The sequence below is a fragment of the Microtus pennsylvanicus genome, chromosome 5 (assembly GCF_037038515.1).
Source record: "Microtus pennsylvanicus isolate mMicPen1 chromosome 5, mMicPen1.hap1, whole genome shotgun sequence".
Classification (NCBI taxonomy): Eukaryota; Metazoa; Chordata; class Mammalia; order Rodentia; family Cricetidae; genus Microtus; species Microtus pennsylvanicus.
This window is the reverse complement of record NC_134583.1, coordinates 63,262,725-63,325,106: the sequence shown is the minus strand read 5'-3', so window position 1 is coordinate 63,325,106 and position 62,382 is coordinate 63,262,725. Positions and strand designations below refer to the sequence as shown.

The window sequence follows — 62,382 nt, the reverse complement described above, 5'->3', positions numbered from 1 at the left end:
CCCGCCCTGGCCCTCACGCAGGTGACTCGCTGTGACTTTGCCGGGGCTGCTCAGGGGTCAGGGCCCGGGCCGTCCGGGTTGGGGGAGGGGCCCAGGCTGGCTGCACAGCGGCTGCAGAGATGATTCGGGGTACACTGCTAGCCCTGCTGCCCGACGAGTTTTGGTTGACCCTTGTCGCGAGGGCGAGTGTCTTGTGATTAGAGTACAGCACTTTGACCAAGTCTCGACCGAACAGAATTGGGCACAGATCTTCTTATCCTTGCAGAGTGGCAGTGAAGTTCGGTTGAGAGAGGTCGAGTAGAGCACCTCCTGCAGTCCCCGTTGTTGTGGTGATGGTATACTGTGGTCACTTCCTAGGGAAGGTTAAAGACAGCGTGCACAAGGGGAAACCACTCGCCTGCACAGAGTATTGCCTTCCTAGAGTTCTGTCGTAATTTTTCCCTTGTGACACCTTGTCTGTGAGCCTTCTGGAAGTAGAGATAGGAAACGAGTGTGAGGCTGAAACTTGGGCGTCACTTCCAACCCTAGATGCCCAACAATAGATTTAGCCCTCTTCCCGCACCCCTTCTGACTTATTCCTATGGGATCAGGCCCTGGCATGGCTTCACGTTCCCCGTGTGCATCCCAGATTAGGAACTGCTTACTGTAAGATAGACTGGGCCAAGGTGGAAAACCCTTTTCGGACCCATGAGCTTCCTATGGTCGTGGTTTCGGTTACACCTGCATCCTACAGGAATAAGAATCTACATCCAGGGGGCTGGAGAGCTGGCTCAGAGGTTAAGAGCATTGCCTGCTCTTCCAAAGGTCCTGAGTTCAATTTCCAGCAACCACATGGTGGCTCACAACCATCTGTAATGAGGTCTGGTGCCCTCTTCTGGCCTGCAGGCATACACACAGACAGAATATTGTATACATAATAAATAAATTAAAAAAAAAAAGAATCTACATCTAGTGTTGAGATTCGCTGACAGTGTACCAAAAGCTTGTCATATAAGGTGTTAAAAGGGAAGTAAAGTTGCCTGTGTGTTTGGGTCTAGAGACTAATTTCAATTAGTCTCCCTGTTCTTACAGCATTGCTTCGCAGTCATAGGTGTGCACACAGATCCTCGGGTTATAATAGAAGACTGATTTGTTTTCCTGGGCTTTGCATATGTGGCCCTGAGACCATGTTTACAACAGGCAGTGCTCTCTCTGCTGGGTTTATACTGACAGTAGGGGAACTGCTTTATGCTTACAGAATGGTTTTGAGTTAGCTCATTGATACATGAAGAGAGACAGTTGTTTACAGGCTATTTTAAGGTTTGTTATTGGAATATGAATGTTCTCTGCACAAATCAGAGGAAGCAAACAGTAAGCAATATTTGTTGAAGCAGTAAGAAACCTTTTCACTGAATCACCCACTTGGCTTGGAAGTTTCTGGCTAGACTTCTGGCTAGATGGAGAGGGAGTAGAGTAAGGAAGAGATTTGTAGAGGCGCAGGTTTGTTTCAGACAGCTGCATTTGAGGTGTCTCAGTCCTGAGGTTTGAAGTGGGCAAGTGACAGAGATGGCCTTTAAAGCTTTTTCCATAAACAAAGAAGGGCAGAGGGGAACAAGATGGATTCTAATAGAAACTCTTCAGTATCAGGCTAACTCAGTGTCACTGCAGATAGAGCCACCCTTAATGCTTGGAGATCATTTATGTCACATGTCTGAGTCTGGGGGAAGAACACCCCCCAAGACAACTGTTGACTGCGGGGAAGATGCTTTCCGAACAGTAGACATCTGGCAGAAGGAAGCAATTTAGACCCTCCAAGAGAGCATGCAGGGGCCCTGGGGCAGGGTACTTAACCATCCTGCCTCAGTTTCTTTGTAAAAGGTGTGTTAAGTGCTTAGAGTACTACCATGGTCTGATTTAGTGAGGCAAATCAGTCCTGGCCTGTAATCTCAGCTCCTTTGTAGGCAGCAATAAAATAACATGTTTAAGGCCTGTCTGGGTAAAAGTAAGTTCAAAGCTACCCAGAGTAACTTAATTAAGCCCCATTTCAAAACCAAGGCTGGCGGTATAATGGTGGAGCCCTGCCTGACATAGATGAAACAGGCCCCATTCCAGTACCAAAATAAGTAAGTAACAAATTTTTAAAATGACTTAGGAAAGGAATAAATGGGATATGTATTTTAGGCTACACCACAGCTGAGGGCCACACTGCCAGGCTGCTGTAGTATTGCTAGATAGATGCCAAGCAGTATCCAGTGCTTTCATATCATCTTACCTTGCCACAGTATTATGAATGAGGTGCTGCTGTTTATCCATATTTAACAGCTAAAGAAACTGAGGCATATATAGGTTATATAACTGGATGGGGACAAACAGCTAGTAAGAGCTATACCCTGATGCTAATTAACAGCAGAGTCTGTTTCCTAATCTGATCTGGTTTCTGAGGCTCACCTCTCAGCTCACTACATCTTACTGCCTTGTACTGAGCTCACTGCGACCATCTATTTTAGACTGACATGTAGCCTCAAGACAGAACTCTTAGTTCAATCTCTTGGTACTTACCTGGCCCTGCAAGAACTTGCCAATGATGCCTGGTAGCTGCTGACACCTAGTGACCACATGAGTAACTGCATACGTGCAGACTCTTCCCAGTCACTCGTTTCCCATGGCATGGTGACATGCTGGGCACAGTTCTCCATCTCCACTTCATACCAGTCCTTGATACTATTTGTTTTTTGTCTTTGAGATTTAAGGCTGGCCTTGGAACTGTGTTGGTGAGGGTGTGTTGCTCTTCCTCAGCCTCCCAAGTACGAGGATTGCAAGCCCGAACCACCATGTCTTTCTAAAATCTGCTCAGATTTTTTTTCTTCCAGGCGGAACACTGAACACGAGGCCTAACTCATACTAGGCAAGCACTCAACCAATGAACTACAACCCCAGTCCCTTACTAGTTTCTAATCTCTTTTCTATACCTTCTTGATATGCACACAGGACTTGATAGGTCCTCCTACCTCAGAAGGTCATTCTCATTATTATCATATTTCTTCTCCCTCTTTATTCTTTTCTGCTTCATTTTGTGACCTCTTCAAGTCACTGTGATGAGTAGATCTAATGGTATGTCCCTAATCAAAGGGCTCTGACACACAGTACAAAGGCAACAATGGATTTAGGCGTGAAAAAAAGGTGCTTTGCCATAGTCTTCAGAGACCCTCTAGAATCTCTTTTCAGTTAATGTCTTTAGTTTGCTGCAAATTAAGTCTATCTTGATAAAGCGGTATATACTGGCTCAGTTTTATTTTGAAGTAGGTTCTTGCTCTATAGTCCAGGCAAGCCTGGGCTCTGGATATCAACCTCAACCTCTCAAGTGTTAGGGTTACAAACATTTAACACCACAGCAGCTCTTAGGTCATTTTTCATGGGTATTTTTTCATAGACATACTCAGGGACCTGAGTGCCAGCAAGCAAACCCAGTTCTCCCTCATACATTTGTTTAGTTAGTGTGAATTTACATGAGAAGGTCAGGGGATAACTTGAGGGTCCATGTTTTCTCTTCCCACCATGTAGATTCTAAGGATTGAACTTAGATTATCAAGCTTGGTGGCTAGTGCCTTTAGCCTCTGATCCATATTGCTGTCTTTCTTCCTCCCCCTTCAGTATTCAAGATTGAACCCAGGATTTCACACACTAAGCAAATTGCTCTGCTATTAGCTATATTACATCCCTGCCCCCTCTTTATTTTGAAACAGGTTCTCACTAAATTGCCTAGACTGGCCTTGATCTTGATCCTCCTGCCTCACTTCCCAAGTATCTGGGATTAAAAGCCTAGCTACAAAATCATTTTCTGTGGAAAAGCCTTAGCAACAAATTAAGAACTTAAAAAAAAGGGCTAGAGAGATGACTCAGAGATTAGGAGCACTGCCCTTTTATGTTAGTGACAGTCTTACTGAACAAGATGGTGTCCAAAGTCAGAGGAACGAGTCCTGATTTTGAGGACAAGTGACACCCATTTTGATGCTAGAGCTGCTGAGTTGACCCACATCTATGACTCAGTATATAGCAATGGCCACATTGGAGAATGAGATGGTACGGATTTGTAGAGGCCAGAAGCTTTGTGAAAGTGCTTGGCGTGCATATTGAGGTGGCTCAGCAGGTAAAGACACCTGCCACCAAACTTGGTGACCTCAGCTCAATCCCTAGGACCCAGAAGAAGGAGAGAATTGACTCCCACAGCTTGTTCTCTGACCTCCAATCAGGTGCCATGGCATCCTGCTCCCAAGTAAAAAATTTACGTCTAAGTTTTTTTTTTTTTTTTTTTTTTTGGTTTTTTGAGACAGGGTTTCTCTGTAGCTTTGGAGCCTGTCCTGGAACTCCCTTTGTAGACCAGGCTGGCCTCGAACTCACAGAGATCCACCTGCCTCTGCCTCCCGAGTGCTGGGATTACAGGTGTGCGCCACCACCGCCCGGCCTACGTCTAAGTTTTTAAAAAGATACCTGTAGACATGTGCACTACGTAAAGACACTTGGAACTGAATGACACTCTCCTTCCCGTCTTTGTTCTAGGTGCCTGGAAGGGTCACACACTTGTGCCGCCAGTACAGTGACGCACCCCCTTTGACGTTAGAGGGAATTAAGGACCGAGTGCTGTATGTCTTGAAACTCTATGACAAGATTGACCCAGAAAAGGTAACTGGTTTAGATTTCCTTTCAAAATTTACTAATTTCCCTTTTGCTTTGTTTTTGTGTGTTTGTGTATGTACTTATGCACCTTGTATATGCATGCCGTGCCCCCCTTGAGGAAGTCACAGGACAATTTGCAGCAGTTAGTTCTTTCCTTCCACCATGCCTTACCAGAGATTGAGCTCAGAGGTCATCAGGATCGGTAGCAAGCATCTTCACCTGCTGAGCCATCTCGCCAGCCCCTATTTTTTTCCTTTAGCATATTTAATCACATAGTATAAAATTCAAAGGGTCCAAACAAACATTCAATTGTAAGTCCTCCCAGCAGGGCTGGAGAGATGGCTCAGCGATTAATAGCACTAGCTGCTCTTCCATAGGACTCAGGCTCAATTCCCAGCACCCATAAGGCTGCTCATAACTGTCTGTAACCCCAGTTCCGGGGTACCCAACACCTTCATACAGACATTCTTGCAGGCAGATATACCAATGCACATAAATAATAAAATAAAAAACCTCTTCCCAGCTTCCAGCCAACCAGTTCTTCAACTAGGAGATTGGCATCGTCCCTGTATAGATATAGCTTCTGGTTTATCTTTCCAGAGAGAAATAATCATTATTTCAGTAGCACAGGCACATTATATAGCATAAATATTTGTCTTAGTTACATTTCTATTGCTGTGATAAAACATGACCAAGGCAACTTACAGAAGGAAGGGTTTATTTAGGTTATAGTTCCATCATGGCAGAGAAAATGCAGTAGGCAGGTAAGCATGGCACTGGAGAAGTATCTGAGAGTTTACATCTTGAACCACAAACAGGAAGTAGAGAGTACACCTGGGATGGAGGAGGCTTTCAATGCCTTAAAGCCTGCCTCTGGGACACAACTCCTCCAACAAGGCTATACCTCCTAATGCTTTCCAAATAGTCACCAACTAGGAACCAAATATTCCCATGCCTAAGACTTACGGGGACTTCTCATTCAAACCACTCTTCTGACACAAGTGGTCTGGGAGTGTAGTTCAGGGAGAAACATATTTACCCCATGACAGGGCCTAATCACAATCCTCAGTACAACGAAAGCCTGCAAAAAACCACAGGTGGCCCATATACCAGAATTGCATTCTTTCTGCCTCTTGAGTCTTTTGTTTCCTTGAGACAGGGTTTCTCTGTAGCTTTGGAGCCTGGCCTGGAACTAGCTCTTGTAGACCAGGCTGGCCTCACACTCACAGAGGTCCACCTGCCTCTGCCTCCTGAGTGCTGGGATTAAAGGCATGCACCACCACTGCCTGGCAGCCATTTGCTTTTTTGTTTTAAAAAACAGGGTCTTGCTATGTAGCCCAGGCTGGCCCTAAAGTCACATTCTCCCTCCTCCTGAATGCTGGGAATATAGAGGTACTACCACATGAGGTTTGCTTCTTTGTTTTTTAATTTAACTCTTAGAATTTTTTATGTTGGTTTGAAACAGTTTTTTTTTCTTTAGTAACTGAATCTGTTGTGTAATTTAACGTAGTTTTTAAAAAGATTTTTTAAAAAAGATTTGTGTGTATGTGTGTTTACCTGCCTATGTGTGAATTGAGGGCAGATGAGGTCATCAGGTTCTCTCATCTATTTTGAGGCAAAGTCTCTCTGAACCTGGTGCTTCCACTTTCTCAGCTAGGCTGGAAACCACCAAATCCAGTGTGTCTGCCCACTCGAGCTGTGGGTACAGGCATATACTAGACACACAGCTTGTTAGATGGGTACTGGGATCCGAACTTTGGTCCTTAGGATTGTATAGGGAATTCTTTTAATTGCTGAACCATCTTAGGCCGTTAACATGGATTTTGAAGAATATTTCCTGGTGATCTTAAAAGCCAAATTATAAGCAAGTGAATACAGTATTCTGTCATCTGCCAGGCATCTACAATTTATAATAAATCTTAGGATTTTTAGTTGTTGAGTGTGCATGTGTTGCTGGGGATGGAACCGTGGGCCTCGTGCACACTAGGCAAATGTTCTGTACTGAGCTACAGCCCTATAATAGCTTGGTTCCCCCCCCCCCCACTGTGTAGCGCTGACTGTAATGGAACTTGCTGTGTAGACCAGGCTGGCCTCAAACTCAAGAGATCTTTCAGTGTCTGCCTCCTGAGTGCTAGGATAGTAGCCTATAATTAGGCTTGGAGGAGAAGGGTTTTTATTTGTTAGTAAAATATCAAGAAAACAAATTCTCTCAGATGTCCTTTAGAATAGTTATCAAAGATCCTATTAAAATATGTAGCATGAAATCTTTTATTTAAATTTCTTTCTAAACTTAACCACCTTAAGTAAAATTGAACAGGCTAACAAAATATACTGTGTCCATGGCAGCATATGTTAAATACACCATGTTATTTAAAGGCTTGTGTTTCTTTGCAAATCTTCTATATGATGATAAAGTACCACTCTGTTGTCTTGGGAAGCTGACACTTTCATGGATTCAATTTTGTTTATTTCTTTCTTGCAGCTCTCAGTAAATTCTCATTTTATGAAGGACCTGGGCTTAGACAGTTTGGACCAAGTGGAGATTATTATGGCCATGGAAGACGAATTTGGTAACAAATATATGCTTTGGATCTGTATGCTAGGAGTCCTCATTTTGTTGTTTTTAAGAAAAGGTCTCTCTCTCTCTGCAGCCCAGGCTATATCCCAGTTGACTCTTTGGTGGTTTAGTTTAAACTGAAGAAAATGCTGGAGTCTGGACTAGATTCAGATATTAGTAGATACAATAACAGCAATACTTGCCAGGCTTCTTACTGTCAGGTGAAATAATGTTAGGGACAGTGCAGGCCTGGCAGAATGTAGACTAGCATTAAGGGCTGGCTGGTCCGAAAGGGCTTGGGAACGTGGGACCTTCAGCTAAACAGCAGTAATAAGCGGTGCTAAGGACACACAGGTGAGGTCTGGGTCTCCTGTGATTGTTTGCCATGCCTGCTCCAAGTTGTTTTTATTAAGATCTGTTTGTTATGCAAACAAGACTTTATAAAATCCCTTGGCTCCTTTTTGGGTAGCTGTTTAGGAAGCAAAGGATATGTGTGCCACCTAATAGGGCAAGCCATAGTTAACACTCCTCATAGATGATATAAGCAAGTGCTATGCTGTTGCTACTTAAAAACTTTTTGGTTTTTGGTCTGGACTGAGTTCAGACATATTGGAGCCTGACAAGCAACGGCACCTCTCAGAGTCTTCCTACACTGTGAAGTGAGTGTGCCAGATAGAAGCCTCAAGATGGGGACTGCTGAGAGAGCACATATAACGTGCTCAATCCAGTATCTGAGCCAAAGTAAACCCTACTGAAATTACCACAACCCAGCTGTAACAAGGAACAAAGAAGTACACGCTGCAGCATGAATAACCCCGGAGGACAAAATACAAAGCAGCTCATCACATGCTGCACACTTGCTTCATGGCATGAAATTTCAAGAGGAAAACAGTTGGGGACAGAGTATATTTAAGGCTACCAAGTGTTGGGATGATGGGGAGTGGGCTACTAATGACACAGGGTTTTTTTTTTTTGGTTTGGTTTTTTAGGGGTGATAATGTTCTAGGGCAGTGGTTCTCAACCTTCCTAATGTGAGCCTTTAATACAGTTTCTCATGTTGTGGTGACCACCACCATAAAATTATTTTGTTGCTACTTTATAACTGTAATTTTGCTACTGTTGTGAATCATACTGTAAATATCTGATATGTGATTGTGACCCCAAAGGAGACCCACAGGTTAAGAGCCACTGTTCTAGGGGACTTTGATTAATTGGATTAATTCTTTTTTTTTTAAAGATTTTGTTTATTTATTATGTATTCAGTATTCTCAGTATTCTATCTGAATGTATGCCTGCAGGACAGAAGAGGGCACCAGATCCCATTACAGATGGTTGTGAGCCACCATGTGGTTGCTGGGAATTGAACTCAGGACCTTTGGAAGAGCAGCCAGAGTTCTTAACCACTGAGCCATCTCTCCAGCCCCCAACTGGATTAATTCTTAGGGGATTAAATAATAGCAGTGGTTGTACAACCTTGTGAGCACACTATGAACTACCGACTTGTATATTTAAAAGGAGAAATTTTCTATTGTTTCTAAAAAAACTTAAGCCCAACATGGTGTATTTATTTTCTAAAACTTACCTAGTTCAAAAACGAAATGGGATTCAAGATTGCTGGAGATGTTGAACACAGCTGTAGGTATTAAGAAAGGATCAAATGTAAGCCAAGTCTGGTGGCACAAACTTGTAATCACAGCTACTTGAAATTTCAAGCTCAGCCTGAATTACTGAGACTCTAACCTAAAATTAAAGGGGGAGGGGAGTTATACGCTTTTAGTTCTAAAGAGTTCGCTTTTTCCATATTCACATACTGTTACCATTTTTTTTCATTTTAGGATTTGAAATTCCTGATATAGATGCAGAGAAGTTAATGTGTCCACAAGAAATTGTAGATTACATTGCAGATAAGAAGGATGTATATGAATAAAGTTTCAGGTAAATAACCTGACATTAAACCACATTCTCTCATAGGATTAAACAAGACTCACAGAAGTTGGAAGTATTGATAGAGACTGTCATTAGTTAGAGAACACAGACCCTTTATGGTTATCTGCCATCCAAGCCCTAACCCTTGCTGTGATCTTTAAGAGAGGCTTGGGAGCATCATTCCTGGACAGGATTCAGCTCTCTTTTGGTTCTTTAAGACAGGGTTTCTCTGTAGCTTTGGCGTCTGTCCTGGAACTAGCTCTTGTAGGCCAGGCTGGCCACAAACTCACATAGATCCACCTGTCTCTATCTCCCGAGTGCTGGGATTAAAGGCGTGTGCTGCCACCACCTGGTTCAGCCTTCTTAAAAGCAATCTTACACAAATACTGCGTGTCACAACCCAGAAATGAACCTCCGTCCTTGTTACCCTTCCAGCACAGCCTTACCTGCTCCAAGAAGCAGAGATGGCCTAGGGTTGCTCCCCAACTAAGAGGGTAGGCTTCAGAGACAGAGACCCAAATTGGCTGTAATACCCCTTATGCAGTGAGTCTGATGATCTTGGACAAGTTGCTGGACTATGAATTTAGTCCCATGTAAAGTGGCAGTGAAGCCTGACCCTATCAGGGCTTTGTGAAGGTCAAACTGGGTCATAGATGGGCATCATTGCCTGGTATAAGCCTTAGTTGACAGTCACTGTTGTTTCAGCTTTACTGTTTTGTGCTTAGAATATTTAGTTTCAATGCACTGGGCACCTTAAAGGTGGTACTTAAGAGTCGGTGACTACACACTAAAAAGAAACCCAACTTATCTTGTCATTGCCAGAGCCTTCTTCCACATCCGGAGGACTCCGAGAATGCCCGAATGCATCATGGCTGACTGACAGCGGTTCTGTTGGACTTGTATTTAAATTGTCTGAGTGTTTTACCCTTTAAAAATAAATCTATTATAAAACTAACATTTTTCTCAGTCTTCAGTTTCCTTTTTCTTTTTTGAGACAATCTTGTTCTGGCCTGAACTCATTAGCACAGCTAACCTCCCAAGTGCTAAGATTATAGATTTGAAACACCCTGTTCCACCTAATTTTTAAATCTTATTGATTTTGCTTAATGCTTTTAAAGATCTGTCATCGATAACCATGCATATCAAAAATACAGCCTAGGGTACTGTGCTGGGCAGCTAGGGTGAATAATAAATAATAATGTATTTTGTGTAAAAATGCCACAATGAAACCCATTATTTTGTATGCTGACCAAAATAAAAATAAAAATGAAAACTGTATGACCTATCCAGGCATGGTGGTATATGCCCAAAGCTCTATTGTATAAGAGGTAAAGCCAGCTGGGTAACATAGCAAGATGCTGTGTTCCAGCAATGCACCTGAAGTAAGTTTCTCTTTCCCACCTCAGTACATGTACGTGTGCTCACGATGAAAGAACACTTGCTTCGCTTGTTTTTCCCTCCGTGCCGATGAATTAGATGTGACTGGCTGACAGCATGCAGGGCTAGTTCTTCCCAAAAAACCTCTTTCCAAAATACCAGAATTGAAGTTTGGGGGGAGGATCAGCTCTGTTTTCAACACTGCTCTTCAGTCACGTAGCCATTCTCCGTTCTGCCCCCACCCCTTCTGAGACATGCTTTCTCTAGAGCCCAGGCTGGCCTCAGACAGTCCTAGCTCAGTCTTCCGAGTGCTGGGACAATACGTATATGCCTCCACAGCAGCTACCCTTTCATTCTCAGCACTGTAGTTCTTGGGGTTGATGTAGGTAATGTGTACACATAGCTTACATCCTGTTTGAGAGTTGTGCCATAATTGCTTTTTTACTGCAGTTTATTGTTTGTAGGAGAGAGCAGAAGCAGGAGCTTGTAGGTGATATCAGCAAGGCAAGAAACTGAGGTGAGCCTCAGCCAGCAGAGATACTTCTGGGTGGGATGAGGTGGTGGAAGGGGAGCAGCCAACTCTACATTTGGGCCTACCTTCAAGGCACACCTCTTTCTGAATTCCCCAGTCTCTTAATCTCCTTATTCTAGACATGGTGATGACACATACTTTCTAGTAATAGAAACCACTGTTTGTTTTTATTATTCCCTGTAGTGCTGGAGATAGGTTCAGGGGTTCACATGTTAGACGTGTGTTCTAACACTATGCTACACCCTCTGCTACCCTCCTTTTAAATTAATTTTTTAGCATTACTTTTTCCTCCCTTCAAACTTTACCATATAGTCCTCCTTACTCGCCATCAAATTCTGTTATTATGTATGTACACACACGCCTGAGTGCACATATTCCTAAATATAACTCCTTCGAATCATGGTCTCTTTGTTGTGTGGATATATATATAAAAGATGTGTGTCATCTTTATTCAGTTCATGTTTAGGCAATCTGTTGGTGAGACTTAATGGGTAAACATTTAAGAAAATACCATGTAAAACTGCCATCAAGGAGCATTAAGGAGCCTAGTTTTTACAGATGCCTTTATTCCATGAAGAGCTTGAAACTTGTTACATACTGAAAACCAACAGTGAACCACTCAGGCTACAAGTGACTGACTGCTCTGACCAGAACTACGATATTTTCTTATTAGTCCCCCAAGTTGTTCTGGCTACTTTAAATCCCAGGACAGCTGAAGATCTGACCAAAGACTGCATCTGGATTCTTTTGCCAAAGATCACAAAGTTTAGCAGTACTGCCACCAGGGCAACTTCTCATTAATATCTCACCACATGCCTGGCCTGTTCACGTCACTCTGGAGGTAGCTAAAGTCCACTGGTCACAGATTTAGGGTCCTTGTGCTTAACTATCCCTTGATGCTCTAAAAATTCATCAGAATGGTTTCAGTAAGGATTTTGATAGGTAGGCAGCACCCTGACCACACATAGCATTCCAAATTGCATAGAAATCAGAGGACAGAAGCCATGCAGTTAAGTTTGGTGTGTATGTTGACGTGTGTTCACGTGTGTTGTGGCAAAGACCAAGGTTGATGATATGGGTCTTCCTCCTCCTTACATAATGAGGCTTGCTGCTCATTTAGCTGGCCAGATGGTTTGGGTCATTTCCTGTCTTTTGTGTCCTGAGTGACTCGTGAGCCCTTGTGGCTGGGGATGAAGCTAGATGGTAGAGTAGAACACTTGCCCAGAATGCACAAGACCCTGGAGCCAGCACTGTCTTCAGCCACTTCAGTCCCCTCTGGCCCCCCTCCCCCAGACAGTCCCAACAATGAGCCCACCAGGAGACTCGGGAGATGTTTAAAGTTTATGTGACAGTATTTCCAATAACACGAGCTGTGCTGATGTACCAATGACATATCCCCCTCCAGGTGTTCTTAAAATCCTGTAAGCAAACTGATGGTGAAGGAGTCTGTCCATCCTGAGCTCCTAATTGTCATGGGAAAACGCAGCATGACTGCTCTAACTCAAAGACCAGAGAGATGTATCTTTGGGAAACATGGAGTTGGAAAGCGCTAGGAGGAAACATTTGGGGACAACTGGACTGTATGTATGTGATAAGACAGTGTTAGTGTTAGAGTTCTTAGGTTCAACAGCTAGAGTAACTACTGCCTGGGAATACAAAATATTTAGGAATGAAGCATGACAGTAGCTGACTTGAAATGATTCAGGAAAAAAAATTAAAATGCTAACTGTTGACTAAGCTAGTGACACTAATATTCTTTCAGCTGTCAAATCATCAAAAGTTGGGAGAATGCTTCAATATAAATTTGAAAAGGAATATACTGAGGATTTATAATCGGAAGTCCAGCAAGATCTCATGAACTCTGAGACTAGCCTGAAACAAACTGTCTCAAAAGATAACAAGCGCTGGGTGGGGTTGGTTGACTAGAAACGAATCTGTAGAATATGGAAAAGTTAAGTGAAAATAAACACAGGCCTGTAATTCCAGCACTTGGGAGGAGGTGAGAGGATTAGAGTTCAAGATTACCCTTGGCTGCACGGCACTCCGTCTCAAAACAAGGTGAAGAGGCAGCATGATCCCTTCTATAAATCATACAATTAAAAAAATAAAAGGCACTAAAGTATGAAGAGTGGCCATTACCAAGACACATCAGAGAGAAGAGTAGTTAACAAGTAAATTTTTAATTTTAATTCATTGTTAATAAATGAATGAAAGTATCATGCTGGGTGGTGGTGGTGCACACCTTTAATCCCAGCATTTGGGAGGTAGAAGCCGGTAGATCTCCGTGGTGAGTTCAAGGCCAGTCTGGTCTACAGAGCTAGTTCCGGGACAGCTAGGGCTGTTACACAGAGAAACCTTGTCTTGGGAAAAAAAAAAAAAAAGGAAAAAAGAAAGTATCATAGAGGGTGTGAACACTGACAGAAGTCCAGCCCAGGCTAAGGAGCTGGTGCCGTGTGTAGCACCACATAGGAAGGGCAGCATACAACAGCAGGGGCAGTAATGAATGGAAATCCAAGTGATTGCCCCATGTGTGAACCTCAGCTACCTAAGTTCAAAACCAACCAGGGCTACATGAAGTCCAGTCTCAAAAATAAAATATAGTATTAAAAGTAGGCGAGACATCAGACTCTGGTTTAGGAAACTTGTAGTACAGTGACTAGATGGTCACCTGCAGTTAAAAAGTGACCAGGGTGAGTCCACAAAGGACCTCGTAGTCTAAGGAACGTGTTAGCCACTGTGGGATTTTCTGAGGGCAGACACCTAGGGTGTACTGAAGAGGATGAACCTGATGGTTACCAAAAGATCGGAGACTGGGATAAAGTAACGGACAGAGAAGGTCTCTAACTTGGTATCAATTCTTCACACAGGTGAGCTGCTATTGAAACCAGGAATAAAACGAGGGTCCAAGATTTTTAAGGGGTGTCATAATTCCCATTTGGGACATGTTGAATTTGAGGGGCTCGTGGGATACACAAACAGGCAAACAAGATGAGTAAAAGGGTAAGAAAAATGCCATGCTGGAGCCAGGACTCACAGCTAAGGGCCTATGAGGTGCCTCCTCACTCTAGCAAGTGAGTTAAAGCTGATTGATTGTGTTCCTGGGATGGGTCTTCATGTGCTGAAGCCTGCATGAATTCTGCTCCTTCAGCAATAGTGCAGCTGGGGTTGTAAGTAGACAGGGAAGCAGACATACATCTATCACTTGAAATTCCCTTATCTAGTGCAGTATATATGACTTTGAGTTTTAAAAGTGATAAAGCCAAATGAGCAAATTTCAGACTTTTATTAATAAGTTCAATGAATAAATGCCAAAGTAAAGGTTTAAGCAAGCAATTCCCAACATGCATCAGTGAAATCAGGGAGGGGACAATCAAGCAAAATAGGCAGAACCACTTTTCTTAAGTCCTAAATACTGAGGTGAATGGTTGCAGAATTCAGCATTGGGCAAATCTGGGTTCTGAATCATCTGGTTGGTTACAGATGGGCATGTGATTGGTTGCTGGGCCTAAGTCCTTTAATGGCTAAAATAAGGGAACCGAGAGTGCTCACATTGCAGGAGCTGGATGCAGTATTTAGAAAAGTCCTATGAGAGAGCCCCTCAGGTCTTCCTCTCTGGCCGCCATTCTTCCCTTGAAGGCTGGAGCCCTAGAAAAGGTGTATTCAGGCAGTATTTTGTCACATAGCAAGAGGTCAAAGCCCTGTGAGATGGCCTGTCAGAGTGCTGTTATCTCTATAGAGTAACTGCTGAACAATCAGTCTCACAATGAATGGGGCATCTTCGAAACTGAAGGGACAATGTCTGGTCTGTGGAGGGCAAGAGTAACAGAATAATGCATCAACTGGAACTCTTGCCAGAACTCTGGGGACAAAAAAACCTCCTGAGGCGTTGCTAGAGGACAGGTTCCAGCTCCACAGAGATCACAGCAGAACCAGGCATTACATAGTCACCCCTGACAACCTCACTGGAGTATTTGCATTGGGCTGGGTCTGACACTCTGGGTTTCCATTTTTAGTAAAAGAGCCTAAGTTGTTTGCCTAACTTACGTGAACAGAGTTTGTTATCAAGAACTACACCAGGCCCGGTGGTGGTGGGAGCGTGCGCCTTTAATCCCAGCACTCAAGGCCAGCCTGGTCTACAGAGCAAGTTCCAGGACAGCCAGGACTGTTAGACAGAGAAACCCTGTCTCCAAAACAAAACAAAACCTTTTATCAGTCTGTTTGTTTTGGGATATCTGTTCACACTGACACTCTTCCAATAAAATTTAACCATGAATCAGGGGGCAGAGTTAGCAACTAGCTGACAAGAATTACCCACAGAGGTTTCGGAAGACCCAGGACACATACAGAGAGAAACACGAAGTCGTAGCCATAGATTCTGGAGTGAAACAGAAGAAGTTGTGGCCTTTTTGGCTCTGGGAATCGTGGAGGGGCAGAGTTAGCTGATTGTTACTACATAACTCTTTGGATCTATCAGGTTTTCACCCCAATACCTGACTCCAGAGTTTTAGCTACTAATAGAACAATGTAAATAAATGCTTCATCAGCCCTCAGTAACTGACCAGTGGAGTCTAAGTCTCAGACGTGGATGTGACAGCACAGCCACAGTGATCGCTATACAGATGGACCTGGCCCTGAGGGGTAGAAGGAGAATCCCTGCTAAACACACCCAGACCAGAGGATCCCTAGCCATAGAAACTTGTAACATGAAGTAGAACAAGACTCGTAACCAAGCAGGACAGGGCATGGTGGCACACACCTATAGTCTCAGCACTTGGGAGACAGAAATAGAAGTAGAATGAAGGAGTAAGGCTACCCTCAGCTTCATAGTGAGTTCGAGGCCAGCCTGATCCACATACCAAGTTCCAGGCCAGCCAGAGCTCGAGTGAGTCCCTGTTTTAGAAAAAAGGAAAAGAAAAAAAAATTCATGAGTATTAAGAGGAAAAAAATTTTACAAATTAGATATTATTGATATATTTTAGATGAGATAGTAGCATTCATACTTATTCCTAGGAGATATGTTTATGTAAACACAAGCATATCGATTTGCATGTCTCTCATCAGCACAGTAACGTGGCCTGATTAGAAAGCACATGTGGACAATACCATAGCTAATGGTTAACCAAGTAAAAGGTGTGAGGATGCTGAACAGATTAGGATATTTCAACTTTCCAAACAAAAAGAGGGGCTGAAAGATGGCTCAGCAGGTGAAGACTTTTCCCGCATACACCTGATAACCTGAGTTGGCTTCCTAGAATCCAGTCAATGTGGAAGTAGGAAACCAAGTCCACTAACTTGCCCTTTGACCTCCTCACATGAGCGACTTAGTAAGTGTGCCCACATACATGCAATTAAAAGAAGTTTTAAGGTCAGAAAAATAAAGAATTTAGATAAGGGCAGAAGGCATAAAAATGAGAAGTTTGAAAATTAGTGGAAAGATTGGGTGAACAAGAAAGTTGGAGAAAGCCGGGCGGTGGTGGCGCACGCCTTTAATCCCAGCACTCGGGAGGCAGAGGCAGGCGGATCTCTGTGAGTTCGAGACCAGCCTGGTCTACAAGAGCTAGTTCCAGGACAGGCTCCAAAACCACAGAGAAACTCTGTCTCGAAAAACCAAAAAAATAAATAAATAAATAAATAAATAAATAAATAAAAATAAAAAAAGAAAGTTGGAGAAAAAGCAAGACAGGTTGAAAATAAAAATGGCCCTGGTCAACTATGTCAAATAGACATGGCTAGGGGAGTGAGAGGAAAGAAAAGTAGCCTTGGCAGTTGTGTGGCAGAGGTCTCACAGCAGGAAGCATCTCACACTTCTCAGCTGGCTTTGGCTCAAGTAAAAGTGGGAAGAGACCTGTCTCTAGCTCTGAGGACTGTCTGTTTGTAGGGTCTCTACTGTGGAAACAGCTGTTAGCCAGATCTTGAAGAATCTATAGGTGAGCTGGCAAGATGGCTCTGTGGCTTACCCGGTTGCCAAGCCTTTCCATCCTGGAAACTACATGGCAGGAGGGAAGAACCGACTTCCAAAAGCTGTCCTCTAATCTCCACATGTGATATGTGTGCACACACAAAACTTTAATAAAACTCTTAATAGAAATCTAAGACGGTGAAGCTGGATATTACAGCACATGCCTATAGTCCTTTAGGAGGGTAAGGTGGGAGAATCCTGAGTTCCAGGCAGCCTATACCACCTAGCAAGACCCTATCTTAAGAAAGAAAGAAAAGGAAACTACTTTTCAGTGTTGCTTCAGAAGTAGGAGGTATTAGAAAAATAGAAAATTGGGAGACCAGAACCATCAGGAATACTTGCCCAATGGAGGGAAGGGGAAAATGTCCAACATGAGAGTGACCGAGTGGACTATGCCACATCCTAACAAACTGTCATCCTTAATGCCAAGAATTCTGGTCTTATCCTATTTCTGGAAATAGTTTTCTTCCTCCTCCTCCTCTCTGTATAACATGTGGCTCCTCTCTGTTTCCACTGTTTTTGTTTTGGGTTTGTTTTTTTTTTTAAAAAAAACCTGTCTTTGCAGGCTGGTGGTGATGGTACATGACTTTAATCCCAGCACTTGGGAGGCAAAGGCAGGCAGATCTCTGTTTGTTCGAGGCCAGCCTGGTCTATAGAGCGAGTTCCAGGACAGGCTCCAAATTTACACAGAGAAATCTGTCTTAAAAAAACAAAACAAAACAAAAAAGCAAAAACAAAACAAAAAAAGCCAGAGAGGCAGCTTCCCCTAACTGGAGGCATGCATGGTGGAAGGCTGCCCTAGGCAAAAGAATAGCTGATTAGCAAGCTCATTAGTCTGATATTTCAGACTCAATCACATCTCTTTGCCATCTGTTTCAGAAAATAAACTTGTATATATTACTCAGAATCATACAAGTCAGACCACAGCTGACAGAGGACCCTGTTCTAAATGTTGCTAGTCCCAAGAACAGATTAGGCGCATGAAGAATTGGAAGGAAAGAGACGCAATTAATTATCAAACTTTAATTGATAGACTAATCTTACAGGATAAACAATAAGACAGCTAGTCAAGATTACACATTAAAAAAAATCCAGCAGCGCAAATCTAATAGACTAAATACGTTCATCTCCTCCCAAACAGGCATTTTTGATTTAAAAACAAACAAGAACAGAATGTACACCACAAGGAAACATAGTACTTACATATTGTCAGATATCTCTGCAGAACTCTGTAGGAAAGGTAAAGAAGGTTCTCAGCCACCAAGAAAGCAGAACCACCCAGCCTGGCAGGTAAATCCACCAGCAAACCAGAGGGCTCCTGGCCACTGTGACTTCAAAAAGGTTTCTAGGCCTATGAAGAAGGAAATGGGCCTGATCTGAAGACAAAGGGGCCGTCCTTTTCCAAGAGAACAGGGTTGAACAGTAGCAAGGAGCAAGAGAAAATTGGCTCCCTCAGTAGATGTGTGGAAAGAAAGCCCGACACCGGAATTTATTTATCCATCCCTTCCCTTCTTGGCTCCTGGCAAAAAAAAAAAAAAAAAAAAAAAAAGGGGCTGGCCAACTGCAAGAGCTCACAGTGCTCCTCCAGGCACATTAAAGAGGAAGAATTCCCTTCTGGGTGAGGCATGGCAACTTTTCTGAGATGTGGCAATGGAGCAAAGTTAATCTCTTTGGCCCTCAGAAGAGAAAGCAGCAATAAGGAGCTACTTAGGCCTTACTAGGCCCCTACTATATCCACAAGATGCTATGAAAGTGCATCCTTGCTCAGTCAAACCTAACCAAAGAGCCAAAGCTATCTGCAAGGCCCACTATAGATTAAGTATCTCACAAAGGTCCTGCAAATCTTGAGTCTGAGTGCTCTGAGCTGAGGGACCCAGGCTCAGCTGTGGTTATGTAGTCACATTTTTTCTGCCCAGTAGCCTCAGGGAGGAAAAGGAAGGCATGATGTCTATGAGGACAATCCTGCAGAAGGGCTACCAGTACCACCTATAGATGGGAGAGCAGCCCGTTGAGTGGCTACATTGACAAGCCCAGGGGATGCCTCGTCATGAGTAGGACTCCTCCAGCTAGCTTCATGTAATGCCACCAGAAGCCTTTTGAAGAGCTCCCTGCATGCCCTCTTATCTGACAGTGAAGGAATTGTGCAGAAATAATCCTGAGGAAAAAACACTGTGATGCTACCTAGCGGGAAGAGAATTTCAATTTGCTCACACAGATTTCGTCAGTATACTCCACATGGTAGAAATATATAAAGACTGCTCAAGGGACTGAGTGACAAAATAGCAAATACTGCTGTGACCCAGACAGATCTGAACACTTATTCCCAGGGCTTTTGGCGCTGCCTGCCCCTGCCCTTCTGAGAGCTTCTGGCGCAGCCTTCTGTGTTGACAGGATCAGGAGCCACAGCTCAAGCTCTGGAAAGCAATACTCAAAACAGCTCCATACGAAAAGGTGTCATTTACATTATTTATAGAGAATATCTCCAAGTAAGGAAAAAGCACCATTGTACTAAAAATAAAAAGGCTCACAGAGGCTTTGGTCCTCTTGAAATGACACCAGCCTGCGTGAGAAGCAGTTTGGCTCTTGGGCAGCAGGGGACAACAGCAGGGCACGTGTACTAGGAGGAGAGAAGGCAGAGAGCACTGGGACCCTCACAGAAAATGGGGGGCTGGCAGAAGGGGCCTCAGAGCTAAGGTGGGGACACACAGGTCAGCTCAGAGAGACCAAAACTGGGTGTGTGGCATTGTCAGACAAGTCTCAAGGACAGGGACATTGGCATACAAATGACAGTATTCAAGCCAAGAAGATGTTCTACCTGCCACTTGGTCACTTCCTTGATAGACCTGCCAAGTGCAGGAGGAGGCTGGGACAAGGAGCAAAATGTACTTTCTCCAGGGACTGCAGGCCAACAAGAACAGAAAATCCACAATTACCACTGAGATGCTGAAACACAGGCAGTTTCTTGGACGCTGAATTTTGCATACGTTACTTACACGCCCAAAAAGCAGAGTAGGTTTTCCTGTCCAGATGCATAACTTGGCACTGAATACACCACAAAAAGCAAGAGTCTGTCTATGTGGGCTGGATTCCCAAACTACAGCTTAGAAGGGAAGGGCATAAATATCGTCATTAACTGGCTCACAAGGAATAGTCATCTTAGGCGAATACATGCGAATACATTTCACAGGATGAAGGCGGGTAACAGCTTAGATTCCAAAATGTGAAGCTGGAAAGGTTTCTCACCAAACCTTAGTATGAGAGCCTGCAACCAGTGAGAGGAGAATTGCAAAGACGGCAGCAGAAAAACAGCAAACGGCACAAAGGGAATCATCCACCAAGAGACTGTCCCTCATTTCAGTCAGTCAAGGCTTACAGAGAAGACAGCAGTTCACATGTACAAAGAACATCAGGGCTAAAACCAGGAGAGCAAGCTGGTCCTAAAAGCAATTTATCCCATCTCTGTTGTTGGAATACCACTGGCTGACCCACTGGGTCAGAGGTCTTCCGTGAGAAAGGCAGCATCTCTGAACCTAGGATAAAGGACACTTGAACTGAACGCATGAGCAGAAGACCAAATGGAGAAGCATAATTCAAACAACCACTGGACTGCTTAAGGAGTTCTAGGAAGCTTCCCAAGAAAGAAAGTGTGTGATCTGAGGCCATATGGCGAGCTGGCTCCTCAGAGCTGGGGGCCTTGGAGCAGCAAGTCCCAGGTTGTGGTGATAGGCGGAGTTTCAAACCCAAGCTCAAGAAAGGCTGTCAACAACCAAACCAGCAGTGGAACTCCCCGGAACAGGGGTCCAGAGGGTAAGACGTGTACACAGGACTCAAGTGAGAGATACTCTGCTGCTCAACGAATACCCCAGGAAGGTGGGAGCCCCTACACCGAGACCACCAGTTGTTATTCCCATGTGTATTCCCAAGCAGCAGCAGCAGCACATGGGAGAGAGCCTGGCAAGGAGGTGAAGATGAGGTACCAAAAGAGAAACTGGCATCTTTGGGTTTAAAACAAAATCATAGGAAGTGCGAAACATTAAAAAGAAAATCTCTGAATCAATGAGCACACACACACAAAAAAATATGGCTTACTAAACACCCCCATTTTGCATACGATTTTAATACTAAAGAAAAAAAACCCAACTCATTCAATGCAGTCCAATCCAAATGTCTGCAACCAAAGACATCTGAAGATTTCAGCTGAAATCACTTCTAAAAACAAGACAAAACAAAACAAAACAAGAAAGAAAAAGAACAAAGAAAACAACCACAAAGCTTTTGATTATTCCCTCTCAGCATACTGGCAGATATACTCTCAAACACACTTAAGAGTATTCCACACATGTTCGAAACTTGGATTTATTAATTTCCACCATACTGACTTTAAAAATGGTAAGCTGACTGCAAGAAAGGGAACCGGTGATTTTAAGTTCAAATTAAGCTAATGGTGAAAGTACATCACCTCTGGCTTCAGTCACCACATCACCTCAGATTGAATAGAGATTTTTTTGTGTGTGAACAAAGTCCCAGAACTCTGCAATCCAGGGATGCTGCAGACCTCTCCCGGCAATGTCCTTCACTTTGGGTCAGTCTCCTGGGCCAGAGGTGAAAGTGCTTTCAAAAATACTGCCACTTGCCCAGCACAGTGTCTTTGATTGCATCCACATATTGAGTTGGAACCCAGTACACCCAGTAGTAAGAGGCTTCCGTGGGGCCCAACTGAAACGCCTGCAAGGGAAAAGGAAAAACCAAGCGATGCTTCAGAAGAGGGTGACCAAGCAGGCAGAACAACAGACGCAGGAGGGAAGGGCGCAAACTGATTAAAAAGGGAAGAAAAACAAAAGTAAATTGTGTACATGTTTCTCCTAAACTTAAAAAAAGGGGAGGGTGAAAGGGCAAGTGGGGAGGAGAAAGTTCAGTTCAGCACAGCCAACTCTAAGGCAGTAGTTTGCAAACTTCAGCACACATCAGAACTATCTGAAAGACTTGCAAAAATAGATTGCAGGCTCCAGCCCCTGGATTTTAGTTTGGGAGCCCTGAGGCAAAGCCCAAAAAACTTTTAGCAAGCTCCCAGGTAATTTCAACATTACTGGTCCAGAGGCCATAGTTTGAGGACTGCTGCCCTAGAAAACATGTCACTCACACATAGGAAGCAGGTATGAATGTCTAAAGTGCACTGTTTGAAATGTTAAAATCTTGACAGTAATGTACACACCCACCAGTATGGAAAGGTACCCATAATTCAGAGTGGTGTGGCCTAGTCATACAAACACTGGAGTCTTTTATTAAGATATGAATAGATCCTTTCGATCTAGAGTTATGACAGATCACAATGCCAACATCAAGTTGCAGAAGGGTAGATACCATGATGCTATTTATGAAAACTGAAAAAACAACACAGTACACCATTTTGTTCATGGACATATGTATAAACAAAAGCAATGACAGATGAAGAACATACATGATAGCTTACAATAATGGGGAGGGGAAGACAATGGGGACAACATCACTGTTGGTAAAAAAATTTTATTTAAAAGATTTAAAACAAGTTACAAAATGTTTACAACTATCATATTTTGGTGATGGATATACGGGTTATGGTATAAAATGTAAGATGTATCCTTTTCTGTATCTTTGAAACATAACCCTAAAAATGAAAGAGCACTGTGAACTGTGACACACTACTCTAGTAGACAAATGACATCTAGAAGAAGAGGAAAGCAAATCTTTCATGAGGACAAGGGTAAAAGTGCTATTTAATGGCATAAATAAATATATAAATAAAAAAGACTGAGGGGACTGCTGAATCCACTTTTTGCCTAAAATGACTTCAGAACATTGTAACTAAATTTTAAATAATTATTCATGGAAACAAATTCCTTAGGCAATGTCTAATGTGGTCCATTTACCCTATCTGCTTCCCCATCACCAGGCTGCCTGGAAAACAGAATTTGCAAGGCCACAGTGTCAAACTGTTCAAACAAATGTTTCAAAAGGGAGTGAAAGGGTCAGGCTAAAATTATCAGTATCAACTTTTAAAGTAAAAAAATAATTGAGCAGGCAAAACCAATTTGTCCGCTATCATGTTTTATATATTACAGAGATTACAGGCAGTAGAGGCTGCCTGATGGCCCTAAAGGAAGCCCCAGTATGTTCTCATCACCGCCAAGAAACTCCAAAGAGCCTGTGTCCAGCAACTACAGTTCCATCGCCTTGACTTCGGCACCATCCAGCTGACCCTGAGCAGGCGGGAAAGGACACACCAGCTATGCAGCCCATTGTATCCTAAGTCCCTTTCGCTGACTGCCCTAGAACAAGTAGATTGTCCAACGTATCTCTGTGCCATGGACTTGGTACTCCTACCTATAGTTTAAACACCTAGCTGCTCATGGAGGTGGGGGGCAATACGGCAGCATCACGATAGGCTAGATACTGGAAAAAAACAAAACAAAACAAAAAACTGCCCCCTGGAGAAGAACAGCAGGCAAACCCACCCTCGAACTGTTGCTAGCCCAGGTTAGGTGCCTCTTGTAGCAACTTTGGAGTCTAGGCAGGTAAACTTCACTTATAGAGTTGCCCATTTTATCAGCTCACTAAACTGCCTGCTTTGTTCTAGACAAACTGATGAGCTCCATACAGAGCAAGCGTGCCCTGGGTCCCATATCCCAAAGGGCTCCCGGCCATGTGGGCACATGCTGGGCATGGCAGACCACTACAGGAGAGACTTCTGGTATCTTCACAGCCCCATGGCTAAGGTAATGTTCTCTTTTATAAGCAAGACAAAACTTAAAATGAAAGTCCAAAAGCCATTCCAATTCATTTTCCTGGCCTAAAAACAAAGTTTAACAAATAAGAGGGAGACAGAAGAGATTTCTAAAAAGGAGAGGAGAAAACATAACCTCCTTTGGACTACTGGGAGAGTATAAAAGAAAAACAAACAAACAAACAAACAAACAAAAAACCCATAACTGGGAACTCAACTCTAAGTAGACAAGAAAACATAAGGATCTCCACAGTCTTCTGAAGACTGCTTACTTTTCAGTTGGCAATGCCCTGTTAGAAATCCACTCCCTTCAAGAGGAAGCAGGAGCAGACGGCCAGGCAGGCTGAAGCTACTCACCATCATGTGGTAGTCTTCATGTCCTTCGATAGGTTCACTAACCACATTTTTAATGGAGCCCATGGGCAGTTTCTCAGTCCGCTCTAGGTTTAAAGAAGGACAGCAGTTACTCAAAGGTCTATCTGTCCCAACTCCACCTTGGCCACAGCAATTCCTCCCACACTAGGGCTGGTTGGATATATAGTAACTTAGGTGGCAGGTACCACGCCCTCTAGGGATAAGGGACAGCATCTTCTGACCAATGCACCTACAGCCTGGAAGGGAGCTAGGAAATCTGGAGCATCAAATGGAAAACAGGGTTCAGTGGTGGTGGAGTAAAAATGTAAGGGCACATTTACCCATCTTATTAGTAGTTTTCAAGTCTGATAATTAAAAAACACCTCAAAACACCATTTTGCTTTCATAATCCAAAACTGGAATTGGCTAAGGTTTTTTTTTTTTTGGAGACAGGGTTTCTCTGTGGTTTTGGAGCCTGTCCTGGAACTAGTTCTTGTAGACCAGGCTGGTCTCGAACTCACAGAGATCCGCCTGCCTCTGCCTCCCTTGGCTAAGGTTTTGAACACCTGAAAAAAGGCAAAGTCAAGAAGCCCACGACAAAGCCGGGCGATGGTGGCGCACGCCTTTAATCCCAGCACTCGGGAGGCAGAGACAGGTGGATCTCTGTGAGTTCGAGACCAGCCTGGTCTACAGAGCTAGTTCCAGGATAGGCTCCAAAGCCACAGAGAAAACCTGTCTCGAAAAACCAAAAACCAAAACAAAAAAAAAAAAAAAAGAAAAAAAAGAAGCCCACGACAAAGAAGCAACAGGAGGGAAGACTATCTGCCAAGCTTCCAAGGCTATTTATTGCCTGTGCCAAAACTTCCAAACCCTTCATAAACATAACTGTGGTGGTCTCTCAAAAACATTTATGCCCTCACCTGATTAACACTGGAAACATCAATGATCACTGGGGCAGAGACCATTTTACAAGTTTAAGGATGGCAGGAAAGAGGAGGCAGCCATGAAGCAGGCCTTCAGTGAGATGAGGCACCTGTAGCAGACAAGTGTAATGGTGATGAGGCAGGGAATCTTTGCCACAGGAATAACCCAGGATACCTGAGGTACAGGCAGGCATTGTCATAACACTGTTAAATCAAGGTGGAAAAGACTCCTTAGAGCTTTTACAGAAAGAAAGATCTTAAATACAGATAAATAAACAACTAGGTTATCAAATGGAACTAGAAATTTAAGAGTCCTGGGCTCTGGTTTTACCAGTTACTTTAAGTAGTGTACTTCCATAGGCCTTGACTTCTGAAAACTGGGAATGGGGAGAAGGGGCCTGAATGTCTACTTCATGGCTCTAAAACAGCAGCCACACACAGGCAAGAACAGCGGCATACTTAAGATTGAGACTATTCAAATACTTTCCACCTTTTCTGACTTTTTCTCAAATTCCAAAGGCTGGACAATGCAAACACCACACAGCTGATAATGGAAATCAACTAAGCTTTGACTGTCCTACAAGTATGGCGCAGCAGCTGACTACAAGCCTAGCATGCTGTCCTGTGCAGCTCCATGGTCTCACCCTGCTTTTTCTTACACAGGCAACAGTTTGTTGTGTGTGGCAGTCTTGAGAGTCCCTTACTCACCGAAGTACTCATAGAGAGGCCAGTTAGCTGCTGGGACATTCACTTTACAGCAGCTTCTTGCTGAACTAAAAACAAGCCAATGGCTTTTAGCCAATTCCCAGAGCAAGCTGTGCTTTCCCAAGTCCCTTTGATGCTAGGTGACAAAACTCCTAGGAACCTAAGAAAAACACTTACCCACCCTCTGGGCTACTAAGGAGGTAGCCCATTGATAAGGAAAAGTTTAGCTCAGAATGAACAGCTCAGGTTATCAACCATGAAAGGTACAAGGAGTTCATGGCCATGTTCCTTAAATACAGCAATGGAAGGAGTTCTCAAACAGCTCAAATCTCAGTGCATCAGGAAATTGCTAGAGCTCTGCCCTCACACTAAAGCAGGAAACCAGCTGCTTCCAGAAGCTTAAATAAAATCTCTGAACCAGGCATGATGGTTCATGCCCACCTAAATCTAGTACTCTTGAAGCTGGAGTGGGAGAATCACCAAAAGTCTGAGGCCAGGTTAAGCTATAGTTTCCTCAAAAACATCAAACAACATACACAACTTCATGGGAAAAACTATCCCAAACCACTTGCATGCACCTACCCTCCTGGACATGATGGCCTTCCAAGACCAGCCTGTGCAACTGCTCTCAATGTGGGCTGCCAGCAAGCAGAGACACCCAGCTACAGAGGAGAGCCATATGCATCAGCAAGAAACTCAGTAGTGGAAGATGAGGCAAGATCACAAAGAAAACCCAGGCAGGGCTGCTACTCACTGGCAAAGAAGAGTATGACAGGCTCTCTTGAATAGCATGTTCGAGCAAAGCCTTCAAAAGCCATTGGAAAACTAGAGAAACCTTTTAAAACTTAGAGAATTTGGTCTGACCACGCAGTTAAGAGTTGGCTATAAAATAAACAATTTAGCTAGCTATCAGAAAATGAGAAAACTCACTTTCAACACTTCACAGTCATTTTTAAGACTCCCTAGTGTTCAAACAGTGATCTGTGTTCTAGATTCATGGTTCAGATAATAAAAACCACACCCCCAGCCGGGCGATGGTGGCACACGCCTTTAATCCCAGTACTCGGGAGGCAGAGGCAGGCGGATCTCTGTGAGTTCGAGACCAGCCTGGTCTACAGAGCTAGTTCCAGGACAGGCTCCAAAGCCACAGAGAAACCCTGTCTTGAAAAAATAAAAAAAAAAAAAAAAGAAAGAAAGAAAAAAGAAAACCACACCCCCCATCACCCTGGCCAAGTTTTATTTTTGTAAAACTTGATTCCATTTTCTGCAACCTGCCCTTAGAAACAAGTCTCTGATGATGGGACCACTATTCTCCTCTTTGGCATGTACCTCAAACACTGAACACCTACAGTGCTGGCCACAAACAGGTGAATTAGGCACGTTCAGGTACCTCCAAGAATCTAATGGGGACAGACAGTCAGAGAGCAGTGAGTGCTCTAGGGACATAAACAGGGTGCTCGAGGAGCACAAGCAACTCAAAGGAACAAAAGTTCAGTGGAGGGCTAGGGAGATGTAAGGAAGGCTTCATTAGGAAAGGGCATCTTGGGGGTGGGGGGACTTGGAAGACTATTAATCCCACGGACTGAGAAGACATTCCAGGGTAGGGCCCAGCAAAGACAAGAATTCTGCAAAATATGAGCTGGAGAATTCAAGCATGTGCCTCAAGTACACAAGGCTGACAGAGTGGGCCGAGAACTTAGAATGGGGTATGATGAAACCATCTGAAGCAGGTCTGGAAGAACTAATGGTTTACAGGTATAGGAAACAGATAAAAAGCAGTACAGCAATGAGGACCAGAGTTGACAGAGGGGCCAGGTAGACAGAAACTTGCTCCTAATGCAACTTTTCAAAACAGGCTAGTAGCCTTTAGCAGTACCTAAAGGGACGTAGGGCAATTCTGGAGTGTTACCAGTAAGATTTGGCAACTAGCTGGGAGTGATGATGCATGCATTTAATCCCAGTACTCAGAGACAGAGGCAGGCAGATGTGAGTTTGAGGCTAACCTGGTCTACAGAGCAAGTTCCAGGATAGCCTGAATTATATAAAGAAGTACTACATAAAAGAAGATAACTAAATAAATAAAATTCGGTAGGCCTCAAGGAAAGGTTGAGTAGAAATGGTCAGAAATACTTCCCAGAAACAGCAAGGCTGAACCAGATACTGTGGGCAGGCAGAGTGTTACTGACATGGGATGAGGATGTATATAAAGGGCAATCAGCAAGCAAAGGGGGAAATTCTAGGTGGCAATTAGGGAAATTTCACTTCTAGAATCAAACTGACCAATAGGGAGGGACCACATAGGCACCATGAGCAAAGCTAACTAAAATTAGATGGGGCCATGGGGATTGTGGTGAATACCACTGCTTAGTCACACTACTCAATGCCTCATAAAGAGTGCAGGCTCCAGTGGCCAGATCTTCTCCCCATTAGTTTCAGAGAAATCTGATTTGTACAAACTACGTATATATCCATAAAACCCTTGCTTAAGGACCAGATTTAGGTCATATATTCGGGATCTCTTGGTTTATATATTAACTTAAGGGCCAAATGTGAAGGATTGTTTCTGAGATCAGACTAAAAAGAAAGAAAGGAATGGGGCCAACCAAGAGGCAAGCATGTAAAGACACAATCAAAAGCTATGAAGACACAAAGCATGATGAGAGGGGCTCCAAATGAAAGGCAGAATCACAGTCAGGTGCCACTGCTGTTCTGTTGGGTGCTAGAAGCAGGCAGGATGCCGGAATGCCAAAGAGGCTGAGAACTAGAGTACCTTTAGTGCCGATCCACAGCTGGTCTTGCTCTAGCTTAAAGGTGAGTCTCACTTTCCCTCCAGACTTATTATACATGCCAGACAAGGGTACCGTTGGCAGGCGCTCCTGGAGGCACAAGAGCACAGTGAGAAAGGGAGGGGCAGTAGGACAGAGAGAGGGAAATGAGACAGAACTTGAGGCCATGATTATAGGAATCTTAGACTGTGGAACCAAATTCTTCAAGGGTTCAAAAATCAGGCCAGCTTACCTGGGCACCCTTAACAGATGGCATCACATCTTCAGGCTTTCCTTTGTCCAACACTTTCCTGTGTTGCTACAATGTAAGTCAGAACAAAGAGGAAAATAAGACATAAGATACTCTACTACATTTGAACCAGGTTTCTATCTCTTGAATAGAGAGAATGAAGCAGCCTAAATGTTTGTTGGATAACAGATCCCTTAACACTGCAGAGCAAATGTGTTCAAGGGAGTTTATGTTGATAATGAAATGTTCCTTTACTTGTGCTAGCTAGCCACTGGTCGCTGACTTATAAGCACTTTATATGTGACTAGTAACATAAAGAAGTAACTTCTCATTTTTATTTAAGATTAACTATACACATAGCTACCATATTAGACATAAAAGTTTCACAGACTAAGTAGGAGTTTAGGGTTACTAATTCAATGTTTTACTCCTATCTCACCCATGAAAAACCTAATCATTCATTAAGTTAACAGATAGGAAAAGAGAACAACATCTGCATTTTTCAACTCCAAAGAAACTACACACTGCCTGAATAGGTATAAATGCCAAGCAGGGTCATTTCTCCATTATTATGAAGAGCCAGACTATGGCAGAAGTCTTCCTCTGCCCCACCATCAATCCAGTCACAAAGAATACCCAAGGAATCACATTTTGAAAACAGAAATGCCGACTCCCATGCCTTCCCACGAAGAAGCGTCCAAGCCCACTCCTCCTGCTTTCTATCTCAGAACTCTTGTTCCAAACTCATAGTCCCTAAATGCCTTCGTCTCATCTCTGTTACATCTGTGATTTCACAGGTACAGCAGCTGCTTGCTAAGGCTGGAACTATAGGCCAATAAATGGGCCAAGGGTAAAACTCAGTGAGATGCAGCACCCACAGGCAAGGAGCCGACTCCAGCCTTCACTGGTATAGCAGGACCCCGTGGCAGGGATGGCTAGCAAAGGGCTGCTGCTGACATCAGCCTCAGATTCCGGAACACGCTCATCAAAAGCCTCAGGAGGTTGTGCTATGCCTCGTAACCAGTAGCATCACCAAAGCAAAGCAGTACAGACTGGAAGTATATTTGAGTCATGCCTTATAAGCACCTTTGGGAGAATCGGCCCTGAACGGTGGTAAACAGTTTTAAGCCTGTTAAGCTACCATTAGTAACCCAAAACCTGTATTTACAAGGCAAGTTATGCACTAAGGATGTGACAGGAGAAAATACTCACATTTCCTTATAAATGTGGCAAGGGAAGACAAAAAATACCAATGACCTCAATGGCTTACAGGAAATTAGGACCCCATATTTAGGGATGAAAATGGGTCATATAAATATTTACTTCTAGATGATAATTCAACCTTACAACACTTATCTAAATAGAGGTGATGCTCTGCAGTAGAGCATGTGTTATATGTATAGAAAAGGTCCCAGGTTCAATCCCCAGCACCAAATACAACAGAAAACAAATACCCTATAAAAAGGTGTTTTGAACTTCAGAGTATTGGGGATTTTTATAAAGATAACAGTTTTAAAACACGTTAGATAATATTCTCTATGATATCTAGGGTAGTAACTTATAAACAAACAATACTTCTTTCAAGCATATTAGTATTTCCATCAAAAAATATTAAAAGGAGCTGGAGAGACTGCTCAGAGGTTAAGAGCACTGGTTGCTCTTCCAGAGGTCCTGAGTTCAATTCTTAGCAACCACAGGGTGGCTCACAACCATCAATTATGGAATCCAATGTCCTCCTCTGGCGAGCAGAGGAACATGTAGACAGAGCACTAAATAAATAAATCTTATTTATTTATTTATTTATTTATTTATTTAAATTTTTTAGCAGGGTAGTGGTGGTACAGGCCTTTAATCCCAGCACTTGGGAGGTAGAAGCAGGCAGATCTCTGAGTTCAAGGCCAGCCTGGTCTACAAGAGATATTTCGCAGGCGGTGGTGGTGCACGCCTTTAATCCCTGCACTCAGGAGGCAGAGGCAGGCGGATCTCTGGGAGTTCGAGGTCAGCCTGGTCTATAAGAGCTAGTTCTGGGACCAGCACAAAAGCTACAGAGAAACCTTGTCTCAAAAAACAAAACAAAACAAGAGCTATTTCCAGGATAGGCTCCAAAGCTACAGAGAAACCCTGTCTCGAAAAACCAAATAAATAAAGAAAGAAATAAAAATAAATAATAGGGCTGGAGAGATGGCTCAGTGGTTAAGAGCACTGCCTGCTCTTCCAAAGGTCCAGAGTTCAATTCCCAGCAACCAAATGGTGGCGCACAACCATCTGTAATGAGGTGTGGTGCCCTCTTCTGGCCTTCAGGCATATACACAAACAGAACATTGTACACATAATAAATATTTAAAAAGAAAAAAAGAAAAAATATTTTTTAAAAACTGTAACTGTCCCCACACTTGTTCAATTTTGCTACCAAAATTTTAAAAATACTCATTTTTGATTATGAAGGAAACATGGATTGTAAGTGTCTAACGCAAAACCATCTTTCTCCCATGGTTGGAACTATGTCTGTAGTGTGTGGCCCCATAACTAATGTTGGTTCATTCAAGTCAGTTTTACTCTGGTCAGGACTAGGGGGTAGCTCAGTGTAGAGTTCTTGCCTACTATTGTGCACAGGACTCTAGGTCTAGTCCTCCACGTCGAGTACACAAAACACACACCTATAAACAGGCATGATGGCACACGCCCACAAACTCAGCACCAGGGAGACAGAGACAAGAAAACTGTACAAAGTCCAGGCCAACTTAGTATCCAGATCAAGCTTCAGGCCAGTCAGGGCTAAGAAGTGAAACCCTGCCTCAAAGAACAAGCAGAAAAATGAGTAAGAGAGATAATATAAAATGCAGGCTATGTCATGAAGGGCCACAATAAACACACAACAAAAAGCGTCAATATCTTCTTATTCAGTTTAGTTTGGGTTCCTGAAATGGTCAGTTTTAGGAGAACCTCTAAAATCTCTTGACTTCCATACCTATCCAGAAGTGGGCTTTTTGAACTTGAGAAGACACCTGTAAAGAATAAGGGCTTCATTCTAACGCTGGTCATCTTCTCTGGCACGAAATAAAAGAAACACACATCTGGTTCCACCTGCTAACTCGCAGAAGTCTCCCTTCACAAAGGCCTTATCCTAAAGCAAGGAAGACTAAGGCACACTAACCAGCCAGATGACAAAGTTGCAAATTTCAGGTAGCTGTCAACTCCACTGCTGCACCCAACTGCTCCATAAATGTCCATCATGGGCCCTGTCCAAAAAGCATCTTATTCTAGGGAGAATGTAACCAGCCTCCAACTTCCCAGGACCAACAAGAAAGTCCACAGTGCACTCACCTTCTGCCTGCAGAGGGGCTCCTTCTTGTTCTCTTCAGCCTTTGCGTCCTGCTGGGCAGCATCTTTGGGGGTGTTTACTGCTAAAACATCATTTATAGTAGAGCCAACCACCATGATCTTGGCTCCACTGGTCACTTTTATTTCTCTCAACGTTTTATCTTCAGGAACAAGTCCCTTATACATGACCTTCTGCATGGCGGGTGGGAGACCTTGACAAAAAGTGGAAGGTAGGGAAAGGAATAAGCAGGAAATGCATGGACCATCATGCTTCTGTAATGAAACAGGAAGTGAACACTGGCTCCATCAGCTAGCAGCTTTTTGAACTTGGGGGAATTTGGACCAGCAGGATATTTGGTTGCTAAGACTTGGTCCTTCTAGTAGACTTAGGGTATTTAGAATTATTCAACATGTCTTCGTTATCATTCCTTCCAAGTCGCTCCTCAGCCTTATTCTCACCTAGATACTGACAATGTCCAAGCATCAGGGACACAGCAGTCAGTACACAACTTTCCTATGGCATTTACAGGCTACATGGGAATAGCTTAAGAAAAAAGTAATTTTATTTTATTTATTTATTTTTGTTTTTCGAGACAGGGTTTCTCTGTGGCTTTGGAGCCTGTCCTGGAACTAGCGCTTGTAGACCAGGCTGGTCTCAAACTCCCAGAGATCCGCCTGCCTCTGCCTCCCGAGTGCTGGGATTAAAGGCGTGCACCACCACCGCCCGGCAAGAAGTAATTTTAAATAGCAAATCAATACAAACACAGTGACCAAATATGAATAATTGTGAAGGGCCACCATGACTGTCAGTCAATATTAATGTTTCAGGAACTTCCCTTATGAAACTTACCTATCTGCTAAAAATAAATCTAGACCCACTCAGAATCTCTACAGTTAGTGCCCAGGAGCTGTGAATTTAATAAATGCCATGGGAGATTTTCACTATCCTTAGTAGTTCAACATTAGTTAGAAGGCTGAGCCTAATAATTCGGTTTAAGGTTTGTATCTCTGCTCCACCACTTGGTAGCTCTATATCATCACGGGTCCAGTTTTCCCTCTGTGATTAATAAAAGACATGCAAATACTGACTTCAGAAAACTGCAGCGAGGGTAGCGGGAGTCCATGCAAGGAAAACACAGCAGTTCTAGCACGACGTAAGCAATACGGACTAGAAAGAAGGTGGGGGTGGGGGATGGAGGCAGTTGGTTGTCAGCTCCTAGAATACCTGTAATGGAGTGAATCTTCTGCTTTAGCTCGGAACCTGTGCTGTCCAACGGGACCTTCACGTCGTGCTTAGTCTTGTTCCAAATTATCTTCAGCTCCACCAGCTCCCTGCCCGCACCGCCGCCTGCGTCCTCGCCGTTGCTGACCGAGGCCTGAGCCACAGGGTCCCCAGGGGGCTGGGCAGGGGCTGGCTGCAGGCTGCCTCGCGCGTCGCAGGAGTCCTCGGCCGCCGCCCCCGCCGCTGCTTCGTCCTCCACGCAGTTGAGGGGCCGTGCGGGCGCCTCGGTGGGCATAGCCTCAGCCTCGGTGTCCATGCCTGCAAAGGGGTTAAGAGGGTGGGCGCTCGCCGCGGGCCGGGCCTGCGACGAGAATGAGCCTGGGCGCCACTGCACCGTCGCTGCTGCGCCACCTCCTCCCTCTAGGGCCAGTTCCCGTTCCCCGACCCCGCAGCGCCGGCAGCTCTTCAGCCGCCGACCGACCGCCTTCCCCTCCGCACTCACCATCCGGGGCTCCGGCCGCCGCCATGATGATTGTGTACAACACCCACCGCGCCCGCAGGGGCCGCCGGGAAGAAGCGAGCTGGCTGAGATTGGCCCCCGCTACAGCCCCTAATTTCACTCAGCCTGGCCGGAAACAGGTGGAGGTTTCTATGGAGACCCGCCTCCTCCGCTTCCCCGGCCGGCCCCTGCCACGCTTTAGCATTCCCGCAGCCGAGGGGGCGGGTCTGGGAAATGGCCCGCTCCCTGCGCGCCGTCCCCTAGCGGCGGTGCACAGTCCCAGCTGTTCAGAGGGGAGTGGGCGGCCCAGATCGGCGGCCTGCGCCTTTAAGTGGGCGGGGCCGTTCGCGCTGTGGCGAAAGTTGATTGGTGGGAATGCGCTTCCCCGCCCCCCCAGCCGCGCGGAAGTGACGCTCGAAGAAGCCCACGTGTGTGTTTCTATTTCACATGGCGGCGTTCCTCCAGAAGCTTCCGCGGGCCGGGCCTCGCGCGGCGGCCCTAGGCCACCGCGTGGGACGGCGGGACGCCAGTCTGGGCCCAGATCCCGGGGCCACGGTGCGAGTTCGCTTCGCTCCCAGCCCCACAGGTAATCCTGGCGGACGTGACGCCCGCGCCGCAGCCCACCGGTCTGTCCCCGCCCCCGAACGTTCCAGAACCAGTCCCTTCCGGTGTCTGCGCGACCCCATTTTACAGAGACGGAAATGGAGGACTAAGATCTGAAGTGATTCAGGTTCCTGGAAGTTCCTTTGTTATAGTGTCTCGGTTATTTTTTGTGTAGTGCGTATAAACTGTGCCAAGCCCTATGCGCTAGAATGCAGTGGTCATTGAAAAGTTAGGGTTCCTGCTTTGAAGAGACTGTCATTCTAGTGACCACGACATGCACTTACAAGAAAAATTTTAGGGTTAGATATGTCATTTTGGAAATGAAGCGGAATAGGGTGCCTTAGAAGGCATTGCTGAAGAGTTAACGTTTGAGTTGAGAACCACATGTTATGGAGACCTGCTTGAAGCCTAAGAGCAAATGGCGCAGTGGCCCGGGTTTATTACTGCTGGAAGCTTAGCAAGCCAAGGGAAATCAGGCCAGTGTATAGCCTGTTAGAAATACTGTCCTGTCGTCTTGCTGGATGGTGGAGCCTTTAATCCCAACACCTGGAAGGTAGAGCTAGGCGGATCTCGAGGCCAGCCTGGTCTACAGAGTTCCGGGACAGCCAGGGCTACAAAAGACCAAAATGAGAGAAACGTCGTCGTCCCTTACCCTCCGCACCACACGTTCCCAACCCTCCTTTAGCTCAAGTCACCTTCCACCCACTTGACACTGTGCATTCCAGACCCAAGGTCAGCAGAAAAAGATCGTTGGGACGGATTCCCTGCTGCGCAAGAACACGTTGCTTCTGGGCAGGTGATAAATCGTGGAATTTTTTTAAACGCTGTGTGGCGGAAGCCCCAATTCTTAATTACCAGTTGTAATTCTGTATTTAAGACTAACATAAATGAAACTACTAGGGAAAAAACGAGTATCTGGTAACCAGACAAAACAAAAGCTCCTTTCTTTTTGTTAGTCTCAGTGGACGTCAAATGGCTTATGAAATGGATGCAAGTTTCTAAACCTCAACTCTCCGTTTCTGTACTTACCTACTGTGAGCGTGCACTGGATGTGAAGAGGCACTTGTGTAGGTCACCAAGGCCTGGCATTTTCTGCATACGTCTATCTAGATACATAGAGTTTTTGTTTTTTTTTTTTTTTTTTTGAGACAGGGTTTCTCTGTTGCTTTGGAGCCTGTCCTGGAACTAACTTTTGTAGACCAGGCTGGGTTTGAACTTACAGAGATCCCCCTTTCTCTGCCTCCAAGAGTGCTGGGATGAAAGGTGTGTGCCACCACCACCGAGCTTATATTTCTGTTTTTGGCCATTCCTAGATGTGTCATTTTGGCAATGTTCTCTGCTCTGTTTATGTCCTAGTTTTGCTATTTGTTAAGTAGGGCTAATAATAGTTCTTGACTGATGGTCTTGAGCCAGTGTAGCTGAGCCACTCAGCAAGATCTGCTATGTGAAGTAGCCTTCACTTCAATTCTTTGCTGACTTCATTTTCATTTCTTTGCTGACTGGCAGGAAAAACCCAAATGAGCAGGAGTTGTCAATCAGTGTAGATCACTGTGATAGTTAAAATTAGTTGAAGGTATACCAAAAAAAAAAAAATTAATTGAAGGTATACTTTTTTTTTTTTTTTTTTTTGGTTCTGGCTGTTTTAATTTGGAAACAGCTCACTGTATTGCCCATTGGCCTAGAACTCACTGTGAAGATCATGCTGGCACTGAACTTGCAGCAATCCTCCTGTCTCTGGTGTGAGCCACCAGACCTGGCTTAAAGTTCTGCTTTGGTCAACATTTAGGTATCATAGCAACCTAATGATAAAGAAGAATCCAGGTGTTTTTGTTGAGTTGCGACAGGAACTTACTGCATCCCTGGCTGGCCTGGAACTTGCTGTGTAGACCAGGCTGTTGGCTCACTTACACAGATCACCCGCTTCTGCCTCCAAAGCAGTTAAGAGGAAAGATGCCACCAGATCCAGCCTGACTTTTTTTTTTTTTAAGCCTACTGACATCAGCAAATTGAAACTTGTGAAAGCTAAGTGAATTCCCAAAGGTTAGGATTTTTTTTTCCCAGACGGAATTCCTCCGTAGCTCTGGAGACTGTCCTTGAGCTAGCTTTTGTAGACCAGGCTGGCCTTGAACTCACAGAGATCTGCCTGCCTCTGCCTCCTGAGTGCTGGGATGAAAGGCGGGTGCCCCTGGCAGGAATTTCTTAATGGTAGACTGAAAATTGTTTTTTAAATTTCATGTATGGTGTATTTGTGTTTTCATGTGGGTATGAGAAAGAGTCACCAAAACTGGCTGGCTAGTGAACTCTAGGAATCTGCCTGTTTCCCACTGCCAGCGCAGGACTTACCAGCTGGATGTTTGGCTTTTATGTAGGGTTAGGGTTAGCTGGGGATCCAAACTCAGGTTGTCATGCTTGTGCAGCAGGCACTTTATTGACTCGAGCCACTTAGTCTTGAAATTCCCGACACTCAGTTCTACGGGAAACTACTTGTTTTGTGGGTTTGCTGAAAGACTCACATAGAACATTTCCTGTCTGATGGTGCCTTCGTACCTGGAGATGCAGATAAGGTCATTATAAATGTACATGGCCTGACTGTGGAGATCCAGGACCCTGGCCTGGACCAAAGAAAGGAGTGGAAAAGGGAAATGACCAACCTGGGAAAATTTGAAACTTTTAGTCAGTAACAGTACTTTCAAAGTTTAAACTCCAACAAAGGGAAATATCGTGAAATCAAAAGTTACTTTTGATCATAATTACTTTTTTGTTGTTGTTTTTCAAGACACAGTTTTGCTGTAGCTTTGGAGCCTGTCCTGGAACTAGCTCTTGTAGACCAGGCTGGCCTCGAACTCAGAGATCCTCCTACCTCTGCCTCCCAAGTGCTGGAATTAAAGGCGTGTGCAACCACCACCTGGCTTATTACAATTACTTATAACTAGTGCTTATGGTGATAATCTCAAGTAGGAAAAATGCAGATTACATGATGTGATTAAGTATGATATGTAGAGTATATATGAAAATATTTTTTAAATAGGATTTAGATGTGTTATTAACATGGAATTAGCCTTTTTCCTCCCTGGAATATATCAGTAGATTTATGTAATGTAAATGCTAGTGTGATCTGGCCTCTGAATAGTTTTCAAACAGATAATGAATGCTGTTTCTCCTTCTGGTGAAACTTGGCCTTGAGGTAAATGTCAAAGTTGAGTGCTAAAGACACTCAGGAAGAGTTGGAGCATTTTTATATGGTGACAAGCTCCTGGACCTGACCCGTGGGTGTTTTTCCATTCCCAAGATGAAGGACTAAATGGAGTCAACTACCCTGACCTTTACTTTTTCTTTCTGTTGTTATTAAGATTTATTTATTTTATGTTACATTATGAGTAATTTGTCTACATGTGTGTATATGTACCATTTCTATATGGTACCTGCTAAGGTCTGAAGATGGTGTTAGATCCACTGGAACTAGATTACAGATAGTTATGAGCCACCATGTAGATGCTGGGTAGTGAACCTGGGTTCTGGAAGAGCATCCAGTGCTTGTAGCCGTTAGGCCTTCTCTCCATCCCCACTGTGTCCTTTTCAGTGACAGTCTGGTTATCAACCAAAGAAATAGGACAGTCACAGCCATTTCTTGGTCTTGAAACTTCATTGGGACATTCTTATTTGCATTTCAGTTGAGGCCTATGATCTAGCCTTTTCCCTGTCCTGTCTGACCTCTTCTCTTCTGCCAGGCTTCTTGCACCTCGGTGGCCTCCGTACCGCTCTCTACAACTACATCTTTGCCAAGAAGCACCGAGGAAGCTTCATTCTGAGACTGGAGGACACTGATCAGAGCCGACTGGTACCAAGGGCAGCAGAGAACATTGAGGACATGCTGGAGTGGGCAGGTGAGGCTGGCAAGGAAAGAGTCTCTGAGGAGGAACAGGAAGAGAAGAAAGCTGTGGGTCTTCTCTGTGCATTCAAGGTGGAGAATAAGAACTCAAGGAAAACAGATAAATCTTCACAGTCTGGGGTGATGGATGTTCCCTGTAAAAAAATGACAAGACTCTCCGAAGCCAAGCTCTATGGCTGTTGTGAAATTCCTTCTCTTATCCCAGTTGTTTAAGTGCATTCCCTGGGTCAGGGCAGGAAACAGGTTCATGGGGAATGAATGGCATATGGTGAACATGAAGTGAGGTCTCCTGAAAAGGATACAGTGCCTATGAGCACCAGCTCTTGCTCCCAAGGGAATGTGACCTCAAATTGTCCAACTTTATAGTTCCAAGAAGAACTAGAAAGCTGAAGTATATAGAATGTTTGTATGTATGTATGTATGTAGATACGTAGATCAGGTTCCTCTATGTAGCCCTGACTGTCCTGAAACTCACTATGTAGACCAGGCTGGTCTTGAACTCAGAGATTTGTCTGCCTCTCCCTCCTGAGTGCTGGGATTAAAGTTGACATTTGCCACCATGCCCAACTGAACGCCCCATTTTTTTTTAAGTACCTTTTTTTTGTCTTCTCCCTAACTCTTTTTTTTTTTAAATATTTATTTATTTATTTATTATGTATACAATGTTCTGTCTGTGTGTGTGCCTGCAGGCCAGAAGAGGGCACCAGACCTCATTACAGATGGTTGTGAGCCACCATGTGGTTGCCGGGAATTGAACTCAGGACCTTTGGAAGAGCAGGCAATGCTCTTAACTGCTGAGCCAGCTCTCCAGCCCCTTCTCCCTAACTCTTTATCTTAATTTGTATTTTCATTTATTGTGTGCATGCACTTGTTTGTGTGTCAGAGGACAACTTGCAGGAGTTGGGTCTCCTTCTACAGTGCAGGTTCTAGGGCCTGAACTACAGTTATTAGGCTTTACCGCAAGAGTCTTGACCTTTGCGCCACCTCATTGACTAATTGTTATTTTAAATGAACACTGTCCATTGGTTTTTTTTGTTTTTTTTTAAATATTTATTTATTATGTATACAATATTCTGTGTGTATGCCTGCAGGCCAGAAGAGGGCGCCAGACCTCTTTACAGATGGTTGTGAGCCACCATGTGGTTGCTGGAAATTGAACTCAGGACCTTTGGAAGAGTAGGCAATGCTCTTAACCACTGAGCCCTCTCTCCAGCCCCAACACTGTCCATTGTTAAACATAGGCTTGAATTTATTTTATTTTTAAACCACATCATTGTGAGTCAAACAAAATGATTGCAGTTTTAGGAGTTGATCTTCTTGTGGGTAATTTAATCCTGAATTTAACTAGGCTTGTTGAAATAAAGAATGTGTTTTGAGTTTCCTGGATCATCTTGAACTTCTATGGGTTCCTACTAAAGACAGGCACTAGAGAAAGTTAACACCCTAAGGAGAAATACGAAGACCACTTGAAGCCCGGTGGTGGTGATACACACCTTTAATTCCAGCACTTGGAAGACAGACTCAGGTGGATCTCTGTAAATTCAAGGCCAACCTGGTCTACATAGCTAGTCCCAGGACAGCTAGGGCTATTACACAAAGACACCCTGTCTCAAAAAACAAAACAAAACAAAAAACTACTTGAAGATATATACTCTCACCTCAGATAATTATTCACCAGGCTCTAAGTTCCTAAGTAGCAGAAACTCATTTATTTCTAGCTTTTATTAGGGAAATTTTAGTATATATGTAGTTGAGGTTCATTGACTAAAGGAATGTATTAGTCATTAAGATCACTTTGACCCATCTGCTTGCTGCAGCCTTAAAAATGCAAGTATTAAGACTTTACCCACCCAGATTTTTTTTTTAAACCGTATTGGTGCTCTAGTCCAGGGCCTGTGCATATTATGCAAGTACTCTACCACTAAGCTGTGCCCTGGCCCTGTACTTCATCCTTAACCTGATAGTAAGTTGTGATGAGAATTATAGAGAAAGGGCTGGAGAGATGGTTTGTTGGGTAAAGTGCTTGCTGTGTGCAGGTGTGAGGACTTGAGATCAGATCCCTGGGGGTTCACTGACCAGGGGTTCTAGCCAGTGAACTCTAGGTTCAGTGAGAGGGCTAGGAGATGATCAGTGGGTAAAAGCACTTACTAGTTTGGGTTCCAGCACTCTTCTAGCCTCTGTGGGTGCTGTATGAACACGGTGCACATATGTACATGCAGACAAAACATCCATATACAAAGAGATCAATTATTTAAAATCTTAAAAAAATGAAGTAGAAAGCCCTTGAAGAAGACACCCAATGTCAGCCTCTGACCTCTACGTGTTCATATGCACCTGCAAAGTTACAGAGAAAGAGGAACATGTTGGAAAACTGAGAAAAGGATGTTCTTCTTGATAAGGTTGTTTCTCTGGGCATAGAGTCTTAAATGAATTAAGGGGCTATTTTGACTATTTAGAGTAGGTGGAAGCAGATGCAAAAGTTCTATGGAAGAGAAGTAGTGTTGGGTGAGAAATGACAAGGACGCCAGTATGGCCCTATAGGTGGAGACCATGCATTTGTTTCCCAACTGCTAAGACCTGAATAATCACACAGAAACTATATTAATTACAACACTGCTTGGCCAATGACTCAGGTATATTTCTAGCTAGCTCTTACATGTTGAATTAACCCATCTATTAATTTGTGTATTGCTGCAAAGCTATGGCTTACCTGTACAGGTTCTGGGCATCTGTCTCCTTGGGCAGCTACAAGCATCTCTTTGACTCCACCTATTCTCTATCTCTGTTCTGGTTTCCCGCCTGGCTTTACTCTGTTGCATTGGCCAAAACAACTTCATTCATTAACCAATAAAAGCAACACATATACAGAAGGACATCCTACATTGTGGCCCAAAGACTACAAAAAAGTAAAATGAGTTTTAGTGGGGGCCAGCAAATTCACTCAGTAAAATGCAGGCCCATGTTACAACTTCAACTTAATGGGGCTCTTGCTGCAGGTACTGTGTGAAGCTCATGTGGAATTGAGGAAAGCCGCTGTTCCTGCCACACTGTTGTGTAAACAGGGCCTGATCACAGCAATAGAAAAGTTACTAAGGCCACATCAATTACTTACACAGATGACCCTGGGTAAGCAAAATGGATCACAAAATAAAACCAAGTCCTAAATTTGGGAAAGGGACTGGTGAGAATGGAATAAAAAAAAAGAAAAAGGAAAGAAGATGACTGCTCCTAGGCATGGTGGGGGAGAAAGTTTACTGTAGATAAAAGGGAGACATAGTCAGAGGTAGGGACATCTGGTTGAGTCCAGAGCGGATGTGACCCTGAGCTGTTTGGGTGAGTGGGGGTGGCTAGTAGGTGCAGCAGCCAGGATGCCCAAAAGAAAGCAGACAAAAAGACTAGAAAACCAGAATGGTTGGATTATATAGGGAAAGGTAGGTAGTTGCGGGGAAGAGAAAGAATAGTTAAGCTGGAAGTTCAGGGTAGGGACAGGATATGCCAGCCAGGAGGGCCCTGTGACAGGCAGGGGCTGAGGGATGCAGGGAGAACCTGGCTGCCAAGTCCGATTTGATAGTTAAATAGGCCTTTGTCCCAGGTTTGAAACATAACAGGGATGAAGGGGTGTTAATAGGAATGGGAGGAAGATAAGAGTGAAGGGAAATATAAAAATATATTCTTTTTTTTTAATATTTATTTATTTATTATGTATACAATATTCTTTCTGCGTGTATGCCTGAAGGCCAGAAGAGGGCACCAGACCTCATTTCAGATGGTTGTGAGCCACCATGTGGTTGCTGGGAATTGAACTCAAGACCTTTGGAAGAGCAGGCAATGCTCTTAACCGCTGAGCCATCTCTCCAGCCCTAAAAATATATTCTATACATACACAAGTGAAAATGTCTTGAGAATGAAAGTAATAAAAAAGATGGAGATCTCTAAAAAACTAATAAATTTTGATATGGAAATGATCCACAAATTTAACTCATTCAACCTTGTTCTAGTTTCCCTGTCTTTTTCTTTTTCTTTTTTTTTTCTTGTGGAGACAGTGTCTCATATCTGGCCTCAAATTCACTGTGTATCCAAGGATGGCCTTGAACTCCTGATCCCTGTTGAGTGCTGGAGCTCTAAGGCCTGCAAAGGATGCTTAGCCTTTCCTAAGGGCCAGCAGGGTATTTTGAAAAGTAGAGTAGCAGCTGTCTGCTGCATGAATGGGTCCCAAAAGTGGATTGAGGTTCCCTTCCCCCTTTAATAGGGTATATCCTAGTTAGTAGGGTTAATATTGTTGTTATGAAACACAATGATTTGAAGCTACTTGGAGAGGAAGGGGTTTATTTGGCTTATGATTCCCAAGGAAGTCAGTATAGGAACTCAAACAGAGCAGGATTCAGGAGGCAGGAGCTGATGCAGATGCCATGGAGGAATGCTGCTTCCTGACGTGCTCCCCATGGCTTGTAGAACCCAGGACCACTTGTTCAGGGTGTCCTCACCAGTATGGACTGGGCACTAATGAAGAAAATGCACTACGGGCTGCCCTTAAATCCTGATTCTGTGGAGGTTCAATTGAGGTTTGATGACTCCAGTTAGTGTCAAAGTTGACATAAAACTAGCCAGCACGGAGTATCTTTTATTTATTCTTTGAAAATTCCATATATGTAAATAATGTGTCTTGATCATAAGCACCCTGACTCCTCCTCCCACTTCCCTAGGAATCCCCAACTCCTTCCTCCCCCAGGTACCCTCAACACATCCCACTCTCCCTTTTCATGTCCTATCCTTCCCTCCCGCCCCCCCCCCGCCCTTTTTTAATGGTAGTAGTAGGTTTCTTCTAGAATCTGTGACCTCCAGCCACAGGTTCTTGACTAAGTTTACAGTAGCAAATATGAGTTCCTATTGAGTTGGCCATAAGTATAATCAGATAGAGTTGGTTACCTTCAAGACATTAGTGCCACTAATGCTGGGCCTGTTGTAGTTATAGTTTGTAGGATTTATTATTATACAGTATTCTGCCTGCACTTATGCTTACATGCCAGATCCCACTATCGATGGTTGTAAGCCACCATGTAGTTGCTGGGAATTGAACTCAGGACCTCTGGAAGAGCAGTCAATAATCTTAACCTCTGAGCTATCTCTCCAGCTCCTCCTCTCCTTTTTTTAATCGATATCCCAGTGAGTCCAGATGTTAGAATGTTAACTTGATCTTCTGCAGACCATCATGGCTGCAGGGAGGTCATGAGTGCAGTAGCTGTGCCATGTCTCAAGACAGCGTTTTATAGCCCTCCTCCTCATCTGCTGGCTCTTGGGTTGGTTTTGCTCTTCTGAGATTTACTCTGGCCTTGAGGTGGGGAAATAGATGAAAGATGTTCCATTTGGAGCTGAGCACTCAGCAGACTCTTGTCAGCACTCTGACCAGTTACAAGCTGTTGTAATAAGAGCTGACCATTGCAAAGAGAAGCTCCCTTGAAAAGGTTGAGGGTATAAGCATAAATATTTAGAAGGCAATTTGACAGCTTGTTGTTTAGTAAAACATCAGTAGTAGGTTCCTCCTGAAGACCTGTGACCTCCTGAACCATGGACTTTTGGCCAAGTTTACAACAAGCTTGAATTCCTTCCTGTGGAGCATGCCTCAAACCCAATCCAAAAGTAGTTAGTTACCTCTATAACCTTCATGCTGTTCTTGGCACCACTGGATCACTCTTGCCTGTGGGCCAGTACTGTAGTGTGCAGCATTAGCTGCAGGAATGCCATTGATGTGTTTTCTTCCCCAGCAGCCTGCCTTATACCTTCTATGCTATAAAAACCTTAGCAAGGAAGAAGTTTTCAGGTCAGTTCCTGCTTGATATCTGAATGTCCTGCAGCAAAATGTGTTATGCTTTTATCAATAGGGCTTACCATCTAGTTCTGGTGAGGTTGCTTAGTGTCAGTGTATTGTTTGTTTGCTTGTTTATTGTGTGTATGTATGTCTGCATGAGTTTATGTGTATCACATGTGTGCAAGAGCCTGTGGAGGCCAGAAGAGGGTATCAGATCTCCTGGAACTAGAATTACAGGTAGTTAGTTGTGAGCCTCCATATGGGATCTGGGAACCAAACCTATGTCCTCTGCAAGAGCAGTAAATACTCCTAACTACTGAGCCATCTCTTTGAGCCTCATAAGTGTGTGGTTTTTGGTCTTGTTTTGAGGCAGGATTTTGCTATATAGCATAGGCTAGCCTTGAACCTTGACAGTCTTCTTATTTCGACCTCCCTAGTAATGGGATTACCAGTTTGAGATACCATGCCTACCGCCCCACGTTCTTTTTTATCAAATGAAGAAATGAAATAATTTTAGCCAGAATATATAGTGCATTTAGCAAGTGCCAAGTGATATGTCCTTATTCTCATTTTGGCCTCTTAGGACCCTTATGAGACGCTTACTATTTACATCTTGTTTTACAAATGAAGAGTTGAAAGTATTCAAAGTGGACTTGCCCAAGATCTCAGCACTGTCCACTGGGTTTGAACCAAGGTCCATCTGTGTGGAGTGTGTGTGTGCTAGGTTTAAACGTTACAAGGTGATCTATGTTCTTACCCTACTTTACTAGAAGCTCTTAGTGGGCAGAAGCCCCCTTCTGCAGGCCTTGCATCTCCCCTGCCCTCCACTGGAAATATTGATATCTGTCTCTCACACATGAGTCCAGAAGCTGGATGTTAGGTTTGGAGTCTAGCCCTGTAAGTGTTGGGTTTAATATGCAGTTTTATTGGGACTGTCTTACATACAAGCCTTCAGACTCTATACTCTGTAAGCATATAAATGCCAGTGCATTTGTTCCCACAATCATTCTCTATAAAAGGCTGTGAGCTTCATTTTCCAGAGGAGAAAACTGAGGCTTAAAAAGGATGAATTATTCAAAATTAAGAATGTATGCTTTGGCTGGGCAGTAGTGGCTCACACCTTTAATCCCAGCACTCGGGAGGCAGAAACAGACATGAATCTGTGAGTTTAAGGCCAGTCTGGTCTACAAAGAGAGTTCCAGGACAGCCAGGGCTGTTTCACAAAGAAACCCTAGCTCAGAAAACTGAAAAAAAAAAAAAGTGTGCTTTGGTTTGGAGCTAGTGGCACCCATATGCCTTGGTTTTTCCTTCCAGATTGTAATGGTATCAACACTTATTTGGAAGGAAGGCTTAAAGGTTTTGGGAATGTTTCAGAAAAAAACAGCAAAGCATCCAGGTAGTGGTGGCGCACGCCTTTAATCCCAGCACTCGGGAAGCAGAGGCAGGCGGATCTCTGTGAGTTCGAGGCCAGCCTGGTCTACAAGAGCTAGTTTCAAGACAAGCTCCAAAGCCACAGAGAAACCCTGTCTCAAAAAACAAACAAACAAACAAACAAAAAATCAGCAAAGCAGACTGCAGAGTGAATGGTGCCCTAGTATTTATACATTGTCATCCTTTGTGATCCCTGTCATGGCCAGTGAGTACCAACAAACCAACAGCCAGAAATCCAACCAGGACAGGCTGGAGCCTAGCCTTCCTGCCTTCTCTTGAGTCTGGCTACAGGCCTCAAATGGTTTCTCTCTTACGTGGGAAAAGTTGGATAGAAAGGATACACAGTAGACAGCCCACACACATCCCTGTGCCCCATCCCCTTGACTAGACTATGTGATCTTTAGCCCCTAGTCTCTCATAAATTGTGGTAGTACTGGCCTCATGGATTATCATAAAGCTTAAAAATTCAGTGTGTCAAGGCCTGGTGACATGCCTTTAATCCCAGCACTCGAGAAGCAGAGGCAGGTGGAAATCTGTGACTTTGAGGCAACCTGGTTTACAAAGCAAGTTCCAGGATAGCCAGGACTACACACAGAGAAACCCTGTCTTGAAAAAGACAAACAAGAAGTTCAGTGTGTATGTAAAGCACCCAGATGAATACTTGAAGAAAAAAAAAGAAGAGCATTATGTGCTTTTCTGGTGTTACTGTGTGATGACAATTCTCCACCTGTGTTCCAGGCATCCCACCTGACGAAAGTCCCCGTCGGGGTGGTCCTGCTGGGCCCTACACTCAGTCCCAGCGGCTGGCACTGTATGCCCAGGCCACAGAAGCATTGCTGAAGTCTGGAGCTGCCTATCCATGTTTCTGTTCACCACAGCGGCTGGAGCTCCTGAAGAAGGAAGCCTTGAGGAGCCGGCAGACACCCCGGTGAGATCCCTAGACCATTTTGGATGCCTCCCCAAGCCTGTGTTTGTAGCATCTCTGATTCTGCAGGTCAGACATTTGGGTAGGGCTTAGCTGGGCTCTTTGGGTCTGGGTGTCTTTCAAAGCTACAGTTGGGCCGAAGTCAAGCCTGCAGTTCCCTAGAATTTGTTTGAGGAGGATTTGCATCCATCTCCCCAGAGGCTGTTTGCAGGCCAAGGGTCTTACTATATTGTCTGTTGCTCATCAGGTAGGTTTCCTCTAACCAACTAAACTGCCAAAATACACACAAGGGCTGTCTTTTTCTTTTCTTATTTCCAGAGCTGAGGACCAAACCCCCTTTCTTTTTATCTTTTTGGTAGTGCTTAAAGTTGAACAAATGACCTGGTACATTCTAGGCAAAGATTCCTGTAACTCTACTATATCTCAAAACTATACAGCTCACAGCTTGGCATAAATGTACCTAACTGTGGAAGTGACATCTTACCACTGTGTTCTTTCCTTAAAAAGGAGTCAGTGTGAGTTCAGCCCATACTTAGAAGAAGGACATTGTAAAGCCTGAATGCCAAGAAGCAGGATCAGTCATTGTGGCTGTAGAGGAAGCTGCTGGTTATACTGTACCTCAAGCGATACTAGTTTTAATAATAATAATAATAACAACAACAACCTATTATAATGTATAAAAAACTTTCTGGGCTGGAGAGCATGCTCAGTAGTTGAGATTACTTAATTGGCTATGTATGGTGACACACACTTTTAATACTAGAACTTGGGAGGCAGAGGCAAGTAGATCTCTGTGAGTTTGAAGCTAGCCAGTTCTACATAGTGAATTCCAGGGCGGCCAGGTTTATGTAAAGAGAAGCTATCTCAAAACACAAAACAAAAAAAGCTTACTGATCTTGTTGGGGATCCAAGTTCAGTTCTTAGCACCCAGTTCATTACCAATTCTGGAGGAATCTGATTCTTCTGGCCTTTATAAAGGCGTGTACTCAGCTGGGTACTGGGCGGATCTCTTTGAGTTCAAGGCCAACGTGGTCTACTTGAGCCAGTTCCAGGACAGGCTCCAAAGCTACAGAGAAACCCTGTTTTGAAAAACAAACAAACAAACGAATAAATAAAAAACACCTGTACTCACATGCACATACTCCCCCCACACACTAAAATATTATTAAATATAATAAAAGTAGGTGAGTGTGGCAGCACATGCCTTTAATCCCAGCACTTAAGAGGCAAGAGGCCAACAAATATCTGTGAGTACAGGGCTAGTTTGGTCTACAGAGCAAGTTAAGGTCAGTAAGGACTTCACATTGTGACCCTATCTCAAACAAACAAACAAAGAAACAAAACAAAACATAAAAATCTAAAAAACTTTTCATGTTTGGTACTTACATGGGCGCACTTATGCAGCACGTACCACAGTGAGTATGTAGAGGTCAAAGGACAGTTTTCCTGAATTGGTGCTTTCCTACCATATGGAAATTGAACTTAGGTCATTAATCTTGGCAGGAGGCACCCTCATGCACTGAGCTATTTCACTAGTTTCATGTTTATTACTACTCCAAAAAAATACAGAAACATCTCCCTTAACCCTCCCTTTAGCTACTCATTTCTCCTCTCAAGAGGCAATTGGTACCAGCTGGTGTTCAGTGCCTATGCTGACAAACAGAAAGTACTGTTACCTTTTCTAGTAAATGGTAGTGTGCAGTATACTACACACCTCTTGTCTTGAGGAAGTTTCTATATCAACCCATAATTTTTTTTCTTACCCTTCTATACTATTCCATTTATGACATGGCATGGTGACATTTGCCTATAATCCCAGCATTCAGGAGACAGAGGCAAGAAGATCAGCAGTTCAGGGACATTCTTAGCTACCTTGGAACTTTGAAGCCTTCCTGGACTTTGTGAGACCCTTTTCAAGAAACAAGGGGACTGGGGAGATGGTTAAGCAGTTAAGAGCACTGTAGAGGATTATTTAAATTATTTAGAATTTTTTTGTTTTGGGCTGGGGAGATGGCTCAGTGGTTAAGAGCACTGACTGTTCTTCCAGATAGACCCTGCACCCGCATGGCAGCTCACAACTGTCTGTAATTCCAGTTCCAGGGAACCCAATACCCATGGCAAAACACAAATGCACATAAAATAAATAAATTTTTTAAAAAAGTTTTTTTTTGTTTTATTTATTATACGTATAGTGTTCTGCCTGCATGCAGGCCTGTATGCCAGAAGAAGGTACCAGATCTCATTACAGATGGTTGTGAGCCACCATGTGGTTGCTGGAAATTGAACTCAGGACCTTTAGACAAGCAGACGGTGCTCTTAACCACCAAGCCATCTCTCTAGCCCTTAATGCTTTCTTTTGTAAGTTGTCTTGCTCATGGTGTTTGTCACAACAAAAGAAAAGCAACCAGTACAGTGAGGGAACTTTGAAATATGCCTTTTGCCTCTGTGCTATGTATGTAGAATAGTGTCATAGTTTATTTGCTGTGATAAAATACCCTGACAAAAGAAACTTAAGAAGGAAGGGTTTCTTCTGGTTCACAGTTTGATTTTCCTTCATGGCAAGGAAGTCCAGGTAGCAGGGGCTTAAAGCATCTGCTCGCATTATGTCCATAGTGAGCATGAAGAAAGAATGGATGCTGATGTTCAGCTCCTTTTCATTTTTTTTTTAAATTTTTCTTTTCTATTTTTATGTTTTTGGTTGTGAGCCTAGCCTTTAACAGCTGAGCCATCTCTCCAGCCCTTCTTTTCTATTTTTATTTGTGTGTGTGGTTTGTTTATTTGTTTTGCTTTGTTTTTGTTTGTTACTGTTGTTTTCCAAGACAGGGTTTCTCTCCGTAGCCCTGGATTTCCTGGAACTAGATCTGTAGACCAGGCTGGCCTCAAACTCACAGAGATCCCCCTGCCTCTGCCCCACACCCCCACCCCAGGTGCTGAGATTAAAGGCATGTGCCACCATGACCAGCTGTTTGTTTTTAATTGTAAACAGACTATATTACATTGGTACAAAGAATTGTTTTTAGTTATGGTCACATGATATCATGGGATCTGTGAGAGTTGATTGAAGAGTTAGATGTATCAAGAACTGAGCCTGCAAGCTTCACATTTGTGTTTGTTAGGACACTGTTGGATATACATTTAGAAAGTTAAAAGTGATGGACAGAGGCCAGTGAATTGGCTCAGTGAGTGAAGTTGCTTACTGCATATGCCTGGAAACCTGAGTTCTAGCCTTTTAAAAACATTTTTTCCAATACAGGGTTTCCCTATATAGCTCTGACTGTCCAGAAACAAGCTCTTTAGATTCAAGCTGTCCTTGAACTCAGAAACCCACCTATTTCTCCTCCTGAGTGCTGGCATTAAAGGTGTGTGCCACCACTTTCAGCTAAAACTTTGTGTGGAGGGCGGGGAGCAAACCAGAGGCCTGGGGAGCTGGCTTAGTAGTTAGGAATTTATACTGCTTTGCACAGGACCAGAGTTGAGTTCTCAACACCCACATTAGACAGCTCACAACTACCTGCCACTCCAGCTCCAGGGGCTTCCAGCAGTTCTGGCTTCCACAGGCACTGTGCTTAGGTGTACTTACATACACATAATTTTTATAACAATTTTTGAAGAAGTAATCAACAAAAAAAAAGAGAAGTGAAAGATAAAATTTTAAAATGACAGCAACACCAGCACTCGGGAGGCAGAGGCAGGCGGATCTCTGCGAGTTCGAGACCAGCCTGGTCTACAAGAGCTAGTTCCAGGACAGGCTCCAAAACCACAGAGAAACCCTGTCTCGAAAAACCAAAAAAAAAACAAATAAAATGACAGCAACAACAGCTCCCTGTATTTTCTCTAGTAGGCGAATCATCTGGGCTTATGATTACCCTGTAGATTCTTGCTTAGCAGGTCTGAAGTTGGGGTCTGAGTTTCTCATGAGTTCCCTAGTGAAGCTGATGCTGGTAGTCATGCCTACTTTGAATGAGGAGGATGTGAGCCACATCGACCTTATTTGTGCATCTTGTGGAAAATGTGGTGATGGTTACTCCACACTAAGAGGAGCAGCCTTGAGATAACTCTGGGGTGAACTCTGACTGTCACCCCACCTGCTGACAGCCTTGCCATCTCTCCCTTAATTGTCTGTGGGGTTAACAGTTCCAGTCTGGCTCCTCAGAGGGTGGCATCCACAGAGTATTCCTGGGAGGTATAAAAGGAGGGATTTTCCCCCCTAGAAGTACATCTTAGGGCTGGAGAGATGGCTCAGAGATTAAGAGCACTGGCTGCTCTTCCAGAGGTCCTGAGTTCAATTCCCAGCACATGGTGGCTTACAACCATCTGTACTGAGATCTGGTGCCTCTGGCGTGCGGGCATACATGGAGGCAGAATGTTGTATACATAATAAATAAATAAACCTTAAAAAAAAAGAAGTATATCTTAACCTAATTGGGAAGAAATAACTTTCCCAGGACCCTACTCCTTCCTTACCTACCAAGTGTTGTTTTCTTCGATTTTCAATGAATAGAATGGGTTTACATTCCTACCTGGGTCCATCACTGGCACCAGGTCACAAGATTACAACATGGTCTGTACTCATTGTAAGCCTACTTTTGATCTAAGCATTTTCCCACCTCCTCCTTAGCAAAAGAAAAGGAACAGCAAAACATTAGTGTCTGCTGCACTGTTACCCACATGACTTTATTTTTAAACTTCCATTTTAGACAGAAGAAACCCCTTCAAGAGGTTACTGCATTGCCCAGGGTTATAAGGTTATAGTTATAAGGTATCAGTTGGTAGTGCTTACTAGCATACCCAGGGCCTTGAGTAAAATCTACAGCACTGTAAGTAAAAACCAGAACTTGAAAAACAAGTGGAGTATCTGTCCATTGATGGTTCTTTTAGCTGCTCTGCTGCTCTGTCTCCCAATAGGTATGACAATCGGTGCCGGAGCCTGAGCCAGGCACAGGTGGCCCAGAAGCTGGCCGTGGACCCCAAGCCTGCTATCCGCTTCCGCCTGGAGGAGGCAGCACCAGCCTTCCAGGACCTTGTATATGGTTGGACTCAACATGAAGTGGCCAGTGTGGAGGGGGATCCAGTTATCCTGAAGAGTGATGGCTTCCCCACCTACCACCTAGCCTGTGTGGTGGATGACCACCACATGAGCATCAGCCATGTGCTGAGGGGCTCTGAGTGGCTCGTCTCCACCTCTAAGCACCTGCTTCTCTACCAGGCCCTGGGCTGGCAACCGCCTCAATTTGCTCATCTGCCCCTGCTCCTCAACAGGGATGGTAGCAAGCTGTCTAAGAGGCAGGGGGACATTTTCCTGGAACATTTTGCTGCCTCTGGTTTTCTGCCTGAAGCCTTGCTTGACATCATCACCAACTGTGGCTCGGGGTTTGCAGGTACATATGCACCAGAGTGGTCCTAGTGACTGAGCTTGAGGCTTTAATACAGACAGATCTGCTTGTCAGTCCCAGCATTGCCACCTATCAGTTACATGATCTTGGACAAGTTCATTATTCTAGTCAGCAGTGTTTATTGAGTCATGCTACTGAGCTTCCTCACTTGGTTTTCCCACACAGCTGTTGTTGATGGAGTGGACTCACAGTGTGCACTGCCCCTGCCCTCAGAGACCTAGAGTCCCATTTATCTTGTTCATATGATAGGGCTAAGGCTGTGCTCTGTAGGGTTAATTAGGAGCCAGTAAGCTTATAAATATAAGGAACCAGCTCACTGTCTGGCCACACCATAAGCTTTAAAGCCACAGACCTTATGATTACTGTGATTACATAAGTATGAGCTCTAACAGTATTACTGGTGTACTGTGAATCTAGCTTATTCGAGGTTTAGAACACAAACCTTGAAGAAGCCGGGCGGTGGTGGCGCATGCCTTTAATCCCAGCACTTGGGAGGCAGAGACAGGTGGATCTCTATGAGTTCGAGGCCAGCCTGGTCTACAAGAGCTAGTTCCAGGACAGGCTCCAAAGCTACAGAGAAACCCTGTTTCGAAAAAACAAACAAACAAACAAAAACAAACCTTGAAGAACCAAGTACCAAATAGGATCACTCCTTGGGGCAATAACTTGATAATTCTAGTTTCTAAGGTGATTTTGAGGCTCGAGGAGGTTGTAACTTGCCAGAGTCACATCCTTAGTAAAGGATAGTGTTCTTTTGTTTTGTTTTGTTTTTCAAGACAGGGTTTCCCTGTAGCTTTGGAGCCTGTCTTGGGACTAGCTCTGACAGATCAGGCTGGTCTCAAACTCACAGAGATCCGCCTGCTTCTGTCCCCCCTCCTCCAAGTGCTGGTATTAAAGGTGTGCACCACCACCTCCCAGCAAGGATATAGTTCTTGAGGCCCATGCCTGACCATGGTGTCTTCTGACTGCACTAAAGGTATTGCTGCTCACTAAGAAAGTGCTTCCAGGAGGCTGGAGAGATGGCACAACAGCTAAAAACTCTTGCTAGTATGAGTTCTATTCCCAACATCCATATCAGATGGCTCACAACTGCCTGTAACTCCAGTGTCAAGGGATCTGACAGCCTCTTCCAACCTCCATGGGTAGGCTTGTGTAACTTGCGTGTGCACACACACATAAACTAAAAATAAGAAAATGTTCAAAAAACAGCTTTCCATCTGGGTGTGGTGTTACACACTTGGAATCCCAACGTTAGAGAAGCTGAAATAAGAGGATTGCGAATTTGATGTCAGTCTGGACTTTACAATACCAAAGTCCTTTCTCAAACAAAACAGAAAAGCAGCAACTTCCAGCACGGAGGTTCCACTGTGGCATTAAGTATGAAGTTTGTAGGGCATGCTGGTGCCATACTCTACTCAGAGCCAAGCACACAGAAGCTCTGGAGTAGCCAGGCAGTGGGCACACTGTTCTTGCAGTTTTGATCCAAAACTGGGAAGCCTATAGCTTGCTCACTTGCTCTTCTTTGTGTGTGAAAGTGGGAGAAAAGCTGGGCAGTGTAATCAACATCTATATTCCAGCTGTGTGGGAAACTGAGGCCAGAGGATCAAAATCTGTAGGCCAGCCTGGGCAATGCAGAAAGATAAAAGTAATTACAGAAATAAGCTGAGGGAGGGGCCGAGCAGCTGAGTGGACCTGACTTGCAGAGAACCAAATGGGCAGGACCCTGCCGGAGCTGATAACACAGTTTGACCTGACCCGGATCACCTGCCACTCAGCTCTGTTGGACCTGGAGAAGCTCCCAGAATTCAATAGGTAAGTGGGAGAGCCAAGTACTATGGTGCATACCTGTATTCCCAGCACTTGGAAAACTTGAGAGAGGTGAATTGTAAATCCTGGGCCAGATTGGATTACATAGTGGCCTCAAATATACTATGTAACCAATTGATGACCTTGTATCTTGATCCTCCTGCTTCCACCTTTCAAGTGCTCAAATTACAGGAGTGTGTCAGCATACTGACTCAACTGCACTTGTTTTAAGTATATGACTTGATCAGTTCTGTAATTTTGCTATATGTTAGCTATAGGAGATCCAAGACAGAATTTAAATGACTAGCACATTTACACAGTGGGCAATGAGGCATTTCTTGCATGGGGCCTGCAAAAGTGAATGTAATCTAGATGCAATATAACTACCTTTTTTTTTTTTTTAAATCTCACAGATGTGCTATTTTAGGGGGACATGGAGTCCAATTATAGATACACTGTGATGCCTCCCAAGCCTCCTTGAAAGACAGGGAAGGGAGGGAGTACTTAGGACTGATGCCCACAGACTTAATCTAACCAATAATTATCCTCAGATGTTTCTGTCATCATGCCACTGCCGTGCTTACTTCAGAGACATGGTAAATACATTAGGAGGCTTATTAGTGTTCCAGCAGCAGTAGCAGTAAATACTGGTAGTATATGAACATGGTAATTGTAATTAAGAATCATTTAGTTTGACTATGTTCCAGGCTTGAATTTATGGTGTATCAATTCAGCATGGCCAGGGCTTCTCTGTGTAACAGTCCTGGCTGTCCTGGAACTCATTTTGTAAATCAGGCTGGTCTCGAATTCACTGAGATCTGCTTGCCTCTGCCTTCCAAGTACTGGACTTAAAGGCATGCACCACAACCACCCGACTATGTTTTCTGTAATACTCTTGTTTTTGTTTGTTTGTTTCAAGACAGGCTTTCACTGTAGTTTTAGAGCCTTTTTAGCTCTTGTAGATCAGACTGGCCTCAAACTCACATAGATCTTCCTGCTTCTGCCTCCCAAGTGCTGGGATTAATTGCATGCACCGCTACTGCCCAACTTCTGTAATATTCTTTTGAAAAATATTTTTTTCAACCAAATTACTTTTGCCTGTAATTCCAGCACTGGGGGTTGAGGTGGGAAGATACAGAGTTTTAGGCCAGCCCGACTACATAGAACCTATCTCAAACATCAGAAGCTAAGCAAAAAGTTTTTAATGTTTTTGTCAGTGTACATTCGAGATAGCTTCCCATAATGTCTTGTCTTCCATCTTGTGACATACCAGGAGCCTCAGACTCCTACAGGCTGCAGCTCCCAAATGGGTGACTTCCAAACCCTGGCATCAGTACTTTGAATGTAGATCCATACTTAACCTTCATTACCACCCTGTCTGTGCCAAGGCTTCCCAGCTTTCTAATGGCTGTGTGACTGATTGCAAACTCTTGCCAGGCAGGCTTTGGACACAGGATTGTTCCAGTCCTAGCCCTATGAGCTGTTTGCCACTTTACTGCCTAGCTTTCCTCTATAACACAGACAAGGGACTACAGGACTTAGAATGGTCCCTGGTTCTGCACTGCTCTGAGTCTCCTTGGCAGCATGGGAACTGAAGATGACTGGGTTTTGTATGAGGGTTGGACTCTTAAGAGGCTTTACTGTTCAGAAGGAGAAAATCAGAGAGTTAGAATTCCAGAAAAAAGATAAATTTGGCCGTGCGGTGGTGGCGCACGCCTTTAATGCCAGCACTCTGGAGGCAGAGGCAGGCGGATCTCTGGGAGTTTGAGGCCAGCCTGGTCTACAAGAGCTAGTTCCGGGACAGGCACCAAAGCTACAGAGAAACCCTGTCTCGGAAAAAAAAAAAAAAAGATTAATTTGAACAGAACAGAAAGCTCCAGCTTTGAAGCTGAAGCTGAGTGCTTCATTGAAACAGTCCCTTGTTCCAATCCTAGGAATACATTTTTACCTCTCCTTTTATATTGGTGTTTCATAATCCAAGTGAGGCCAAAAAGCACATTCCTGGATCCTATTGATAAACTCAGGTGCCTGTAGTAATTGGGTGATGGTGTGGGAAGGGAGAGGCTAGTAAGACACCAAGAAGGAGAGGGCCAGGGCAACTAGAGGACAGGAATCTGAGCCAGCAGCGTGGATCCAGCCTGCTCCAGCCACTTAAGGGGCTTGTGCACCCAGAGCTGCTTCTTCCACGGGAAAACCAGAATGTTCCTTATGTGATCTAGCTTAAGACAGTTCCTTTGCTGGCTGTAGCTGAGTTTTAGAATGTTTCCTTAGCATGCATAAGTCCCCAAGTTTGCTCCCTACCACCTCAAAAGTCATAGGAAAAAAAATCAGCTACTATTTTTAAAACACTAAAAATACTTGTTGTGGTGTTGTGCACCTTTAATCTACGCTTGGGGTGCAGAGGCAGGTGGATCTGTGGTTTTTGTGGCTAGCTGGGTCTACATAGTGAGTTCCAGGCCAGCTAGGGATATATAGGGAGACCTTGTCTATAAATAAATAAATAAGTGAAAGAGTAAGTAAATAAAAACACTGAAAACAAATCATGTCTGCCTAGACTTAAGCTGGCTGTGACCTCGATCAAATCCTGCCCCTTTTATACATACAAAAAAAATTACATTTATCTATGGGTTTTGAAGATGTGAGTGACTGTCTTCAAATCCCTACTGTTGCCCCAAGGGGAAAGATTTGGCATAGTCCTGGGGTACTCATACCAAGGCATCCTCCTCATTTACCCTCAGACTGCACCTCCAACGGCTGGTGAGCAGTGAGACCCGAAGACCTCAGTTGGTGAAGAGGCTGCAGGCCCTGGTGAAGGAGGCATTCGGGAGCCAACTGCAAGACAAGGATGTTCTGGACCCAGCATATGTGGAGAGGATCATCCTGCTGCGACAGGTATGGAATCAGGGCCTCCTTTCCCCTTCCAGTGCTTCTCAACTCCTCCCAGTGCATGTGATGACTGCCTCTCTCTCTCGCCAGGGCCACATCAGCCGTCTGCAGGATCTGGTCTCCCCAGTGTACTCCTACTTATGGACTCGTCCTGCCGTCCATCGAGCACAACTGGGTGTTGACTCAGAAAAGGTGGATGTGATTGTCAAACGCTTGCTGGGGTAAGTGTGCACACACCTGGCTAATGGTTAGACACACCCTTCCCATTCTTTGCCCTTGCTTCTCTACACCAGACCTTTTGGACCCTATCACAAAACTGTGACAAACTTAAAAAAAAAAATGCTCTCTCACTGGCTTCTCAGGTAAGGACAGCAACCCCAAAGGTCTAGATGGCTTCCCCTCCCAGAACTTCCTTTTCCTCTGCTGTGTGTAGGGGGAGAAATACCTGGCTTACTGTAGATATAACAGGGTTTTTGTCTAATTAAACTTTTAAAGGTTTATTTAGTTTTATTTTATGTGTCTGAGTGTTTTGCCCGCATGTACGCCTGTGTACCATTTTTGTGTCTGGTATATTATTAATACACTAATTTTTTTGGTGGGGGGGCGGGCTTTAAGGCAGGGTTTCTCTGTAACAGCCTTAGCTGTCCTGGCACTTGCTTTCTAAATCAGTCTGGCCTTGAACTCACAGAGATCCACCTGCCTCTGCCTCCCAAGTTCAGGGATTAAAAGCGAGTGCCACCACTGCCCAGCACACTGAAACTTTTTAAGCCTAGGCTTTAAATGTGAATATTATAAGCTGGACATGGTGGTGTACAATTATACCCTGGTGTATTCTTCCATCTGCCTAATTCTTCTCATAATTGTAATTTCTGTTTTCCATTTTATCCCAAAAGGTATAGTACAGTGATAATGTTTGGATATATTTTCTACTTTTTTCTTTTTTTCTTTATTTTTTTAGAGATAGGTACTGTATGTTGCCCAAGCTAGTACAAAACTGTTCAGAAATGATCTTCCTGCATCTTTCCAGGCAGCTAAGACTGTAGGCATGGAGTACTGTACCCAGCAGTAGTATGCCTAGATTTGTCCAATGCTTGAAAGTGTCCTCATTCCTTTCTATGGCTAACTTTACTTGTAATACCACTTCAACAAGAATTTAATTAATCTATTTATTTATATTAGGGTTGCTTCCAAATTTTGCTTTTAGAAATAATTGTACAGTGACTAAACTTGCAAGGATATTTCTAAGTATATTTGCAAGTCTACCCCCAATCAGTACCCTCAGTCAGTACCCAAGTAATTTGGTATATTCCATAGTCGGGTCTTTTTTTTTTAAAGATTTTATTTATTTATTAAGTATACAATATTCTGCCTGCATGTATGTTCACACCAGAAGAGGGCACCAGATATCACTATAGATGGCTGTGAGCCACCATGTGGTTGTTGGGAGTTGAACTCAGGACCTCTGGAAGAACAGTCAGTGTTCTTAACCTCTGAGCCATCTCTCCAGCCCCATAATAGGGTCTTTAGTTCTTTTTTCTTTTGTTCTGTTTATTTGTTGTTTGTTGTTGTTTGAGACAGGGTCTCACTATATAGCCTTGGCTGGTCTGGAACTCATGTATAGACCAGGCTGTCCTCAAACTTGTAGAAATCCACCTGTTTCTGACATCATCCAAGTACTGGGAGTAAAGTACCAAATTTAGCATTGTTTTAAACATTGGTGTAGATTTGTGCATGTGAATGCAGTGCCCGTGGAGAGTAGAGATAAATGGAGCCACCCAGTGTGAACTAAGCTCAAGTCCTCTGAAAGAGCAGTATATACTTTTAACTGCTGACCGTCTCTGCAGCTGTTAATTCCAGTTCACCAAAACCATGTCTCAACTTCTCATCCTTGTCGTGGATTAGATTTTAGAGACACTGGGACTCTCACTCAATTCAGGAAAGTTGATACCCAAATGTCTGGGAGCCTCCAGACCACTTTTGTACCAGTGTCAAGGTCTCAGCCAGCTCTAATGTCTCCTGGGGTGCCATTAGCAGCTTCCTGGGACTTGTCCTTCTGTTCTTTGGCAGCCTCTTTCCCTGAATAAATACAGTGACAATTAAGGAATGTCCATTTTCTTCCTATCTTGCACTTTAGATTTTTAGTATTTTATCTCTTTGATTTTATAAACAGTAGTGATCCTGTGCCCAGTTAATGATTGCCTTTGGTCCAGTAAGACTGCTGTGATAAAAACACCATAGACTTCTGTAAACAACAGGTTCTTCCAGTGCCAGTGCCAAAAGCTGGGAGTCTACAGATGAGTGCCAACTGACTCAGTAGCAGCCAATGGCTTTGTCCTCCTTGGTTTTTCATGTCCTCAGCTGCTGAAGTCTGGCAGTTGTTAACATTGAGAGGCTGTTTCTTCAGATTATTTATAAGACCACTTCACACTGAGCTGCCACTCAGAGCACCATGGTGTGGACCCCCATCAGGAGCAGCAGGGGGTCTGCTCATGTAGCATTGATATAGCACCTCTGTCCTATCGTTTTAGAAGTTGGTTTGTTTTTGTTTTGTATTGTGTGTGTGTGTGTCCGTGGAGATTATAAAGGGGCACTGATTCCTTAGAATTGAAGTTAAAGGTGGTTGTAAGCCACCTGACATGGGTACTGGGAACCAAACTTGGGTTCTCTAAAAGCAGTAAGTGCTCATAACTGCTAAGCCATCTTTCCAGCCCCTGGGATATAATCCTAAGGGACTGGGGAAGCTGCAGTGGAATGTAGTCACGTACTGCCTCAATCAGAGCTGGGATAGATGGCTTATAAGTCCAGCTCTCACTAGTTGGGGACCACTTGAAACTCAAATATGCTTCCAAGAGATGAGGATGGTTGCTGACTGGTGGAGTTTAGATCCTTCATGTTTCTGTTTGTGGGGAAAGAGGCTCTCTACCTAGCATGTTGACAGGGAAGCTGTTCCTAGAGCTGCTGTTTCCTGATGTTTTCTTTCTCTTCCTCTGTGCTATACTCCCCTTGACAAATCTTGAAGCTGTTTCAAGTAATTCCTTAGAAATTACCTATTCTTTTATTCTGTGTCCAACCCATTCCCAAGTTTTCTTTCTAGGTTCTTCTGCAATGTCTCTGAGCTGTTCGGTATAGTAAATACTAAGTTTTTTGTTTGTTTTTGTTTTTTGTGACAGGGTTTCTCTGTGTAGCCCTGACTGTCCTTGAACTTGCTCTATAGACCAGGCTAGTCTGCCTCTGCCTCCCCAGCTCTGGGATTATAATCATGACCATTACGCCTGCCTCAGACTCACTCTCTTTTAGAGTTTTAGAAACATCTGGTTTGAGCCTAACTCAGGATGTGGTGAACAAAGAACTGAAGAAGCTTTCAGAAGGCCTAGAAGGTACCAAGTACAGCAGCGTGATGAAGCTCCTCCGAATGACCCTCAGTGGACAGATGGTGAGATGGAACATGTACTGAAGTGTTGTAGATAGTCCCTCATTGACCCTCCCAGCCAATGTTCATAGTCTGGTACTAAGGCCAGTCCAGGGGGATGATAAACTGATGAACAGATCACTTCCCTCATTTACCCACTGAGCATCTTCTGGGTCCAGGCACTGTGAGAGTTACAGTGGAGATGGCTTAAACAGAACACATACCCCTTCCTCATGGAGGTCATGAGAATAATAGATTACCAATTTGCCAAAGGCAGAAACAGCCTCCCGAGAGCCATTGAATGGGAAAAAAATTCAGACAAGTAGGACTGAGTAGGGCTGGGTTATAACTTAGTGCTGAAGCATTTGCTAGCATTCATGAAGCTCTAAGGTTGATCCCTAGCTCTGGAAAAATAAAAACAGGGGCTGGAGAGATAACTCAGAGGTTAAGAGCACTCTGGGGAACCAGGTTCAGTTCCCAGCACCCACATGTCATTGCACAATTCTCTGTATCTCCAGTTCCAGAGGATCTGACACCCTCACACAGACACACATGCAGGCAAAGCTCCCATATACATAAAACAAAACTTAAAAAAAAAATCACCTTAGACAAAAGAAAATACAATAAATACAGGCTCCATTCCTGGGGTTGCAGGCTGTGGGTTGGGGCTGGTCTGTGGATTGTGGTCTACAGATTGAGACATTGAAAATAAGCGTGCATTCCTTCTACAGTTTGAGGCAAAAAAAAACAGAATTTTTGTGTTTTTTCTTTTTCTTTTTTTTAGCAAGGACCTCCTGTGGCTGAGATGATGGTGTCCTTGGGCGCAAAGGAAGTACAGGAGCGAATCCAGAAGGTGCTTTCTAGCTAAGGAGAAGATGAATAGGAATAAGGCAGCTCTGAAGGCCTCTACACATGGAAACTGCATTCTGAGGAGATCAGGAGGCCTGCAGCCCATTTGGACACTTTCAGGATCAACAGTAAGAGAAACAGACTCTCTGAATACCCTCATCAGCTGGCCTTCGGGGAAGCCCAGCCTGCTTCACCTTACTGATTCTGGAAAGGATGAACTTGAACTCATACCTTTTTTTTTTTTTACCTATTTTGTTTTTGTTTTCTGAGATAGGGTTTCTCTGTGTAAGAGTCCTGACTGTTCTGGAACTCACTCTGTAGACCAGGTTGGCCTCAAACTCAGAGATCTGCTTGCCTCTGCCTCCCAAGTGCCGGGAGTAAAGGTGTGTGCCACTACTGCCTGGTTCTTTTCTATTTTTAATGTGTTTGGATAGTTTGCCTCCATGTTTGCCTGTGTATCACTTGCATATGTCCAGTGATTCTTGGAAAGGCAAGGAGAACATAGATTGCCTAGAAATAGAGTTTCAGAGGGTTTTGAGCTACCATTTGGGTACTTAGAATTAAACCCAGGTCTTCTGGAAGGGCAGCCAGTGTTTAATCACTGAGCCATCTCTCCAGCCCCTTGTGTTGATTTTCGTGCCATATTCTACAGCAGATATTAGGAGCTAGTTTACAAAAAAGATAAACATTCCAAATCAGTCCAGAGGACTGAGGTCTTGGTTCATTAGGCTGCATAATAAAATATCACAGAATATAGTGACTTAAACAAAAACTATTGATTTGTTTAATGTCCTAGAGACTGGAAGTACAAGGTAAGTGTCATAGGGTCAGTTTCTTGAGGGCACCTCTCCTGAATTGCAGTGTCCTCCCAGGGTCTTTCCTTTGTGCACATTTATCCCTGTTTCCTTTTGGTGTATCCTACTGTTTCTCAAGGGCACCAGTCAGGCCAAATGCTACTCACTCTCACAGCCTCATTTTCGCCTAAATAACACCCCTTTAAAGTTTGACATCGTATGATACTGAAGCTTAGGATTTCTATAATTGGAATAGTAGGTGGGGCGCAGTTTAGTCCACAATAGTTCAGTGTTAGTCTGGACTCATGGGTCCCAATTCTCAGGCCCCTTCTGAAGGTAGAGCCATAATGGACACAAGCAGGACCAAATAGACATCAGACTTTCCTTTCAATTGTAAAGAGAGAAGTTGCTCTTCTAGCCAGGTAAATACTTGTGTTTGGTGTTGCTTTTTGTCCTTGGACTTAGGGTAGCCTGTATCTTCTTTCCTTGAAGGTCGTCTGCTCTCTTCCAGTTCCCAAGACATGATGCTTAAACTAGAGACCTTCACTCTTCTTATATTTGGTGCCTTTCATCATATCCACCATTGCTTGTAAGTCATTGTATTCAGATTCCTGAAATCAGGTTTCTGTTCTTGAGGTCCTAACTAACTCAGAGTAGCTTAAGGAGCATGGTGACCAGGCTTCTAGGCTTTCTTAGGGACAGCCTCTCTGCACCAGCACTCTCTCCTGAGGACAACAGACGTGTAACCAGTAGGCTGTTAGAGTGGTAGAGGCTTGATCAGTGGAGGA

At 44.0% G+C, this 62,382-nt stretch overlaps 3 protein-coding genes across 3 annotated transcripts in view; 2 read left to right on the top strand and 1 right to left on the bottom strand.

The window, feature by feature from the left end:
- The window catches only part of Ndufab1 (NADH:ubiquinone oxidoreductase subunit AB1), a 10,273-nt gene extending 182 nt beyond the window's left edge, over positions 1 to 10,091 (top strand). Inside the window, exons 1-5 of the mRNA XM_075972095.1 lie at positions 1 to 21; positions 4,537 to 4,659; positions 7,136 to 7,223; positions 9,046 to 9,145; positions 9,959 to 10,091. The exon at positions 1 to 21 is cut by the window's left edge and continues 182 nt beyond it. Coding sequence (XP_075828210.1) covers positions 1 to 21; positions 4,537 to 4,659; positions 7,136 to 7,223; positions 9,046 to 9,137 — 324 coding nt within the window. The 3' untranslated portion in view covers positions 9,138 to 9,145; positions 9,959 to 10,091. The remainder of the gene's footprint in view (positions 22 to 4,536; positions 4,660 to 7,135; positions 7,224 to 9,045; positions 9,146 to 9,958) is intronic.
- A 7,921-nt stretch (positions 10,092 to 18,012) lies between these two features.
- Positions 18,013 to 34,071, bottom strand: Ubfd1 (ubiquitin family domain containing 1). Its single transcript, XM_075972094.1, has 7 exons — positions 33,807 to 34,071; positions 33,308 to 33,622; positions 32,086 to 32,294; positions 28,765 to 28,830; positions 28,517 to 28,622; positions 24,122 to 24,204; positions 18,013 to 21,729 (listed from the first exon to the last, which is right to left on the bottom strand). The coding sequence occupies exons 1-7, from the start codon at positions 33,829 to 33,831 to the stop codon at positions 21,619 to 21,621; spliced, it is 915 nt and encodes a 304-aa protein (XP_075828209.1). The 5' UTR covers positions 33,832 to 34,071; the 3' UTR covers positions 18,013 to 21,618.
- A 150-nt stretch (positions 34,072 to 34,221) lies between these two features.
- Ears2 (glutamyl-tRNA synthetase 2, mitochondrial) lies at positions 34,222 to 61,985 on the top strand. Its single transcript, XM_075972092.1, has 9 exons — positions 34,222 to 34,389; positions 38,135 to 38,290; positions 46,271 to 46,460; positions 51,363 to 51,835; positions 53,554 to 53,662; positions 56,395 to 56,548; positions 56,633 to 56,763; positions 59,840 to 59,975; positions 60,736 to 61,985. The coding sequence occupies exons 1-9, from the start codon at positions 34,251 to 34,253 to the stop codon at positions 60,817 to 60,819; spliced, it is 1,572 nt and encodes a 523-aa protein (XP_075828207.1). The 5' UTR covers positions 34,222 to 34,250; the 3' UTR covers positions 60,820 to 61,985.
- Positions 61,986 to 62,382: the final 397 nt, after the last annotated feature.

Coding starts and splice junctions, on each gene's coding strand:
- Ubfd1 (XM_075972094.1), bottom strand. CDS start 33,831: ATGGCGGCGGCCGGAGCCCCGGATG. Junction 33,623..33,806: donor GGCGGCCGGAGCCCCGGATG/GTGAGTGCGGAG, acceptor ACCCCTTTGCAG/GCATGGACACCGAGGCTGAG. Junction 28,623..28,764: donor CATCTGTTAAGGGTGCCCAG/GTAAGCTGGCCT, acceptor TTGTGCCTCCAG/GAGCGCCTGCCAACGGTACC.
- Ears2 (XM_075972092.1), top strand. CDS start 34,251: ATGGCGGCGTTCCTCCAGAAGCTTCCGCGGGCCGGGCCTCGCGCGGCG. Junction 34,390..38,134: donor CTTCGCTCCCAGCCCCACAG/GTAATCCTGGCG, acceptor CTCTTCTGCCAG/GCTTCTTGCACCTCGGTGGC. Junction 51,836..53,553: donor CTGTGGCTCGGGGTTTGCAG/GTACATATGCAC, acceptor CCTGACTTGCAG/AGAACCAAATGGGCAGGACC.